Source organism: Mustelus asterias, chromosome 3 (genome assembly GCF_964213995.1).
Source record: "Mustelus asterias chromosome 3, sMusAst1.hap1.1, whole genome shotgun sequence".
NCBI classification, from domain to species: domain Eukaryota; kingdom Metazoa; phylum Chordata; class Chondrichthyes; order Carcharhiniformes; family Triakidae; genus Mustelus; species Mustelus asterias.
This window is the reverse complement of record NC_135803.1, coordinates 151598616-151670351: the sequence shown is the minus strand read 5'-3', so window position 1 is coordinate 151670351 and position 71736 is coordinate 151598616. Positions and strand designations below refer to the sequence as shown.

The window sequence follows — 71736 nt, the reverse complement described above, 5'->3', positions numbered from 1 at the left end:
ATGCATTTACCCTAGATAGTCCCCCTGACACTAAAGGGGAAATTTAGCGTGGCCAATCCACCTAACCCGCACATCTTTGGACTGTGGGAGGAAACCGGAGCACCCGGAGGAAACCCACGCAGACACGGGGAGAATATGCAAACTCCACACAGTGACCCATGGCCGGAATTGAACCCGGGTCTTGCCGCTCTCGCCATGAGGGAACCCACCACGCAGGGTCAGCCAATCCCAGCTATTATAAAATCTTGTTACATCTTCTTGCATATTTGGCTGTTTCTCTTTGAGTCAAAGTGGGACCTTTCCGATATGACAACAGTGAGGTCATTTGAAAAGTACTTGATTGGATGGAAAGCGCTTCAAAATAATTCTTTCACAGGAAGTGGGCATCATTGGCTAACCCAACATTTGTTTACCATCTCTAAGGGTAGCACAGTGGTTAGCTCTGCTGCCTCACAGTGCCAGGGACCTGAGTTCGATTCCGGTCTCAGGTGACTGTTTGCATGTTCTCCCCGTGTCTGCAGGGGTTTCCTCCGTGTGCTCCAGTTTCCTCCCACAGTCCAAAGATGTGCAGGTTAGATGGATTGACCATGCTAAATTGTCTCTTAGTGACCCAAGATTTATAGGTTAAGGGATTCAGTTTAAAGCTTATTTATTATTGTCACAAGTAGGCTTACATTAACATTGCAATGAAGTTACTGTGAAGATCCCCTAGTTGCCACACTCCGGCACCTGTTCGGGTTACACTGAGGGAGAATTTAACATGGCCAATGCACCCTAACCAGCACATCTTTCAGACTGTGGGAGGAAACCGGAGCACCCGGAGGAAACTCACGCAGACACGGGCAGAACATGCAAACTCCACACAGACAGTGACCCAAGCTGGGAATCGAACCCAGGTCCCTAGCACTATGAGGCAGCAGTGCTAACCGCTGTGCCACATGGAGTTACAGGGTAAGCCTGGGTAAGAGTTGGTGTGGACTCCATGGGCCGAATGGCCTTCTTCGGCACTGTAGGGATTCTATGATACTAATTGCCCTTGAGAAGGTGATGGTGCACCTTGGGACATCGTAAGGTTATGAAAGCTGCTTTGTAAATGTTTTTTCTGCAAAGGTTTGGATGTTTTCAGGATGTGAAAGGTAATGTTGGCCCTTTTTCTTCCCAGTGAACCTCTTTAAAGGAACACAGTTGCAATGGCAACAGAGATTGGAACAGATCAGCCCTGATCTTACTGAATGGCGGAGCAGGCTCGGGGGGGTTGAGTGGCCTACTCCTAATTCGTATGTTCATAGATTATTCCGCCCCCCCCCCCCCTCAAGACCTCTCAGACTGGTGATGTTTGGGCCGGACTTTAGCCCCGGGAAGTAACCCACCTCTTCAGTTTAGTTTCATGTCTGTTACTTTGAAACCTTGTTCCTCAATCAGTTGTTACAGACACAAAAGGGGAAAGACAGAAAGCCAAAACTGCCATTCAGCTTCGTAATGGGACTTTTGCAACTAACGGTCCCAGAGAAATCCCCCTTGGCTTTTCCACAAAGCTGGCGTTGTTCCAGTAAGATAACACACATTGAAATGCACAGCATAGTAACAAACCATTCAGCTCAGCTAGTCAGTACTGTGTTTTTGCTTCACAAGGACCCTCACGGTGGCACAGTGGTTAGCACTGCTGCCTCACAGCGTCAGGGACCTGGGTTCAATTCCCGGCTCGGGTCACTGTCTGTGTGGAGTTTGCACATTCTCCCCGTATCTGTGTGGGTTTCCTCCAGGTGCTCTGGTTTCCTCCCACAGTCCAAAGACGTGCTGGTTAGGTGCATTGGCCATGCTAAATTCTCTCTCAGTATATCCAAACAAGTGCCGGAGTATGGCGACTGGGGATTTTCACAGTAATTTCACATTGCGGTGTTAATGTAAGCCTACTTGTGACACTAATATTTAAATAGGTGACACTTATTTAAATAAGGGGCGGCACGATAGCTCAGTGGTTAGCGTTGCTGCTTCACAGCGCCAGGGACCCGGGTTCGATTCCCAGCTTGGGCCACTGTCTGTGCGGAGTCTGCACGTTCTCCCTGTGTCTGCGTGGGTTTCCTCCGGGTGCTCCGGTTTCCCCCCTCAGTCCAAAGACGTTCTGGTTAGGTGCATTGGCCATGCTAAATTCTCCCTCTGTGTATCTGAACAGGTGCCGGACTGTGGCGACTAGGGGATTTTCACAGTAACTTCATTACAGTGTCAATGTAAGTTACTCGTGACTAATAAATAAACTTTACATACCCCCTTTCATTTAATCCCATAAACACATCTTTCTCCATCATGTACTTACCTCGCTTTCCCTTAAGTACAACTCATTCCACATTCTGACCACACTCTGGCTAAAGAAGTTTCTTCTGAATGCCATGTTGGATTTATTAGTGACTATCTTATATTTGATGGCCCCTATTTAATTAATTAATCTTTCCCAAGGACTCAAATACATCACCTTTTAATCTCCCTTGCTTAAGGGAACACAAGTCCAGTCTCGATGAAACCTGTCCTCGTAATTTTACTCCTTCCCAAATTCTCTACCAAAAGCTGTAATCTCTACCTTGGGTAGGACATGGAGGCAGATCCCAAATCCATCCAAGCTAGAACAGGAATCAAATCCCAAATGGTTGGCACTTACATATTCCATCCCTGGTCCCCCAGGTCCAAGTTGCTGTGGCAAGTTGATGGGCGGCACAGTGTTTAGCATGGTTGCCACACAGCGCCAGGGGCCCCGGGTTCGATTCCCAGCTTGTGTGACTGTGCGGAGTTTGCACATTCTCCCCGTGTCTGCGTGGGTTTTCTCCGGGTGCTCTGGTTTCCTCCCACAGTCTGAAAGACGCACTGGTTAGGTGCATTGGCTGTGCTAAATTCTCCCTCCGTGTACACCTTGATTTATTATTGTCACATGTATTAGTATACAGTGAAAAGTATTGTTTCTTGCGTGTTATACTGACAAAGCATACCATTCATAGAGAAGGAAATGAGAGAGTGCAGAATGTAGTGTTACAGTTATAGCTAGGGTGTAGAGAAAGATCAACTTAATGCGAGGTAGGTCCATTCAAAAGTCTGATGGCAGCAGGGAAGAAGCTGTTCTTGAGTCGGTTGGTACGTGACCTCAGACTTTTGTATCTTTTTCCCGGCAGAAGAAAGAATGTCCGGTGTGCGTGGGGTCCTTGATTATGCTGGCTGTTTTTCCGAGGCAGCGGGAAGTGTAGACAGAGTCAATGGATGGAAGGCTGGTTGGCGTGACGGACTGGGCTACCTGAACAGGCGCCGGAGTGTGGCAACTAGGGGATTCTCACAGTAACTTCATTGAAGTATTAATGTAAGCCTACTTGTGACAGTAATAAATAAACTTTTAAAAACATGCACTTATACATACATGTTGTGGCCTGGAGCTGTGGATAGTGATGGTAGAGACTCAAACATTCTTCCCATCCTATGGGTTATTCAGGAATCTCTCCCACTCTTGCCATTTACGTGTGTTGGAAGGAATTGCAACTTATCCTGTTTGGCCGCATTGCGAACTTGCCTTCCTCAGCCATCGAGCGCTGTCGGGGCATGAATCCAGAGCTGCTCGGAGGCAGGGACACAGCCCACCGCACCACAAAGCCCCCAATGTGGACCAGTGCAGTCGAGTGTGAACTCGATTCCCAACCAGCGAAATGAAACCGTGAAATCGTTTTCATACACTCAGCAGCATCTTTTCTTCAGTGTCAACAGATTGGTGTTTTACAAACAGGAGGAGGCCATTCGGCCCTTCAAGCCTGCTCCGCCATTCATTATGATCATGGCTGATCATCCAACTCAACATCCTGATCCCGCCTCTCATATCCCCCACCCCCCCGCCCATATCCTTTGACCCCCTTCACATATGGTATGCTTGCCTTTATAGGACGGGGTATAGAGTATAAAAGCTGGAGTCTGATGATGCAGCTGTATAGAACGCTGGTTAGGCCACATTTGGAGTATTGCGTCCAGTTCTGGTCGCCGCACTACCAGAAGGACGTGGAGGCATTAGAGAGAGTGCAGAGAAGGTTTACCAGGATGTTGCCTGGTATGGAGGGTCTTAGCTATGAGGAGAGATTGGGTAAACTGGGGTTGTTCTCCCTGGAAAGACGGAGAATGAGGGGAGATCTAATAGAGGTGTACAAGATTATGAAGGGGATAGATAGGGTGAACGGTGGGAAGCTTTTTCCCAGATCAGAAGTGACGTTCACGAGGGGTCAAGGGCTCAAGGTGAGAGGGGCGAAGTATAACTCAGATATTAGAGGGATGTTTTTTACACAGAGGGTGGTGTGGGCCTGGAATGCGCTGCCAAGTAGGGTGGTGGAGGCAGGCACGCTGACATCGTTTAAGACTTACCTGGATCGTCACATGAGCAGCCTGGGAATGGAGGGATACAAACGATTGGTCTAGTTGGACCAAGGAGCGGCACAGGCTTGGAGGGCCGAAGGGCCTGTTTCCTGTGCTGTACTGTTCTTTGTTCTTTGTTCACCTCAAGTGTTATATCTAACAGTCCAAAAATGTGTGGGTTAGGTTGATTTGGCCATGCTAAATTGCCTCTTTTTGTCAGAGGGATTAGTAGGGTAAATATGTGGGCTTATAGGGATAGGGCTTGGGTGGGATTGTTGTCAGTGCAGGCTCACGGGATCGAATGGCCTCCTTCTGCACTGTACGGATTCTATGATTTTAACTGCTTCTTGAAAACATACAATGTTTTGGCTTCAACTGCTTTCTGTGGGAGTGAATTCCACAGGCTGTCCGCTCTCTGGGTGAAGAAATTTATTTTCCTCTCTGTCCTAAATGGTTTATCCTGTATTCTCAGACTGTGACCTCTGATTCTGGACACCCCAGCACAGTGGTTAGCGCTGCTGCCTCACAGTGTCGGGGACCCGGGTTCAATTCCGGCCTTGGGTCACTGTCTATGTGGAGTTTGCACCTTCTCCCCGTGTCTGCGTGGGTTTCCTCCAGGTTCTCCGGTTTCCTCCCACAGTCTGAAAGATGTGCAGGTTGGGGGGATTGGCCATGCTAAATTACCCCTTAGTGTTCCAAGATGTGTAGGTTAGGGGGATTAACGGGGTAAATACGTAGGATTACAGGGATAGGGCCCGGGTAGGATGCTCTGCCGGAGAGTCGGTGCAGAGTCGATGGGCCAAATGGCCTCTTGTTGCACTGTCGGGATTCTATGATTCTATTCTATGAACATCCTCCCTGCACTAACCTGTCTCATCCTGTTTGAATTTTATAGGTTTCTGTGAGATCCCCCCTCATTCTTCTAAACTCCAGCAAATGAAGACTGAACGATTGTGTAATCATTCCTACTCAGTCTGAGTGGCTGAACGACCTCTCCACACTGTAAATGTGCTGATCTCTTTTTAATCTCTCAGGGCTTTTAAGATTCTTCTCACAGTCAGCTTCGCACATTTGTACTCAAATATTTGTAAAATCTAGATCAGTTCATGTTGAACACTTGTGTCGATACAGTGTGGCCACTGGAAAGTATTTCCCTTTATCTAAATTGATGACTGAGTCACAGGATTTGGGTTGGGTGTGGTGCAATTGGCCCTGCATGCCTAGGTTGGGAAATAATTCAGCCAGGCTGACTTATTCCTGATCGCAATCCAGCGATCACTGCAATACTTGGTTTAAAAGGATCCCTCTGAGGTGCCTCCACATGCTCTGGACACCTACATAGAACAGAACAGCACAGGAACAGCCCCTTCGGCCCACAATGTTGTGCTGAACATGACGCCAAATTAAACTAATCCCTTCTGCCTGCCCTTGGTCCATATCCAAAGTTAAAGTTTATTTATTAGTCACAAGTAGGCTTACAAAGAAACAAGAAACAAAGAACAATACAGCACAGGAACAGGCCCTTCGGCCCTCCAAGCCCGCGCCGCTCCCTGGTCCAAACTAGACCATTCTTTTGTATCCCTCCATTCCCACTCCGTTCACGTGGCTATCTAGATAAGTCTTAAACGTTCCCAGTGTGTCCGCCTCCACCACCTTGCCCGGCAGCGCATTCCAGGCCCCCACCACCCTCTGTGTAAAATATGTCCTTCTGATATCTGTGTTAAACCTCCCCCCCTTCACCTTGAACCTATGACCCCTCGTGAACGTCACCACCGACCTGAGAAAAAGCTTCCCACCGTTCACCCTATCTATGCCTTTCATAATTTTATACACCTCTATTAGGTCACCCCTCATCCTCCGTCTTTCCAGTGAGAACAACCCCAGTTTACCCAATCTCTCCTCATAACTAAGCCCTTCCATACCAGGCAGCATCCTGCTAAACCTCCTCTGCACTCTCTCCAAAGCCTCCACGTCCTTCTGGTAGTGTGGCGACCAGAACTGGGCGCAGTATTCCAAATGCGGCCAAACCAACGTTCTATACAACTGCAACATCAGACCCCAACTTTTATACTCTATGCCCCGTCCTATAAAGGCAAGCATGCCATATGCCTCCTTCACTACCTTCTCCACCTGTGACTTCACCTTCAAGGATCTGTGGACTTGCACACCCAGGTCCCTCTGCGTATCTACACCCTTTATGGTTCTGCCATTTATCGTATAGCTCCCCCCTACGTTAGTTCTACCAAAATGCATCACTTCGCATTTATCTTACATTAACATTGCAATGAAGTTACTCTGAAAGTCCCCTCGTCACCGCGCTCCGGCGCCCGTTCGGGTACACTGAGGGGGAATTTAGCATGGCCAATGCACCGAACCAACATGTCCTTTCAACTGTGGGAGGAAACCGGAGCACCCGGAGGAAACCCATGCAGACACGGGGAGAATGTGCAGACTCCGCACAGACAGTGACGAAGCCGGGAATCGAACCCGGGTCTCTGGCGCTGTGAAGCATCAGCGCCAAACACCGTGCCACCGTGTCTCCCCTCTATTCCTTGCATATTCATGTGCTTATCTAAAAGCCTCCTAAACGTCTCTATCGTATCTGCCTCCACCACTACCCCTGGTTTAAGGACCACTTGCACCATAAGGTGTAGGAACAGAAGGAGGCCAATCAGCCCGTTGAGTTTGCTCCAACATTCAATTAAATCGTGGTTGATCCAATATAATCCACAGCCCCGCCTTATCCCCGTAACCCTTGATTCCCTTCCTGGTTATAAACTGCCTGAGCTGCTGCTACGTGGAGCTGTATACCAGTAAGAGTCTGGCCTCAGAAAGCTGACGAAATCAACGTCTAACTTGAACAGCCAGCATTTCACTGCGGGCTCGTAGATATTTAGCCACAACCCATTTCGCAATTATGGTTTCACAAGTAGATTAAGCACCATTCCATTAGGGTGAAGTCACAATCCCCAAGTCATACAGAGTAAGAAACAATACCAACAATGTGCATTTATCATAGAATCCTACAGTGCAGAAGGAGGCCATTCGGCCCATTGAGTCTGCGCCGACCACAATGGCCTCATGGTCTTATCGCTGGACTATTAATCCAGAAACTCAGCTAATGTTCTGGGGACCCGGGTTCGAATCCCGCCACGGCAGATGGTGGGATTTGAATTCAATCAAAAAAATACCTGGAATTAAGAATCTACTGATGACCATGAAACCATTGTCGATTGTCGGAAAAAACCATCTTGTTCACGAATGTCCTTCAGGGAAGGAAACCTGCCACCTTGGTCTGGCCCACATGTGATTCCAGAGCCACAGTGACATAGTTGACACTCAACTGTCCTCGGGCAACGAGGAATGGGCAATAAATGCTGGCCAGCCAGCAATGCCCATGTCGCATGAATGAATAAAAAAGATCTCACCCAGGCCCTATCTCCATAACCCGATGCATTTACCCTAGCCTGTCCCCCTGACAGTAAGGGGCAATTTAGCATGCCCAAAACATCCCTAGGCGCTTCACAGAAACATTGCGGAACAAGGTTTTACACCAGGCCACGTAAGGAAATGTTATAGGACAGATGACTTAAATCTTGGTCAAAAAAATGGTTTTTCAGGAGCTTCTGACGGGGTGAAGTACAGAAAAAAGAGGTTTAGGGAGGAAATTCGACAATTTAGGATCCTGGCAGCTGAAGGCTCAGCCACCAGTGCTGGAGAAATGGAAAACATATATTGTACAAGAGACCGGAATTGGAGGATCGCAGAGATCGTGGGTGGTTGCGGGGCTGGAGGGGATTACAGAGACTGGGGGGGGGCCCCAGGCCGTGAAAGGAATTTCAAACAAGGATCAGAATTTTAAAATTGAGTTGCTGGACTGATAATCCAGGGACCCAGGGTAATGTTCTGGGCGCTCGGGTTCAATAAAGAAAAATCTGGAATTAAAAGTCCTTCTGGTTCACTGGAGTCCTTGAGGAAAGGAAATCTGCCGTCATGGGCGACACGGTGACACAGTGGGTTAGCACTGCTGCCTGACATCGCCAGGGACCCGGGTTCGATTTCCGGCTTGGGTCACTGTCTGTGTGGAGTTTGCACGTTCTCCCCGTGTCTGCGTGGGTTTCCTCCGGGTGCTCCAGTTTCCTCCCACAGTCCAAAGATGTGTGGGTTAGGTGGATTGGCCATGCTAAATTTCCACTGGGTGTCAGGGGTTATGGGAATAGGGCCTGGGTGGGATTGTGGTCAGTGCACACTCGATGAGCGAAATGGCCTCCTTCTGCACTGTGGGATTGTATGATTCTATGTTCTTACACGGTCTGGCTTACATATGACTCCAATTTCACAGCAATGTTTGTTTTTGATTTGATTTATTATTGTCACATGTATTAACATACAGTGAAAAGTATTGTTTCTTGCGCACTATACAGACAAAACATACCATTCATAGAGAAGGAAAGGAGAGAGTGCAGAATGTAGTGTTACAGTCATAGCTAGGATGTAGAGAAAGATCAACTTAATGCAAGGTAGGTCCATTCAAAAGTCTGACAGCAGCAGGGAAGAAGCTGTTCTGAGTCAGTTGGTACTTGACTTCAGACTTTTGTATCTTTTTCCCGATGGGAGAAAGTGGAAGAGAGAATGTCCGGGGTGCATGGGATCCTTAATTATGTTGGCCGCTTTGCCGAGGCAGCAGGAAGTTTAGACAGAGTCAATGGATTGGAGCCTGGTTTGCATGATGGATTGGGCTACGTTCATGATCTTTTGTAGTTCCTTGCAGTCTTGGGCAGAGCAGGAGCCGTACCAGGAGGTGGGCAATGTGCATAAAGATGAAGGGATCTATCCATTACCAGTGATACAGAGCACACAGTCCTGGATGTACAAGGTGGCGGGTGTCCTCTGGAATGACACGATCACTCCCGGTTAAGCCTAAATGAATATTTACCGGGAAACTTGTGTCAGCCAAGAGGGCCTCCCAAGTCTTCAGTGGTTTCCGAGAACACAAAATGGCTGCCCTGTGGAAAAGCTGTCAGACACGGGCCATGGCAAAGAAGAGGAAAGTCCTGTTTCCATTTGTTATCATGTTGCAAGTCACACTTACAAATAAAGAGCATCTTTCTTCAACAGGTTCCTTTCGAAAATACCTCTTGCTATTCTGTAAGAGAGAAAAGCTGTTCCCATTAGCTGGTGGGACGAGGACTCGTGGGAAACAGATTTAAGGTTTTGGGCAAGTAACAAGTGGAGGAGAGGGGTTGGTTGACAATGTGAAGACAATCTGTCTTGACGCAGCGAGTGGTAATGACCTGGGACTTGCAGCTTACGAGGGCGGTGGAAGTGGAGATGATGAATGAGGCAATGGACGGTGAGCATTCAATTATTCTTCTTCAGAGACCTGAGCACAAGAAATGTCGGTGGACATTCCCGTACCAGCACTGAGGGAGTGCTACACTGTCACAGGTTTTACTGCGGGCTCATAGGGTGAAGTCACGATCCCCAAGTCATACAGAGTAAGAAACAATACCAACAATGTGCATTTTTCATAGAATCCTACAGTGCATCTTTCAGAAGAGCAGTTAGTCTCCCCATGGTGGAGGCAGAGAAAAGTTTCATGGTTCCAATTTTAAGAAGAGCAGGAGAGTTCTCCACTAACAAAGAACAAAGAAAATTACAGCACAGGAACAGGCCCTTCGGCCCTCCAAGCCTGCACCGACCATGCTGCCCAACTGAACTGAACCCTTCCAGGGAGCATATCCCTCTATTCCCATCCTATTCATGTATTTGTCAAGATGCCCCTTAAAACTCACTACCGTATCCGCTTCCATTACCTCCCCCTGGCAGCGAGTTTCAGGCACCCACCACCCTCTGTGTAAAAAACTTGCTTCATACATCTCCTTTAAACCTTGCCTCTCGCACCTTAAACCTGTGCCCCCTAGCAATTGACTCTTCCACCCTGGGAAAAAGCTTCTGACTATCCACTCTGTCCATGCCCCTCATAATCTTGTAGACTTCTATTAGATCGCCCCTCAACCTCTGTCGTTCCAGTGAGAACAAACCAAGTTTCTCCAACCTGTCCTCATAGCTAATGCCATCCATACCAGGCAACATCCTGATAAAACTTTTCCGTACCCTCTCCAAAGCCTCCACATCCTTCTGGTAGTGTGGCGACCAGAATTGAACACTATGTTCCAAGTGCGGCCTAACTAAGGTTCTATAAAGCTGCAACATGACTTGCCAATTTTTAAACTCAATGCCCCGGCCAATGAAGGCAAGCATGCCGTATGCCTTCTTGACTGCCTTCTTCACCTGCATTGCCACTTTCAGTGACCTGTGTACCTGTACACACAGATCCCCCTGCCTATCAATACCCTTGAATATCCTGTTCAATGCTTAAAACCCTCAATCAGCATACTTAAAAAAGAAATGCATGATCTGGTCATTGCGTGGAATCTTCCAGTCCTGCCAGTAATGGGAAGCGTGGCGGGAGAGGGAAACTTAACTTGGTGCGAGGCCAAACATCAGCTTCAAATTCTATCCAAATTCTGTTCTCGGAATTTTAAATGTTGGGAATCCTTTCTGCAATGCGTGTCACTAAGGCCGCCTCACCATAATAAAGATCTCTTGCCAAGTTTAAGTTGCCTGCCAGCAAATAATTAGTTCACTGCCGTGAACCTGGTGAGCTTCATTTATTCTGCGACCTGCTGCATTTGCCATGTTGGGGACCATTCATATCTTTACTCTATTAGGGTCCGGTGGTGCAAGCTACAAGAAAGTGGGAAGGGGTTTAGGATGGAGCAGAAACTGGATCTAGGAGGCCAGGCTGAAGGGGGAAAAGAGGGAGGCTGTCCGGGTGCCGTTTAAATACAGTGCCCAGACCTTGGGGCGGTGCGGTGGCACAGTGGTTAGCACATCTGCCTCACAGCGTCAGGGACCTGGGTTCGATTTTTGGCTTGGGTCACTGTCTGTGCAGAGTCTGCACGTTCTCCCCGTGTCTGCGTGGGTTTCCTCCGGGTGCTCCGGTTTCCTCCCACAGTCCGAAAGATGTGCTGGTTAGGTACATTGGCCATGCTAAATTCTCCCTCAGTGTACCCGAACAGGCACCAGAGTGGCAACTGGGAGATTTTCACAATTACTTCAGTGCAGTGTTAATGTAAGCCTACTTGTGACACCAGTAAATAAGAAACTTTGAACTTCTTAAACTTTCAACCTCCTGAGGTAATGGAGGGCTGAGTGACTTCCTGCCTGCTCCATCACAGGATTCACCATGCTCCGTATGGAAGTGTAAATAATTAGCTGATTAGCACAAAATCACGCCCGTTAAACCATCCCAATCCCATCACTCTTCTGCACTTTAAGAGCAGAAGATACCACCCATTGTCTCATTGCTGTTTGTGGGATCTTGCTGTGGGCAAATTGGCTGCTGTGTTTCCTGCATTACAACAGTGGCGACACTTCTAAAAGCCCCTTGTGACATCCTGAGGTGATAAGTCTTTTCTCTTCCTTTAGAAGAGGAGGAAATAATTGGATCGTATAAACCCGACAGGGGAAGCAATATGATAGTGCTTTTTTTGTTTTTATTTGTTAAGGGTGGCACAGTGGTTAGCACTGCTGCCTCACAGCGCCAGGGACCCGGGTTCAATTCGAGCCTTGGATCACTGACTGTGTGGAGTTTGCACGTTCTCCACGTGTCTGCGTGGGTTTCCTCCGGGTGCTCCAGTTTCCTCCCACAGTCCAAAGATGTGCTGGTTAACATAGAAACATAGAAGATAGGAGCAGGAGGAGGCCATTTGGCCCTTCGAGCCTGCTCCGTCATTCATTACGATCATGTCCAACTCAATAGTCTTTCTCCCCATAACCTTTGATCCCATTCGCCCCAAGTGCTATATCCAGCCGCCTCTTGAATACATTCAATGTTTTGGCATCAACTACTTCCTGTGGTAATGAATTCCACAGGCTTACTACTCATTGGGTGAAGAAATTTCTCCTCATCTCCATCCTAAATGGTCTACCCTGAATCCTCAGACTGTGAATAGGTGGATTGGCCATGCTAAATTGCCCCTAATGTCCAAAGATGTTCAGGTTAGGTGGATTGGCCATGCTAAACTGTCCCTAATGCCCAAAGATGTTCAGGTTAGGTGGATTGGCCATGCTAAACTGTCCCTAATGCCCAAAGATGTGCAGGTTGGAGGGATTAGCAGGATAAATGTGTGGGGAATAGGTAAGAGGCTCTGTCGAAGAGTCAGTGCAGACTCGATGGGTTGAATGGCCTCCTTCTGCACTGTAGGGATTCTATTCTATGTTTCTAAGTTACAATGGCGCACGCACACAGCATTGGGGATAACAGATATGAATGTATAAATTAATGATCCTATTTATTTGCTTATCTGACATTAATAGATCTTGGCACTGTGCTTAGGATTCACAACACACTGGTGAAACGGCAGCACCACGTATACAGAAAACTAACTGCAAGACCAGGAAGTGGTTAAATACCTCTTAGCACACAAAGGCAGTTTGAGGCAAAGACGCAGAGATAATCAAACATTAGGATCTAGATTATTCAGCTGGTTTGGTTGCATTCCACAAAGAACATTCCCAGAGACAGACTTAGCCTTGGGTACACTCAAAATGTCAATTCCATTTCTCTCTCCACCGATGCTGCCAGACCTGCCGGATGCTTCCAGCATTTTCTGTTTTTACTTCAGATTTTCAGCCTCTGGAGTTCACAGGCCTATAGGAACCAAGAAGGAAGAAAAATCAATAACCATTCAACAGCCTTGCGATGAGAGATTATTGCTTGTAGAAGTTATTAATCAGGAAAGTGTTCTTCAATGAATAAAACAAAGATAAGGCACTTTGCAAATCACAGTTGGATAGCAGAGAACAGTGCTAGGACCCCAGCTATTCACAATGTATATTAATGAATTAGATGAGGGAACTAAATGTAACATCTCCAAATTTGCAGATGATACTGGGGCGGCACGGTGGCACAGTGGTTAGCACTGTTGCCTCACAGCACCAGGGATCCAGGTTTGATTCCCGGCTTGGGTCACTGTCTGTGTGGGAGTCTGCATCTTCTCCCTGTGTCTGCGTGGGTTCCCTCCGGGTGCTCCGGTTTCCTCCCACAGTCCAAAGATGTGCGGGTTAGGTGGACTGGCCGTGCTAAATTGCCCCTTAGTGTCGGGGGACTCGCTAGGGTAAATTCATGGGGTGTGTGGGGATGGGGCCTGGGTGGGATTGTGGTGGGTGCAGACTCGAAGGGCTGATGAATGGCCTCCTTCTGTACTGTAGGGATTCTATACAAAGCTGAGTGGAAGGCTGAGCTGTGAGGAGGATGCAGAGATGTTTCAGTGTGATTTGGACAGGCTGAGTGTCAAATGCAGTGTCAAGTGGAAAAATGTGAGGTTAACCAAATTGATAGCAAAAACAGGAAGCAGTTCATTATTTGAATGGATATGCAAAGAGACCTGGGTGTCCTCGTACGCCAGTCACTGAAGGTAAGCACACAGGTGCAGCAGGTGGTAAAGGAGGCAAATGGTATGTTGGCCTTCATTGAGAGGGGTTTCGAGTACAGGAGCAGGGATGTGTTGTTGCAATTATACAGGGCCTTGGTGAGGCCACACCTAGAATATTGTGTGCAGTTTTGGTCTCCTAATCTGAGTGAAGAACCTCAATTTAAAAGGAATTGAAGAAAACCAAAGTCAGTTAATTGAAGATTCAGTTGTAACAACATACAAACTGGGAGCAGGAGTAGGCCACTCGGCCCCTGCTCCACCATTCAATAAAATCATGGCTGATTGGATTGTAACCTCAACCCCAGAACTTGCCTGCCTCTGATAACCTTTCATCCCATTTGTTAATCAAGAATCTATCTAGCTCTGCCTTAAAAATATTCAAAGATTTTGCGTCCGTCACCTTTTGAGGAAGAGTGTTCCAGAGACTCATGGCCCCCTGAGAGAAAACATTTCTCCTCATCTCTGTCTTAAATGGGCAACCCCTTCTTCTTAAACAGTGACCCCCTAGCTGTAGATTCTTCCACAAGATGAAACATCTTCAGTATCTTATCTAGGCCCTTTCTCCCCACCCTGTAACCCCACACATTTACCATGGTAATCCACTTAACCGACACATCTTGGGACATGAAGGGGCAATTTAGCATGGTCAGTGCACCTAACCCACACATCTGTGAACTGTGGGAGGAAACCGGAGCACCCAGAGGAATCCACACAGACACGGGGAGAATGTGCAAACTCCACACAGTCACCCAGGGCCGGAATCGAACCCAGGGCCCTGGTGCTGTGAGGCAGCAGTGCTAACCACCGTGACGCCCCCAGCACCCAGTAAACAGTATGCATTTGGCAATCAGATATACACAGGGGTTCTGCAAACGTTAAGGTCTCTGCCAGAGAATACATTTCCTTTACATAGGTGCAAAGAGGTGGTTTGTGGGACTGTTTACGCCAAGTATGCCTCTATTCAAATGCATTCTAGCAGCAGCACCATTGAAATTACCCTCGTGACACCATTTGTCTAAACATACTCCAACAAGTTGCTACTCATTGCTGTGTCTCAAACACACTTGGCTTTCAGGGATAGGTTGAACTTTTGCCAAAGATAGTTCGGATACAAACAAGGTGCGCAGCTGATTGGCCATCAGTTGCTCACTATTGTGCCACCCAAAAAGGCATCACTTGGCCACAGATCAATGAGAATAGTCTAAGTCGGTTGCCTCTCAAATAACTTTTGTTGTCGGGGTCCGTCCACGAGGGTAGAACGTTCAAAAAGTTGTCTCAGCTGCCAATGTCACTTTGACATGTAGCCTTTCGCTTCTAGTTCCAGACAAAAATAAAATGGCCTTGAAAGGTGTGGACATCCTTCTTAAAATTCTTCCAAGACAATATACAGCCCTGTACAGGATATGACCAGTTCTGGAACGGGCGCCGATGCCAAGCTGATTGAAAGCTGTGATTTAAAATCTTTGCTGGCGTCAAGGGGGGTTTTACAAAAAGAAAAATGTTCAAGTGAAATGATTTTTTTCTGCGGCAGATCCAAGCCAAACTAAAAAAAATGCAACTGGTCAGGAAAAGCTTAAAAACGAATTTTTTTTTTTGTCCCAAGTATAAAAACATGCCAACTGCATGTTTTAAATAGCTAATTTTGTATACCGTTTTTATGTAAATACATTCGTTACGTTTTCTTTATACTGAACTCCCACACTCGGGGTGTAACATAGGATCAATATCCTGTTTGTTAAAAAGCTTTGTTCGGGTAAAGTGCACACAACTCATTCAGAAGAAATCATAACGTGGGAGAAAGCCACCAAATCCTAATTGATTATAAACTCTAATCCAATTATATCATCTTCCAAGTCGGAGGCTCTGAAAAAATAATCCCCAATTCTCCAAGATTGGTCATACCAAGCTCCAGGGCACTTACTCATCCTCATCATGCCCCCTGTAGAAACAAAATCCACCCTTCCCTGGAAAGAAAGACTTAGAGTCATAGACTTAAATTTACATAGTTCCTTTCACAGACTCTATTTGCCCAACACTGCTTTACAGTCAATGAAGTACCTCTCTTTTTTGGTACCTTTCGGTACTTTAATCCTAACCAAACTCTACCCTAGCTTAGGCAAATCATGATTCACAGCTTTCAGCCACCCCGCCCCCCCACCCAAGTGCAATGGGGTAGCCTCGCCCTGGGCAAACCACCTGCTTAATGTCCAAAGATGTGGGGGTGAGGTGGATTGGCCATGCTAAACTGCCTCTTAGTGTCAGGGGGACCAGATGCATGGGGTTTTGTGAGTAGGGCCTGGGTGGGATTGTGGTAGGTGCAGACCCAATGGGCCAAACTTCCTCGTTCTGCACTGTAGGGATTCTATGATTCTATTGATCATGGATTCGCCCCTGCCAGGTAAATACTTATTCAAGTTTAGTCCCTGTTGTAATGTATGAAATCGGGTAGCAAATCTGTGCATAACAAGCTCAATCCAACAATAATGTGCTAATGGCCAGATCATCGGATTTGGTGATGTTGATGATGCACTATCAATTACGATACGAAGACTCCGGTGAGTGAGTGAAATTAACAGGCTTTTATTCACAAAGAACAGGAGCACACCCTTGTAGCTGACCTGGTCTAGACTGAGGCGAGGAGGAGGAACCATCACCTTTATACCCCACTCTGGGTGGAAAGGGAGGAGTCTCAAGTGGAAAGGGAGGAGTCTCGGGCCAGGTGCAGCATGGGTGTGTCCAGGCATACACATGTAGTTACAGTGGTTCACCACATTCACCCCTCCTTTAAAACAGAGTCCGGCGGGGTGGGTGGAACCATATGTACAGGGGTATGAGGATATATATATACACAAGAGTCACAAACTGAGATAAGGCATCGTCCCTTCACAGGTTCAGCCTGTCGGGCGTCTTGATCAGTCGTTGTGACCGCCGCAGTACCAGTTGAGGTGTTGCTTCCGATGGCAGGGTGGAACCGCTCGAGTCCGCCGTCGTCCCTTCTGGTCGGGTCCTGTGTGGTGACTCCGGGGGCTCAGGCGAGCTGCGTACAAGGGGCAAAGATGTAAGTGGACCTGGTGCTACCTGAACAGAGGGTGTAGGATGTGGGGTGGGGGATCATAGTGGGCTCCAGGGCACCCGCAGGTGCCAGGTCCCGGATAGAGACCGTGTCCTCCCGCCCATCGTGGTATGCCACATAGGCATATTGGGGGTTGGCGTGGAGGAGCTGGACCTTTTCAACCAAGGGGTCCAACTTATGGGGTCGTACATGCCTCCGGAGCAGAACGGGGCCTGGGTACGCCAGCCACGACGGTAGTGCGATTCCCGAGGAGGACTTCCTCGGGAAAGCAAACATCCGCTCATGGGGGGTGGCATTGGTGGCCGCACACAGGAGGGACCGGATTGAGTGTAGTGCATCGGGGAGGACTTCTTGCCAGCAGGAGACTGGAAGGCCTTTAGACCGTAGCGCTAGTAAAACGGCCTTCCAGACTGTCACGTTCTCCCTCTCTACCTGCCCGTTACCCCTGGGGTTGTAGCTGGTAGTCCTACTCGAGGCTATGCCCTTGGAGAACAGGTACTGACGCAGCTCATCGCTCATGAATGAGGATCCCCGGTCGCTGTGGATGTAGTTAGGGTAACTGAACAGGGTGAAGAGGCCGTGCAGGGCCTTGACGACCGTGGTTGAGGTCATGTCCGAGGAGGGGATGGCAAAGGGGAATCGGGAGTACTCATCTATCACGTTGAGGAAATAGATGTTGCGGTCCGAAGAAGGAAGGGGCCCTTTGAAATTGACGCTGAGGCGTTCAAAGGGGCGGGTGGCTTTTATGAGGTGTGCCCGGTCTGGCCGATAGAAGTGCGGCTTACACTCTGCACAGACCGGGCAGTGTCTGGTTATAGACCGGACGTCCTCAACAGAATAGGGCAGGTTACGGGCCTTAATAAAATGGTAGAGCCTGGTGACCCCCGGGTGACAGAGGCCATTGTGGAGAGTCTGTAGTTGGTTCACCCGCGCGCTGGCACATGTTCCGCGAGACAGGGCGTCCGGGGGCTCATTGAGCTTCCCGGGCCGGTATAAGATATCATAATTGGAGATGGAGAGCTCAATCCTCCACCTCAGTATCTTATTCTTAATCTTGCCCCTCTGCACATTGTTGAACATGAAAGCCACCGAACGTTGGTCCGTGAGCAAGCTGAACCGTCGGCCAGCTAGGTAGTGGCGCCAGTGTCGCACTGCTTCGACGATGGCCTGAGCCTCCTTCTCGACAGAGGAGTGTCGAATTTCCGAGCCCTGAAGGGTAAGTGAGAAGAAGGCTACGGGTCAGCCCGCCTGGTTGAGGGTGGCGGTCAGGATGAAGTCAGACGCATCACTCTCCACCTGAAAGGAGATTGACTCGTCCACGGCGTGCATCGTGGCCTTCGCGATGTCCGCTTTGATGCGGTTGAAGGCCGAGCGGGCCTCTCCCGACAGGGGAAAAAGGGTGGATTTGATAAGCGGAAGGGCCTTATCCGCGTAATTAGGGACCCACTGGGCGTAGTATGAGAAGAAGCCCAGGCATCTCCTCAGTGCTTTAAGAGTGGTGGGGAGGGGAAGTTCCATGAGGGGGCACATGCGGTCGGGATCGGGGCCGATGACCCCGTTTTCCACCACATATCCCAGGATGGCGAGGCGGCGAGTGCGGAAGACACACTTCTCCTTATTGTAGGTCAGATTTAGGAGAGCGGCCGTACGGAGGAATTTATTAAGGTTGGCGTCGTGGTCCTGCTGATCATGGCCGCAGATGGTGACGTTATCCAGGTACGGGAAGGTGGCCCGCAGCCCGTTCTGGTCCACCATTCGGTCCATTTCGCGCTGGAAGACCGAGACCCCATTGGTGACTCCGAAGGGAACCCTAAGGAAGTGGTAGAGGCGGCCATCCACCTCGAAAGGACATGGGGTGAAGAGTGAACAGCACTTGATATGGAACAGCATAAGGGCAAAGTTTTGGATAAGGGCAGAGTTTCGGATTAGCTGCTGTTTCAAAGTGGTGTGCAGCTAGGCAAGCATCAGAGTCGTTGAAACTGGAGGTGGGAAGGGCATGAGTGAGGGTTTCAGCAGCAGTGGGGCTGAAGTAAGAGCAAGGCTGGTGGTGTTGTGAAGGTGGAAGTTATGCAGTTTTGTAACGATCAGGATGGATGAGGCCAGAAGCAGAACTCGGTACCAAAAGCGGCACTGAGCTGGCAAACAGACACGGGAGAAAATGGAAATACCCCAAATCAATCTTTAACCCATGACAGATGGCAGGGTCAGAGTAGGCAGGTGGGAGGAAAACAAAGCAGCAAGATGCAGCTATAGACCAGTTTTACATGTTTTGATAGTAAGGGCCAACATTACAATGGAGAAATTAAAAGTAAATCCATACGCAATGGGACTTCAAGTCATACTGTGCTGCTGGACCACTGTCTGCAGTCGGCAAAAAATTCCTGCAGTTCACACAAAATCTATATTCTGGGTCCCAAAAGAATGGGGGCGATTTCCAAAAAATTCTAAGTGTCAAATTAGCGTAAAAACTGGAGTAAATCACATTTTTTCAGTGGTAGTTTCAAAATGAATCTCCCACACTCTGTGCACTGCAGAGTGCTTCAGCGTGAATCACGCTGAAAAGCTGTGGGCAGGGCCTATTCCCGCTGGAGAGGCCGGCAGCATAGCGCTGAATGGGCCACTGCACATGTGCTGATCTGTCAGCGCCGAGATCGGTGCATGCGCAGTGGGCCCACACTGCTGGCCTCCCAATGTGGAGATGCCGGCGTTGGACTGGGGTAAACACAGTAAGAAGTTTAACAACACCAGGTTAAAGTCCAACAGGTTTATTTGGTAGCAAAAGCCACACAAGCTTTCGGAGCTCTGAGCCCCTTCTTCAGGTGAGTGGGAATTCTGTTCACAAACAGAACTTATAAGACACAGACTCAATTTACATGAATAATGGTTGGAATGCGAATACTTACAACTAATCCAGTCTTTAAGAAACAAAACAATGGGAGTGGAGAGAGCATCAAGACAGGCTAAAAAGATGTGTATTGTCTCCAGACAAGACAGCCAGTGAAACTCTGCAGGTCCACGCAACTGTGGGAGTTACAAATAGTGTGACATAAATTCTGATTCTAGGATCGCATGATAAAGACTCAGGAGGAAAAAAGCAGAAATATTTATGTGAAATAGTGTGACATAAACCCAATATCCCGGTTGAGGCCGTCCTTGTGTGTGCGGAACCTGGCTATCAGTTTCTGCTCCGCGACTCTGCGCTGTCGTGTGTCGCGAAGGCCGCCTTGGAGAACGCTTACCCGAATATCAGAGGCTGAATGCCCGTGACCGCTGAAGTGCTCCCCAACAGGAAGAGAACAGTCTTGCCTGGTGATTGTCGAGCGGTGTTCATTCATCCGTTGTCGCAGCGTCTGCATAGTTTCCCCAATGTACCATGCCTCGGGACATCCTTTCTTGCAGCGTATCAGGTAGACAACGTTGGCCGAGTTGCAAGAGTATGTACCGTGTACCTGGTGGATGGTGTTCTCACGTGAGATGATGGCATCTGTGTCGATGATCCGGCACGTCTTGCAGAGGTTGCTGTGGCAGGGTTGTGTGGTGTCTTGGTCACTATTCTCCTGAAGGCTGGGTAGTTTGCTGCGGACAATGGTCTGTTTGAGGTTGTGCGGTTGTTTGAAGGCAAGAAGTGGGGGTGTGGGGATGGCCTTGGCGAGATGTTCGTCTTCATCAATGACATGTTGAAGGCTCCGGAGGAGATGCCGTAGCTTCTCCGCTCCGGGGAAGTACTGGACAACGAAGGGTACTCTGTCCACTGTGTCCCGTGTTTGTCTTCTGAGGAGGTCGGTGCGGTTTTTCGCTGTGGCGCGTTGGAACTGTTGATCAATGAGTCTAGCGCCATATCCTGTTCTTATGAGGGCATCTTTCAGCGTCTGGAGGTGTCTGTTGCGATCCTCCTCATCCGAGCAGATCCTGTGTATACGGAGGGCTTGTCCGTAGGGGATGGCTTCTTTAACGTGTTTAGGGTGGAAGCTGGAGAAGTGGAGCATCGTGAGGTTATCCGTGGGCTTGCGGTACAGTGAGGTGCTGAGGTGACCGTCCTTAATGGAGATGCGCGTGTCCAAGAATGCAACCGATTCCGGAGAGTAGTCTATGGTGAGCCTGATGGTGGGATGGAACTTGTTGATGTCATCATAGAGTTGTTTCAGTGATTGTTCACCATGAGTCCAAAGGAAGAAAATGTCATCGATGTATCTAGTGTATAGCACCGGTTGAAGGTCCCGTGCGGTGAAGAAGTCTTGTTCGAACCTGTGCATGAAGATGTTGGCATATTGAGGTGCAAATTTGGTCCCCATGGCTGTTCCGTGTGTCTGGATGAAGAACTGGTTGTTGAAGGTGAAGATATTGTGGTCCAGGATGAAGCGGATGAGATGTAAAATTGCATCTGGAAACTGGCAGTTGTTGGCGCTGAGCACTGAGGCCGTTGCAGCAATGCCATCGTCATGGGGGATGCTGGTGTAGAGTGCTGAGACATCCATTGTGACGAGGAGCGCTCCTGGTTCAACTGCTCCATGTGTGCCGAGTTTCTGTAGGAAGTCCGTCGTGTCGCGACAAAAGCTGGGGGTTCTTTGTACAATGGGTTTCAGGATGCCCTCGACATAGCCGGAGAGGTTCTCGCACAGGGTCCCATTGCCCGATACGATGGGACGGCCGGGTGTGTTTGCCTTGTGTATCTTCGGGAGGCAGTAGAGATCTCCAACGCGGGGAGTACGTGGGATGAGAGCACGGAGGGTGTTCTGAAGGTCCGGATCAAAGGTCTTGATCAGAGTGTTGAGTTGACGGGTGTGTTCTTTGGTCGGATCTGCAGGTAACTGTCTGTAGTGTTCCTCGTTGTTGAGTTGTCGGTACACTTCTTTGCAGTAATCCGTTCTGTTCAGTATGACGATGGCCCCTCCTTTGTCTGCTGGTTTGATGACAATGTTGCGGTTGGTCTTGAGAGCGTGGATGGCGTTACGTTGTGCTTGGGTGATGTTCGGGGCTGTCTTGTGAGTGCGGCTGATGAATTTGGTGTTGACGCACCTCCTGACGGCTTGGGCATACATGTCAAGTCGAGGGCAGCGGCCAATTGCCAGCCAGCTCTATCGCTAGCCAGCCCCACGACCCTGCATTGGCGGCCATATGACCCGCCCACTGCCCGATCGCTCGACCCCCCCAGACATGTCTGGGCCAGCCTCAACCACCCCCCCCCACCACCACCGCAGCCCTGGTCTCCTGATCCCCCGCCATCCCCCCTCCCCACACTGGCAGCCCTGACACCCCCTCCAGCCCACTGCAGCCCTGATCTCCTGATCCTCCCCCCTACAGTTACAACACCCACCCCCACAATCCCAACCGCCCCCCCACCCCCCGCCTTGCAGCCCTGACTCCCCGCAGAAGGCTGCCCGATGGCCAGCCCCAATTTCTGGCCTCCCTCCCTCTGTCACTCAGTCCAAGTGCAGAGTGGCAATGGGACCCCCTACCCCTACAGATCACCCCACCCCCACAGGAGTACCGCCCCCATCCAGCCCTGTCCCATTAGACCCCACCCCTTTGGCACTGCCCTATGCCTGATGGTCGGTGCCAAGATGCCCCCTGAGCATTGGCACTTTGCCTCTTAGGCCATGCCAGGGGGCCCAGGCTGGCACTGCCAAGGTGGCAATGCCCAGAGGGCAATCCCCTCGACGCCCGACCCTGTGGGGGGGCCTCGATTGCTGCCCCCCTCCACTCCAGCGGGGTCGGGCCCCCTGCTCCCCGCAAGTGGGGAGCTATACTAAACCTCGCTGATGTGAAATACTCCTGATGAGGGGAGGAGAAGCTCGCAGGCCCGGAGAATTCAGTCCTGGGCCCGCTAATTACACTGAAATTAGAATTTGAATATTTTAATCAGCTCCGTGCCGAATTCCAGCATGGAGCTGATGGCGCCGGAAAACCGGATTCCGAAGACGCGCAGAGGCAACGGCGCCTAGCGGGGAACCTACTAAACAGCCTCCACTAGAGTCTTCCGGCCTGCTGCGCTGCAAAAGCAGCGGAGCATGATGGGAGATTCGCCCCCAGTATCTTTCCAAATCATCTATTTCAAGCATTTCAGCATGGATTTTTGGATGGGGTACAGTTCCTTGTCAAACACAAGGCACTAGAACTCTATGGGCCCGATTTTACCAATGGGCGCGAAATCGCGGTAAAGTTGGACGTCGAGCCTATACCGCGATCTGCACCCGATTCCGAGCAGATCGCGGCTTTACCGACACCCGATTCGGGCGCGGGTCCGGCCCACGCCCGAATCGGGCGGCCTGACGATTTAAATGCATTTGCATGCATTTAAATCGACTTAATAAACCGCGCGGCCAACTCTAGCACCAAATCCCACTTTACCGTCTTCTGGCCCGTTCCGCATCCGCACTGTAAGAAGCGACCTGCAAAATAAAAGTCTGAAGTCGCCGCTGCAGCTTCCGAAGAGCGGGGTCAGAGACTGCAACGGCTCTCTGACCCAGGTCATCCTCTTGCGGGGGTGGGGGGTGGGAGGAGGAGGGAGAGGTGGGACCCAGATCATCCTCTGGTCGGGGGGGTGGGGGGGGGTCCGCTGCCAGTCTGCGGCCGATCGGTGGGGAGGGAGGGGGCAGGGGAGTCCGCCGCCACTCTGCGGGCGATCCCTCCTCCCCACCGGAGGAACGAATCCCTCCTGCCATCCCACAAAACCTTCAGGATGAAGCGATTCCTCGCTAAGAAGATGAAGCAGAACCAGCCGATTCCACAGTGGATCAGCATGAAAACCGGCTACAAGATCAGTACAAGTCCAAGAGGAGACACTGGAGAAGGACCAAGCTGGGCCTGTAAAGGGATACACCATCACTGGTACACTACCAGCCACAGCCATCTCTCCCGCTCTCTTGCCCCTGCAGGGAAGAGTAATCTGTGGCTCCTTCGTCAGAGGTCTTGTCAATGCTCTGCAATTTGACAGCATCACCTTCTTCATTTTTGCTTCTTCCCAGTCCGATTCTTCTCATTTCCTTGGTCTCTCCAGATCATGACCATTTACAGTCCAAGTCATCAAAAATCTTCAACCTGTTCCAACCAGTCTGGTGAAGAATTGCCAAGATTTTCTTTTTGCACCTGGCTTCTTCTCACCTGCCGTGAACCACCTCAACCAGAACTCAGGAGTGGGGGAAGAAAAGAAATAAATAGGAACAAATGTATTTTCAAAAATGTATGTTCTCATGGAATGTGGACATTGTTGGCAAGGCCAGTTTTGTTTCCTTTGATTTGATTTGATTTATTATTGTCACATGTATCAGTATACAGTGAAAAGTGAAATTGTTTCTTGTGTGCTTTATAAACAAAGCATACCGTTCATAGAGTACATAGGGGAGAAGGAAAGGAGAGGGTGCAGAATGTAGTGTTACAGTTATAGCTAGGATGTAGGGAAAGATCAACTTAATATAAGGTGGGTCCATTCAAAAGTCTGATGGCAGCAGGGAAGAAGCTATTCTTGAGTCTGTTGGAATGTGACCTCAGACTTCTGCATCTTTTTCCCGATGGAAGGTGGAAGAGAGAATGCCCGGGGTGCATGGGGTCCTTAATTATGCTGGCTGATTTTCCAAGGCTGTAGGAAGTGTAGATGGCATCAATGGATGGGAGGCTGGTTTGCATGAAGGACTGGGCTATGTTCACAGCCCTTTGTAGTTTTTTGCAGTTTTGGCCAGAGCAGGAGCCATACCAAGCTGTGATACAACCAGAAAGAATGCTTTCTATGGTGCATCTGTAAAAATTGTTGAGAATCATAGTGGACATGCCGAATTTCCTTAGCCTCCTAAGCAAGTAGAGGGGTTGGTGGACTTTCTTAACAAAGCATTGGCGTGGAGAGACCGGGACAGGTTGTTGGTGATCTGGGCACCTAGAATCTTTACGCTCTCGACCATTTCCATTTTATCTTCACTCCACCCGTAACTGCCCTGGAATGGAGAAGCTTGCAAGGTCATTTCAATGTCAGCTGCCTTTTTGTGGATCTGGAGCCACATGTAAGCCAGACCAGGGAAGGATGGCGGATTTCCTTCCCTAAAGGAAATATGGCCTATTAAGCCTGCTCCACCATCAGTCCCATTTTGGCTTTAAGTCCCCCAACTTGCTCCCCAACCTCTTAATTGCCTGAGACACCAAAAATTTGTTGATCCCAGACTTAAATCAATTCAATTACCACACCCTCATGGTCAAACACTGGGCAACGGAACACTATATTCTCCCCCAGTGTTATAGCCAATATTCATCCCACAATAAACATTTAACATTCAGTTTGCCAAGATGAGATTTGCAGTCTTAACTTCCAAATCAATAGACAATACCAAAGCTGCACTTACGGACTTCGTATTCAGGGTTAGTGGCTGGGGCAGAAACCATGTCAACATTCAAGATTAAATTGATAAGTAGGTGAAGGAAATAGGTTGGTGTGACATTGGAACGGCATGGTTAAATGCGAGTAGAACTATTTTCTCATGGTATGTAAGCACCCAATGGTTGCTGACCCCTGAAAGCACTACTTCCAGGTCAGTTGGCTGGCTACCAGTTCAATTGAAATCGGTAGTCATGTGAAAAACCTCCTCAGAGGCCGGTGTCCCTTCACCAGATTCCCCTTTGTTAGAATCCCTACAGTGCAGAAGGAGGCCATTCAGCCCATCGAATCTGCACTGACAACAATCCCACCCAGACCCTATCCCCATGTATTTACCCTGCAAATCCCCCCGACACTAAGGGGCAATTTAGCATGGCCAATTCCACCTAACCTGCACATCTTTGGAGTGTGGGAGGAAACCGGAGCACCCGGAGGAAACCCACGCAGACACGGGGAGAACGTACAAACTCTACACAGACAGTGACCCAAGCTGGGAATCGAACCCGGGTCCCTGGTGCCGTGAGGCAGTAGTGCTAACCACTGTGCTACCGTGCCGGCCCCTACAGTGTTTATTTACAAACTCAATTCCACTCCTGAGAGTGCTTCAGGTATAAAGTCAGAATCCGGAATGTCAGAGTATACAGCTGAGGCTCCCTGATTGGGCAGGCAATCAATACCTCAATCAGGGAACTCATACTCTAAGAGGCCAACCTCATGGGCCTCTTTGAGGTCATTAAACCTGAATGCTTCCTGCGTAAATCAATGATTTTACAACCACGGAATGGGAGGATTTGAAAGATGTGTTTTAAATGTCTCAGTGCAAAGCAAGTCCTATCAATCCCTTGGCCTAAACTCCATGCAGGACGACCCAGTCATGGAATCCAGCCCTGTGCTCAGATCCAGTGAAGTGAAAACAATTTGCATTTATATAGCAACTTCCACCATCTCCAAGACCTCACAGACAAAGAAGTACTTTTGATACGTAGTCACTGTTGTAATATAGGAAACAGAGCAGCCAATTTGCACATAGGAAGCTCCCACAGAGTTCCAGGATTTTGACCCAGTGACCACAATAAGTCAGAGTGAAGCATGGCTTGGAGGGAATGTACAGGTGGTGGTGTTCCCATACATCCACTGCCCTGGTCCTTCTAGGAGGTAGAGGTTGCAGGTTTGAAAGGTGGTATTGAAGAAACCTTGCTGAGTTGCTGGCATTAACATAAGAATTAGGAGCAGGAATAGGCCATCTGGCCCCTCGAGCCTGCTCCGCCGCTCAATAAGATCATGGCTGATCTTTTCGTGGATTCAGCTCCACTTACCTACCTACTCACCATAACCCTTAATTCCTTTACTGTTCAAAAATGTATCTATCCTTGCCTTAAAAACATTCAATGAGTTGGCCCCAACTGCTTCACTGGGCAGGGAATTCCACAGATTCACAACCCTTTGTGTGAAGAAGTTCCTCCTCAACTCAGTCCTAAATCTGCTCCCCCTTATTTTGAAGCCATGCCCCTAGTTCTAGTTTCAGCCCCCCCCCCCCCCAGTTGAAACAACCTCCCTGCTTCTATCTTATCTATTCCCTTCATAATTTTATATGTTTCTATAAGATCTCTCATTCTTCTGAATTCCAATGAGTATAGCCCCAGTCTACTCAGTCTCCCCTCATAAGCCAACCTTATAGATGATGCATACTGAATCGATGGTGGAGGGAATGAACGTTTAAGGTGGTGGATGGAGTGCCAATCAAGCAGTTTGTCCGGGATGGTGTCAAGCTTCTTGAGTGTTGCTGGTGCTGGACTCATCCAGGCAAGCAGGGAGTTTTCCATCATACTCGACTTGTGCCTTGTCAATGGTGGACAGGCTCTGGGGAGTCAGGAGTTGTGGCCACAGTATTTATCTAGCTGGTTATGTTCAGTTTCTCCTCAATAGTAGCTCCCAGGATGTTGATAGTGGGGAATTCAACAATGGTAAGGGGAGATGGTTAGATTCTCTCCTGTTGGAGATGGTCATTGCCTGGCCCTTGTGTGGCACAAATGTTACTTGCCACTTATCAACCCAAGTCTGAATATTCTCCACGTTTTGATATAGAATCATAGAATCATAGAAACCCTACAGTACAGAAAGAGGCCATTCGGCCCATCGAGTCTGCACCGACCACAATCCCACCCAGGCCCCACCCACATATTCCTACATATTTTACCCGCTAATCCCTCTAATCTACACATCCCATGACACTAAGGGGCAATTTTTTAGCATGGCCAATCAACCTAACCCGCACATCTTTGGACTGTGGGAGGAAACCGGAGCACCCGGAGGAAACCCACGCAGACACGAGGAGAATGTGCAAACTCCACACAGACAGCGACCTGAGCCGGGAATCGAACCCGGGACCCTGGAGCTGTGAAGCAGCAGTGCTAACCACTGTGCTACCGTGCCGCCCATATACATTGGCATGAACTGCTTCAATATCTGAAGAGTTGCGAGTGGTGCTGAACATTGTGCAATTGTGATGACACTGTGCCTTTCAGAAATGTATTTGTGTTATATTTCTTGTGCAGCATTATTTTTAGCAGTCATTTCAATTTATTGGTGTCTCTTAGTCTATAACCAGCATCCCCTGTTGTTACTGCAGCAGCATAATTAATCTGGAACGTTTGTTTTAATCTGGGCCAATACAGGGTTGTTATGTTAGTGATTTCCCCTGGGATTTTTCAGAGTAGGGTTTGACAGGAAAAGTCATGTGATTGGGTGGGGTTAGGCTCACAGAGAGAAACCCAGTTCAGTTGGTGCTTGGGAGCTGTAGAGAGAAGTAGCTCTTTCTCTCTCTGAAGATAGGAGACTGGGATCTGCCAAAAAAACGGGTCACTTTCTCTGAAGTTCTGCTGTTTGAGGTTAGATGTTTCTCTGGAGACTGCCGTATGGGAATCAAAAGACAGGTTTCTTTCTAGATCTCGGTCCAGGGGTGTTAAAAGGCTGGAAATCTAGCATCCACATGAACATCTTTTTTTGGTGCAAACTTGTTTTGAAGAAGGATGTATGACCACGGGGATATTGCTTAAATTGAAACTAAAGTGATAACTAGCTATTCAGAATTAACTTGTCATGTTTAAGTATTTAAATTGGTAAACGTTATGCTAATTCTTTTTGTTATATTCTAACTATGTTCTTAAATCAAATTTGTTTTAATAAAAGCTTCCTAGTGGATTAATAGAATCATACCTGGAGCGAAACACTTTATGCTCATCCTAATGCCAAAATCAAAAAAAGTTAGCATCTAGCTAACTTCATGATATACCTTGGAGCTTCTGATCTGATTCCCCAACACAATCATCAGCGAACATCCCCAGTTTCGGACCTGATGATGAAGGGATGGTCACTGATGAAGCAATCGAAAATGGTTGTGCCTTGGACGTTACTCTGAAAATCCTGCTTCTGACTTTACGATGGAAGGAAGATCAGTAAGTCTCTCGGCATATAGCATCACCAATAAACTTCACAAAAATCACAGAGTTGTCACAGTGCCATTATGAGGCCATTTGGCCCATCGCGTCTGCACTTGCTCTCTAAATGAGCAATTCACTCAGTGCCATGCCCTGTCCTCACCCAGCATAGTCTTCCTTTCTTTTCGTTTTGCATGAAGACATTTAAAATAATTCTTTAAGATGCTGGCAGTCCATTGAAGGGATTTAAAGGAATTCTTTAGGATGCTGACAGTGCATTGAGCTGGGGAGGGGTTTCCATGGTAACCCAGTGGAACCGGATGTTGGCGGTGACCCGGAAGCGCCGCTCTGGGGGTCAGCAGGATGGAGGCCGCCATGGCCGTCGCTCCGGAGTTCAGCCTCTCCGCCTGCTCGGCCGCGCTGGAGGCGGCTCTGCGGGGCCCGGGCCCAGCGCAGGGCGGCCGGGTTTGGTTCAAGGAGAGGAGCGAGTGCAACCTGAGAGGCCGGGACTGGATAGCGCCCAGAGCGGCCCTGAGCAAACTCTACCCGCGGGGCCAGGTGGGCGAGCGGAGCGGAGTTGAGCTAGGCCGCAACCTTGGGGGAGGGGAGTTCAAGGGGCAAAGGTCAGAGAGCCTTCAACCCAGATTGGCCAAAAGCACAAGTTAAAGTTTATTTATTAGTGTGACAAGTAGGCTTACATTAACACTGCAATGGAGTTACTGTGAAAATCCTCTAGTCGCCACACTCCGGCGCCTGTTCAGGTACACTGAGGGAGAATTTAGCATGGCCAATGCACCCTAACCAGCACGTCTTTCAGACTGCGGGAGGAAACCGGAGCATTTGGAGGAAACCCACGCAGACACGGGGAGAACGTGCAGACTCCACACAGACAGTGACCCAACCTGGGAATGGAACCCGGGTCCCTGGTGCTGTGAGGCAGCAGTGTTAACCACTGCGCCACCGTGCTGCCCCATATTGAGGCATTGAGATGAGGCAAGGCAACACCCAAGACCACACTGGGATAACCTCCACTGGAACAGAGAATGCAAAATGTGAAGATTTTTTTCTGAAAATGAAGAGTTTGGATAGAGCGCAATGCCTGAAAATCTTCTCATCTCGTGGCAGCAATAGTTTAGAGGGCTGAATGGCCTCCTTGTCCTCGAGACTATTTTTTTTCCTCTGAGTGGGGAAGAAACACTGGATGTTTGGTGGGTCATCAATTTGAAATAGTCAAGCCAGTGAGCAGTGTTGGGAGAAAACCTCTTGACCACGTTTTGTAAACCGAATCCAGGGACCCAGCCACATCACCTGAGGCTTACAGGCGCACGGTGATTCCAGCTATCAGGGCATCTGCACGGCTTTGCATACAGGCATTGTTTGTCTTTCCAGTGGCCAGCAGCCGCTCAGGCTTTGTTCAGCACTTTGCGGTCAGGGGAATTTCTCTTCAAGTTAATTTCACAGGAAAGCTCCATGCAATCTCTAAGTTTATTTATTAGTGTCACAAGTAGGTTTACATTAACACTACAATGAAGTTACTGTGAAAATCCCCTAGTCGCCACACTCCGGTGCCTGTTCGGGCACACTGAGGGAAAATTTAGCATGGCCAATGCGCATTACCAGCACGTCCTTTGGACTGTGGGAGGAAACCGGAGCACCCGGAGGAAATCCAGGCTGACATGGGGAGAACGTGCAGATTCCGCACAGACAGTGACTCAAGCCGGGAATCAAACCCGGGTCCCTGGCGCTGTGAGGCAGCAGCGCTAACCACTGTGCCACCATGCCACCCCAGGGATTATCCTGAGATTTGCTTGGGGGGTGGAAGGGGAACAGCGTGAGGCGTTTGGATTGCAGTCACCATGCTTGAGTTGTGTAAGTTAAAGCCCCTCAATGCAAGTTCCCCCCAACTCCTACTGTTTGAAAACAGGAGATTGACAGCTCTCCCACAGATCAGAATCTGCCCTGCCACTGACCCGCCCAGGTTAACTGTCCGCAGGGCAGTGCTTGGTTATGTGACTCCTCATTTGCATGAAGTTGGGAAGAAGGCAGTGTTCCCTGTGGACACAGTACCTCAGCCAGGGACTGTCCCTCCAATACCAGAACATGTAGCTGACCAGAGTTTATGCAGCAAGGTGTTGGAGCTGTGAATAACTTTCAAATAGAAAAATTCTGTGGATACGTGATGTGTGGGGCGAATCAGAAGTCGAGAGAGATGTGCGAGTTAGGTGGATTGGCCATGCTAAATTGCCCCTTAGTGTCAGGGGAACTAGCTAGGGTAAATGCATGGGGTTATGGGGATAGGGCCTGGGTGGGTGGTCAGTGCAGAATCGATGGGCCGAATGGCTTCCTTCCGCACTGTAGGAATTTTATGATTCTATGACAATGGGATTATTTTTGGATTGTATTTAAGTGAAAAGCAATCAAACCTGATTGTTTCACTTGGCATTCTGGTGGAATACCTGATGCTGTTTGCGATTGCAAATCCAAGATAAGTGAGCATTACTCAAATGGTTCCGTATTCCTTAGGTTGAGGCATCTCCAACATAGTAGTTTCATATCCCAGTAAAAAATACATGTTATTGCCGTCGCATTTTCAATTCAGTACCTCACAGCATTTAATGAGTGGATTCAACGACAGCAAAGACCATGATAGCTACAGCATACACAAAACAAGTCTGCTCAACTCTTTGGTGGAATGAAGTAAAAGTAGTTATTCTCAATGAGGCAGTCTGACACACGGCTGGGATTTAAGTCTTAACCTTTGCAAATATTGATATCAGTGTCCCTAGTTGAAGTTTCGCTCCTTGGCTTAGTAGATAAATATACTTCCCACTGTGGCAAAAATTATACATGTCCAGAAGTGTCCAATGGATGATCCATTCCAGACTCCTCCTGAGGTCCCCAGCATCAGACACCAATCTCCAACCAGTTTGACTCCATGTGATATCAAGAAATGATGACACTGTGGTTAGCACAGCTGCCTTACAGCACCAGGGACCTGGGTTCGATTCCAGCCTCGGGTCACTGTGTGGAGTTTGCACATTCTCACGTGTTTGCTTGGGTTTCCTCTGGGTGCTCCGGTTTCCTCCCACAGTGCAAAGATAGCATTCATTGAATCCCTGCAGTGCAGATGGAGCCCATTCAGCCCATCAAGCCTCGACTGGTAATCCCACCCAGGCTTTACCCCCATAACCTCACGTACTTACCCTGCTAATCCCCCTAACCTACACATTTTGGGACACTAATGGGCAATTTAGCATAGACAATTAACATAACCTGCACATTTTTGGACTGTGGGAGGAAACTGGAGCACCCGGAGGAAACTCACACAGACACATGGAGCACATGGAGACTCCACACAGACTCAGGGAGTGATGCAAGTACGGGAATCGAACTTGGGTCCCTGGCACTGTGAGGCAGCACTGCTAACCACTGTGCCACTGGGGACATTTGCTCCCAATAATGCCTGCTTTCAAAAAAAAAACACAGAATGGAGGAATTTAGGGAAGTGTTTCACCTGATCCCTCTCCAGCGCGCAGTACTCCAGTTGCAGTCTTGCCAAACCTGTTGCAACCAAGGCCAATGTTCCAATTGCTTTACTAATTTCTTGCTGCATCTGCTTGCTAACTTTGTATTCCTTGTACGAGTGCGCCTTAGTCCCTGTCAACATTTACAAGTTTCACGCCTTTTAAAAAAAATTGTGCTTTTCTGTTCTTACTACCAAAGTGATCCAAAGGGCTGCAGTTAAGTTACATTTGCCCTCCACCCATAGGCTAAGAAAGAAGAAAAGTAGGGTTCAATTGCTTGGTGTCTATACCCCTTGCACAGGCTCCTTGGTCTAGAAGCATGATTCTCACTTCAGAGCTTTTGTTAAGTTAGTTTGCGAGAAATCCTGGGTTCAAACCCCGGGTGAGCCCTCACTTGGGGAGGTTGGTTTAGCTCAGTTGGCTGGATGGCTGGTTAGTGATGCAGAGCTAACACCAACAGCGTGGGTTCAATTCCTGTACCGACTGAGGTTATTCACAAAAGCATCACTTTCTCAACCTTATCCCTGCCTGAGGTGCGGTGATCCTCAGGTTAAATCATGACCTCTGGGAGCTAATGACTTTCATTTTCCTGTGCCTTTTGCAGATAACTGGGCATATGTGTGTAGCCATTGGGTGAGAACTTCAGTCAGTGAGCTACAGAAAAAATACATCACCATGTTGGATCACACATGAAGAAAGGGCACTTAGAGGAATTAATGGAGGACTTGGTTCGGTGTGTGACACTCCCCACAATGCTTTCCAACCAAGACACAGCAGTTAGAGCAGAGCTGGGAGCAGTAAACCAATCAAGACTCGATTAACCAGCCTTCGTGCCTAGGTGCTTTCCCTATTCTGTCACATAGGAAGTGCAAAAAACACCGGCACTTGGAGCCTGTGATGGCTCAACCCAACACAGCAGAGCCTGAAGGAAACTATATGTGATTTCACTTTGATTATTATTAATTACCCAACATTCATAATTCATTCAAAGCGCTAGAGGAGGTAATCAGTTCACACGATAGTGTGAAAGAATGTTTTACAGAACAAATGTACGAAATGCTTTATCAAAATAGTTTTAAGTACTGCCATGGCGAAATGTCTGATAAAGAGCATTCTGGAGGAGAGTGGAGTGGTGACCTGTGACAATAAAATAACACCTGGCACCACAGATACAGCTCAAGTTTTAGCAGAAGTGTGCATTTAATAACAACACTAAACTGTGAACGTTTTATATGATGTGGAGATGCCGGCGTTGGACTGGGGTAAACACAGCAGGAGGTCTCACAACACCAGGTTAAAGTCCAACAGGTTTATTTGGTAGCACAAGCCACTAGCTTTCAGAGCGCTGCTCCTTCAACAGGTGAGTGGGAGTTCTACTCACAACAGGGCACATAAAGACACAAACTCAATTTACAAAATACTGCATTATTTTTTAATTAGAACTCCCACTTACCTGATGAAGGGGCAGTGCTCTGAAAGCTAGTGGTTTGTGCTGCCAAATAAACCTGTTGGACTTTAACCTGGTGTTGTGAGACTTCTTACAACATTTTATATTGCAGTAGTTTTCAATTGCTTGTTTACTGAAGCACTTCTGACCAAGGGAGCAACGTTAGGCCCAGTTATAGCATTTACACTTCGACTGTAGGTTATAATTTCTGGCTTGTTTCTCTCAAAGTGTTTGAAACATTTCTGTTCCCAACCCAAAAAAATTTCTCTGGTCATTTCTACTGAATTGTCACCACCAGCAATTTAGCCGAAGAGGTATATCACAGATTAGCAAGAAATCACTACCCAGCTGTGTCGTCCGCGGCTCAGTTTGGTAGCACACTTGCCTCTGGGTCCCTCGGTTCAAGTCTCACTCCAGGGCTCCAAGGACAAAAATCAGGGGTGACACTTCAGTGCCGTACGGAGGGAGTGCTGCACTGTCAGAGGTGCCATCTTTCAGATGAGACAACTGTGGGCCCCATCCTCCCGCTTGGGTGGGTGTAAGACATCCTACGGCACTATTTCGAAGAAGAGCAGGGGAGATATCCCAATGTCCTGACCAATATCAGTCAGCATTGCAGAAACAGATTATCTGGTCATTACCATGTTGTCATTTGTGGGAGCTTGCTGTATGGAAATCGACTGCCGTGTTTCCTACATTACAGCAGTGACCACACGACAAAACTACTTCAAAGCGTGTTGAGATATCCAGCGACCCTGAAAAGTGCTACATAAATGCAAATCTTTTTTCAGGAGCAAGAACGCTAGCTAACATGCTCCCACTTTCCCCCCTTTTCCTAGGATGCCGAGACTAGGTGTTACATCTGACCTCACCTTGCAAATAAATATGTGTCAAAGCCGGATCAGACCCGCCTGATCTGCACAGCAAAATGCACTAACCAAAATCAACCACATTGTGGAGACCCAAAGCAAACATGGTCCACATAGCAGCTTGTTTTCGCAATAATTATAGGGACTGAGGTTCTATTATTTACCATGTTTCCCCTTCCCTCCAAGATCATAGAATCTCTATAGTGCAGAAGGAGGCCATTCAGCCCATCAAGTCTGCACCAACCACAATCCCACCCAGGCCCTAACGCCATAACCCCACATATTTACCCCACTAATCCCCTGACACTAGGGTCAATTTAGCATGACCAATCAACCTAACCTGCACACCTTTGGACTGTGGGAGGAAACCCACGCAGACATGGGGAGAATGTGCAAACACCCCACAGATGGTGACCCGAGGCTGAAATTGCACCCGGGTCCCTGGCACTGTGAGGTAGCAGTGCCAACCACTGCCATCGTGTCACCCCAAAGATCACTGCACTACTACCATTCTGTACTCTTGCACTTCCTTTCAATCTATCACTCCACCACTGCTGGTCATGCCTTCAGCTGCCAATGTCATGGGCGTTGCTAACCCTCCAAGTTTGGCCTAGCATCTCCAAGAATTGAAGATCAATCTCCAGGACACTTGCTGTGTGCAAGCATCGAGAAACGTCATTGGGACGTTAAAATAGAATTTTTTTTGTCATTTTCTTTAAACATTTCTCTTTACCAAATATAAAAATATTGAAAATGGGGGAATTAAAGGCTATGTGCTGACAGTTGAGCATCATCCAATTGGCTAATGAGTCTTTTTGCTTTCCACTTGGAGTGGGATGGCCGCATGTCACAAGGATGGATGTGTTGGCCAACTAATGGTTGAAGAATTGGGGGGGAGGAGGGGGGGGAAGTCACTTGATAAAACCCCTAGGAATACAATCGGTCACATTTGGCAACCCTGCTCAGGACCCCAAGCTTTAAAATTCCCCCCATCCCCAGAAACCTCTCCATTTATTTTTCAGATGCTCCAATAAAACCTCCCTCTTTGCCCTGATGTGACTCTGCATCAGATTTGGTCTGATTTATCGCTCTTGTGGTTCTTAAAAGCCAAGTTTGGGAATAATCTTTCTTCAAAGTTGTCCTCTCAAAGTTTCAGCCCATCTTTTCTCGTGTAAATACCAGCTGAACCGCTCTCATTTTTCTGTTTTTCTTCTTTAATAATTGTTAGCCCTCGAGATGCAAAACAATTGTAAATAATCCCAGTCTTCAAATGGTTTCAGGTTCCTGAAGATCTCATTGAGAGATTGTTGTCGGAGTACCGTCAGCGCCTCTACATTCAGAGCTGCAAGCAAACGGACAAGGGAGTGATGATCCGCCTAGACCATCCTGCCCTTTTCATGCAAGTCCTGAGCAATCTCCCTCTCTACACGAGACCTTTGAAGGCCCCCTCAGCCAGGAAGAAATGTGTGATTCTGAATTGCGTCGCTTTGCAGGGGAATAAAGGACTGGAATCACTTACAGTTAGTCATTTACGAACTATCCTACTAGTTGACCATCTTGCTGTGGTGCTAAGACAGCAAGGGTGAGTTTTACTTAAATAACCTTAACCTGCTCACATGCAATGTTCTTAAGACTCCTGGTCTGTGGGTCTTAATCATTGACTGTACCTTGCAAGGCAGGAGCTCCAAGCTGACACTAATTGATTTGATTTAATTAATATTGTCACATGTATTAGTATACAGTGAAAAGTATTGTTTCTTGCTCACTATACAGACAGCACACCGTACATAGGGAAGGAAAGGAGAGAGTGTGCAGAATGTAGTGTTACAGTCTTAGCTAGGGTGTAGAGAAAGATCAACTTATTGCGAGGTAGGTCCATTCAAAAGTCTGATGGCAGCAAGGAAGAAGCTACTTGAATCGGTTGATATGTGATCTCAGGCTTTTGTATCTTTTTCCCAATGGAAGAAGGTGGAAGACAGTCTGTCCAGGGTGTGTGGAGTCCTTGATTATCCTGGCTTCTTTTCCGAGGCAGCGGAAAGTGTAGACAGTGTCAGTGAATGGGAGGCTTGTTTGCAAGATGAACGGATTCATTCACGACCCTTCGGAGTTTCTTGCGGTCTTGGACAGAGCAGGAGCCATACCAAGCTGTGATACAACCAGAAATAATGCTTTCTATGGTGCATCTGTACAAGAAGTTGGTGAGAGTTGTAGCAGACATACCAAATTTCCTTAGTTTCCTGAGAAAGATACCAATATTTAAAAACACTTTTTAAGATAAATCAAGACAGTTTAACTTTCTTCTCATGTTAATTAATGCAATCATTGTGATTATTAATACATTTCAACAGCTTAAGTCATTTAAAATGGTCAACAGTTGCATTGAAATACCAATAGGAATCACGAGTAAATGGTTGAGATTTTAGCACTTCCTCAGGTTCTTGCACATTTTTTCAATTTACGGAATGCACAAGGCTCTAAGACTTCGAGTGCCCAGGGCACTACACCTCAGAGCTGGTGCGTTCAGGAAAAGGGGGAAGAAATCTGATAACTTCGAGACCCCTTCACCGCGACAATTATCCTTTGCCTCTGGTTCTGTTCCCTCCCCGATTGCTCACAGGCACAGGGTTTGAGTCTCCCTAAAGAAGCTTCAAACCACATGTGCTGCCCACCAGCAATACTGATCATTTTGATGTCCATATGATTGCCTGCCCCGAAAACCCTTGTTTACATCACTTGCAGCTTCCTAAACTATTTGACACAAACGTCCTTGTCTGGGTCAATCTCACACCGAATTCAAATACCTGCATTGACCCAACCTGCCTTTGAGAACCCCTACTACCCTACAACATTTGGAATATTGCGTGCAGTTCTGGTCACCTCACTATAGGAAGGATGTGGAAGCGCTGGAAAGAGTGCAGAGGAGATTTACCAGGATGCTGCCTGGTTTGGAGTGTCGGTCTTATGAGGAAAGGTTGAGGGAGCTAGGGCTGTTCTCTCTGGAGCGGAGGAGGCTGAGGGGAGACTTAATAGAGGTTTATAAAATGATGAAGGGGATAGATCGAGTGAACGTTCAAAGACTATTTCCTCGGGTGGATGGAGCTATTACAAGGGGGCATAACTATAGGGTTCATGGTGGGAGATATAGGAAGGATATCAGAGGTAGGTTCTTCACGCAGAGAGTGGTTGGGGTGTGGAATGGACTGCCTGCAGTGATAGTGGAGTCAGACACTTTAGGAACATTTAAGCGGTTATTGGATAGGCACATGGAGCACACCAGGATGGTAGGGAGTGGGATAGCTTGATCTTGGTTTCAGATGAAGGTCGGCACAACATCGTGGGCCGAAGGGCCTGTTCTGTGCTGTAATGTTCTATGTTCTAACAGCTACAACAACCCCTACAACAGCTCATAAATCTGCTTCTCTGAACTTTATCTCTTGTACACCCCTATTCCTCTGCACTAACCTCGGGTAGAGCATTCAACTGTCTCACCCCAACTATCTTAGAATCCCTACAGTGCAGAAGGAGGCCATTTGGCCCATCGGGTCTGCATTGACCACAATCCCACCCAGGCCCTATCCCCATAACCCCATTTACCCTGTTAGTCCCCCTGACACTAAGGGGCAATTTAGCCTGGCCAATCAACCTAACTCGCACATATTTGGAGTGTGGGAGGAAACCGGAGCACCCGGAGGAAACCCATGCAGAGATGGGGAGAGCGTGCAGTCTCCACACAGATAGTGACCCGAGCTAGGAATTGAACCCAGGTCTGTGAGGCAGCAGTGCTAACCACTGTGCCACGGTGCCGCTCCCCCAATTCTAAGACTCCAGTCCTTTGGTAACCTCAAAGGAGGTCACACTTGAGTCATATTTACGTTTTCTGTCACTGTCCAATGTTTGTTTCTCTGATGCACCTGATGACAGGTTCTGTACAAATGCACCTTCCTGTGTGAAAGCTATTTCTACCCGCGCCCTTGGGTTCTTATAGTTCTGGGAGCCAGTGTTTCAGAAAGTCAATGGTCAGTAATACTCTGTGTTGGGTACAGCTTTCATTTTCTTGTTTATTGAATTTCTCTCACTTCTAACCCACTGCTCTTCCTTTAGCTGCATAGTGCACACAACACCAAATCTCCCCCAAAATACCTCCGCCTGCAACTTCCTGAAGTTATTGAGAGTCACTTGGCCGTCCGCCCGGCAAAGCACATCCAACGAGGGAAGAGTCTCCATCCTGAAGAAGATTTTGTCGGAGTCCGTTTATACACAGCTCGGGAAGTTCGAGGCCCCTTCAGGCCAGGCACATGATACGCTTCCAAAAGATGTTGTCTTCAATGTGCATTTAAGACAGTTTGTGAAGGAGAAGGAACTAGAAGGTTACGATACCAACTTGGACGTGGCTCTAGGTAGGTCCTAACTATTTTTTGTAAAAAACAAGGAAGTTTGAAATTTCCCTTCCTCATTTATTAGTAAAATAGGAACACAATGAAAGGATCAGACAAAATTATGTGGAAGCCCCCTCTCTCTCTCAAAAATGCAAAGTGGAAGATAAACATTCCCAAATTTTCCTCTTGTATGTAAAACACAATGGGGGTGCGCTTACCTTCTCATCCCGCTGGTCGATGGGTGGAGCGAGCCAGTAAGGTCGCAAATGAGGCAAAAAATTGAGTTTGTGATGGATTTCTTGCCTATCGTGATCTTACTGGCCCCGGATATCCAGTGAGATCAGCCTTGCGCCCGGGATTTGGCGGGTTGGGGGCAATTGGCCGGGGAGGCCAACGATCATGGGATGGGGAGGTGGGCGCTTTCCAGGAGGGGGAAGGCGACTGACAGATCTCTCTGTTCCCTTGCACAGAACAGAGAGCTGCACATGCGCAATTGCGCCTTCTACTTTCAGCAGCCAGCTTTCTAGCGAGCCCTGCCCCCCCTCTCCCTAAACAGATTGTGCATTTTCTTTCAGATTGGCATAAGATTGGACTTGCAGCCTTCAAAAAAAGGGAGAAAACACCTCTTGCCTTTTGCAGACCTCTGGAGAGAGGTACCAATTTTCTAGTAGGTAGTAGGTCTCAATTTCCAGAGAGGGAGAGAGAGAAAGAGCGACTGCTCTGATCAAATTCAAACAGCAACTGCCTGCTTGTGTCTCTGTAAGGCTAATCCATTAGCACATGATTCTCTCTTCTTGTCAATCAACCTAATTAAACCCCACTCTGAAACCCCAGGGGACAACCCAACAATAACAAAGCTGCATTAACTCAGATTAAAATAAACACTGCAACAATTAGGAGCAATTATTCTTCTGCATGCTCAGCATGTGGGCTATTGATGTTTTGTTTGCACTTCAGTCCCATGCTCCTGATCTATGGACACCCGGCATGGAGGGGAGCGGGGAAGGCGGAGGACCTCCTCGTGAACCTGCTCCTGGGCCTGGCCAAACTTGCCATCAATAGGTCCAGGCAGCGGGCAACCGAGGGGGTCATCCGACCCGACTGTCTGCCCCTCTACTGGCTACATTCGCAGTCGGGTGTCCCTGGAGAGGGAGTACACGGTGTCCGAGGGCACTGTTGAGGATTTCCATGCTCGTTGGGCACCACAGGGGCTGGGGTGCATTATCGATCCTTTTACCCACATTTTGGTTTGATGTTTTAAGTTTCCTTTCTGTTTTGTTTTCGATCGGTTCCCTTTTTTGAACTGCCCCTTTTAATTTATCCCTCAATTAATTTGATTTGGTTCATCAGTTTGGTCAGAAAGATTGCTCAGGAAGTGGGCTGTTGGTTGCAGACAAGCAGCACAGTAATCAGAGCTGCTGTATAAAACAGTCCCCTCATAGGAAACACGACACAAGTACATTTCTTAAAGGCACAGTATCGTTTTGTTTAAATTCAGCTATTTCCTCCATAGCTACAACATGAATTTATAATTAATACATCATTTATACATCCAGATTGGGAATAGAACTGGATAAAAGCAAATTACTGCGGATGCTGGAATCTGAAACCAAAAGAGAAAACGCTGGAAAATCTCAGCAGGTCTGGCAGCATCTGCAAGGAGAGAAAAGAGCTGACGTTTCGAGTCCAAAGGGTCCAAAGACAAAGGGTCATCTGGACTCAAAATGTCATCTCTTTTCTCTCCTTACAGATGATGCCAGACTTGCTGAGATTTTCCAGCATTGTCTCTTTTGGTTTGGGAATGGAGCTAATGGGGAGTCTGGTACGATTGTGACAGGCTCGACTGAATGGATCATTTAGAAGTGACAAGTTGACAGCTAGGGTGCATCATTCTTTGTGTATATGAGCTCAGAAAGCTATTTACTTTTCCAGCACTGTCAGATATTAACTAATATAATTGATTCTACTTTGTACAGTGCAGGAGGAAGCCCTGAGACAGATAGCAGAGCTTCAGGACATTGTCTTACAGGTCAGTGACAGCATAACTTCCCCTGTGAAACACACGCTCCACAGACTGAACTGTCCCCTGTTGATTCCCGCTCTAATCGACAAGTCGGTGTGCTGAGTAACGCCCCCTTGTAAAGCCACAGAATGTTGTGATTGTGATATTTCCCTCTTTCTGAACCAGCCATCTCTGTGGGTTTCTGAGTGACGCAGCCTTTAAATGATGGATAGATTTGTCCTGTAAACTATCAAAAAATGGGTGGACATGTTCACCCTGCAAGAGATAGTTGCACTCCATGAATTGTGCAAAGTGGCAGTACCTTTAGACACGGTGCCTGGCACTCTGGAACAGGAGACTAGATTTGTCAAAAGTAAAACATTTGTATAATAATGGGTGGGCAAACAGATTGAAGGTAATTCGCAGAAGATGCAAAGGTGGCTATGAGGATTTTGCTTGAACAAAATCAGAGTAGTGAAGATCTGGAATCCACTGTTTGAAAGAAGATTGAGTAATAACTTTCGAAGGAGCATTGGATCAATTCTAAGGGGAAAGCAGGGCTTTGGGAATAATTGTGCAGCTCTTTCAAAGAGCTGGTGTAAACGCGATGGTCCTGATTTTACCGAGGCTCGCAGCACGGCATTCTCCGTTGGCCTCAGGCGCGATCTTATGAGCCTCGGGCGGGCGTGCCGGTAAAATTCCGGCCCTTGGCTCTGATTAGGATGAATTCGGAAGTAAAAATGTTTTTTTTTTTAAATAACCAAAATGCGTTTTGCGTCTTAGGAGGATGCTGAGGAGTGTCTGGTGATCCATGTGGTGGGCTGTGAGGAGCAATTTCAACAGCAGAAGAGTGACCTACTCTGGCAAATCCTGAATACCAGCCTAGACCGAGTGACTCAGGTTAGTTTGACAGGTACAAACAGGCCATGCTATTGAATGGCAGATTAAGCTTGAAAGGCTGAATGGCCTACTCCTGTTCTTAGGTAGAGCACAGTAAGAAGTCTCACAACACCAGGTTAAAGTCCAACAGGTTTATTTGGTAGCAAATACCATAAGCTTTCGGAGCGTGCTGCTCCTTCGTCAGATGGAGTGGTCTCTGTTCTCCAACAGTGCACAGACACAGAAATCAAGTTACAGAATACTAATTAGAATGCAAATCTCTACAGCCAGCCAGGTCTTAAAAGGTACAGATAATGTGGTTGGAGGGAACATTAAACACAGGTTAAAGAGATGTGTATTGTCTCCAGACAGAACAGCTGGTGAGATTATGCAAGACCAGGGGCAAGCTGTGGGGGTTACTGATAATGTGACATAAATCTAACATCCCGGTTTAGGCCGTCCTCATGTGTGCGGAACTTGGCTATCATACTGATAGCATAATCTTGCATAATCTCACCAGCTGTTCTGTCTGGAGACAATACACATCTCTTTAACCTGTGTTTAATGTTCCCTCCAACCACATTATCTGTACCTTTTAAGACCTGGCTGGCTGTAGAGATTTGCATTCTAATTAGTATTCTGTAACTTGATTTCTGTGTCTGTGCACTGTTGGAGAACAGAGACCACTCCATCTGACGAAGGAGCAGCACGCTCCGAAAGCTTATGGTATTTGCTACCAAATAAACCTGTTGGACTTTAACCTGGTGTTGTGAGACTTCTTACTGTGCTTACCCCAGTCCAACGCCGGCATCTCCACATCTTAGGTAGAGCCGCAGAGGATTTCCATTCGAACGTAGGAGTCCATTCAGGAGCCCATCCACTAGTAATATTCGCCACACGGTGGGCAGCACGGTGGCACAGTGGTTAGCACTGCTGCCTCACAGCGCCAGGGGCCCGGGTTCGATTCCCAGCTTGGCTCACTGTCTGTGCGGAGTCTGCACATTCTCCCCCGTGTCTGTGTGGGTTTCCTCCGGGTGCTCCGGTTTCCTCCCACAGTCCAAAGCTGTGCGGGTTAGTTGGATTGGCCATGATAAATTGTTCCTTAGTGCCAGGGGGACTAGCTAGGGTAAATGCATGGGGTTTTGGGGATAGGGCTTGGGAGGGATTGTGGTCGGTGCAGGCTCGATGGGCCGAATGGCCTCCTTCTGCTCTGTAGAGATTCTATGATTCTACTTGGAGTCTGGAATCTGTTTTTCTTCCATCCTGTCTGGTTGGCTATTCCAGTCATGTGTTATTTGCATGGTTCAGATGTTTGAGTCAAACCGTTTCTTTTGGCCTGTACGACCAGGCAATGGGCAAAGATTAAAGTGAGCTTTGTGGATGTACAGATAAAGCCTTCAAATCACCGGGTAAAACTTGAATTAAGTGGAGGATTCCCAACGGCTATTTGAGTTTAAAGCTACCAAGACATGAAATTCAAACAGTTTCAAAACTTTAGTCACACCCTTTTCTCTCTCAAACTAATGAGTAGCTGGTTGCAATATTCATAATTTTGCCCTGAAGTGACCCCTCACTGTGAAAAGAATATTGGTGTGGTCCATGCATCACCCAACATGTTTGAAGCCGTTTTATTCTGTAATTAACTTGCTGGATTCCAGTATGTGGGATCCTTTTGTCTGTATAGTGCACAGGAAACAATACTTTTCACTGTATACGAATACATGTGACAATAAATCAAATCAAATCAAACCTGATATTTTACAATGTATTTTTCTTTCATCCACAGAAGCACCTCGTGTGTGGCCCAGTGAAAATAACTGGCAAAAACTCTCACATCAGTGCTGTTCAGTACTTCCAGTAAGTCCCTTTGTAGCTAATCTGCACAAAAAAACAAGGGATGTCACAATTCAGGCGTGCTTGCCTTCATCGGCCGGGGCATTGAGTTCAAGAGTTGGGAAATCATGTTGCAGCGATATAAAACCTTGGTCAGGCTGCATTTGGAGTACTGTGTGCAGTTCTGGTCACCGCACTACCAGAAGGACGTGGAAGCTTTGGAGAGAGTGCAAAGAAGGTTCACCAGGGTATTGCCTGGTCTCAAGGGTGTTGGCTCTGAGGAGAGGTTGAATAAATTTAGGATTGTTTTCACTGGAAAGATGGAGGCTGAGGGGAGACCTGACAGAGGTCTACAAAATTGTGAGAGGCGTAAACAGGAGGATGACAACCAGATAATTTGTCTGTGATCTGAGGGAAATAAGTAATCCCCAGCATAAAGTCAGAGGATTTTTCCACCCTGTCTGGTTGGCTATTCCAGTCACGTGTCATTTGCATGGTTCAGATGTTTGAGTCAAACCGTTTCTTTTGGCCTGTACGACCAGGCAATGGGCAAAGATTAAAGTGAGCTTTGTGGATGTGCACAATTACAAGGGGGCACAGGTTCAAGGTGAGAGGGGGAAAGTTTAAGGGAGATGTGTGGAGGATGTTTTCATGCAGAGAGTGGAGGGTGCCTGGAACGCGCTGCCAGAGGAGGTGGTGGAAGCAGGCACATTAGCAACATGTAAGAGGCATCTGGATGGGTACACGATCGGCACGGGCTTGGAGGGTCGAAGGGCCTGTTCCTGTGCTGTACTTTTCTTTGTTCTTTGTCTTTCCCCATGACTTTATTTGTGTTTAAAGCTGGCATGCCTATACCTGTGTAATGTACTGAAACTCATCCAAGATTCTTTGTACACAACGTCACAAGCCTCTGGGTGAACTGTTTAACGTGGAAATATACCCTGAAAATTATGCTGGGGATGACTTATTTCCCTCAGATCACAGACAAATTATCTGGTTGTCATCACATTGCTGTTTATGGCACCTTACTGTGCACCAACTGGCTGCTACGGTCCCTACATTATAACAGTGACTACTGCACTTCACAAGTAGTTTGTCGGCACTGTGGGATATCCTGAGGTTCTTAATGGTGCTGGGTGCTATGGTAAAGAGTATGTGATACCGCTTTGCATTACCTTTTCAACTGAAGAATGGCACCTTGCTGAAAACTAAAGAAATAAGGAAAAGAATAAACCGTATGGTCATAGAATCATAGAAATCCTACAGTGCAGAAAGAGGCCATTTGGCCCATCGAGTCTGCACCGACCACAATCCCACCCAGGCCCTACCCCCATATCCCTACATATTTACCCACTAATCCCTCTAACCTACACATCTCAGGACACTAAGGGGCAATTTTAGCATGGCCAATCAACCTAACCCGCACATCTTTATGGACTGTGGTCCTTTGAACACAAGAAACAGAAGGAGGAATATAGAGAGAGAACACATAGTAAGCAGTCTCACAACACCAGGTTAAATTCCAGCAGGTTTATTTGGAATCACGAACTTTTGGACTCCACTCACCAGATGAAGGAGCAGCACTCCGAAAGCTCGTGATTCCAAATAAACCTGTTGCGATTTAACCTGGTGTTGTAGACTTCTTACTGTGCCCACCCCAGTCCAACACCGGCATCTCCACCACATAGAATATAGAGAGAGAGCACATGGCCCATTGAGCCTGCTTCTTCAAACAGAAACTATGAGCCCAGGCTAAGAACTAATGATAATATACAAGGTAAGAGTATAGTAAATTAGGTTAGATTATAGTAAACCCTTGTTTCAAAATAAAAGTCACAAAATACATGTAGTTCTCTTGCATAATATTGGCCATGCATCTGAAGAACACAAACCTCTTTATTGCCTGAAGCACAAAATTAAGTTGACAATTTAGTGTAATTTAGATGTATTGTCAGAGGTGGCACCTTTTGGTTGAGACTAAGTAGGCCACGTCCGCCCATGTGGGTGGATGTAAAAGATCCCAAGGCACCACTCGAAGAGCAGAGGTGTCCCTGCCAACAACATTCCTTCATCTTATGCTGGTTGTGGCACTTTGCTGTGTCTAAACTGACTGCTGCGTTTCACAAATAATTCATTGGCTGCAAGATGCTTTGAGACATAAAGTTTATTTATTAGTCACAAGTAGGCTTACATTAACACCGCAATGAAGTTACTGTGAAAATTCCCTAATCGCCACACTCCGGCACCTGTTCGGGTGACACTGAGGGAGAATTTCGCACGGCCAATGCATCTAACCAGCACATTTTTCGGATCGTGTGAGGAAACCGGAGCTCCCGGAGGAAACCCACACAGACACGGAGGAGAACGTGCAGACTCCACACAGGCAGTGACCCAAGCCAGGAATCGAACCCGGGTCCCTGGCGCTGTGAGGCAGCAGTGCTAACCACCGGGCCGCCCCCTGTTTCTTAAGGACATTGAAAAGTGTGATGTAAATGCAACTGATTGTTGCCCAACAGCACACGAAAGGCAAAGTGTTCCGCATATAAGGTAGGGGGGAGTTGATCACACCAGACCTGCACTATGCTGCCAAACTTAAAAATGTGATTAATCCCAGTTTTGGAATTTACTGGGAGAAGGGAAAAAAGACCATGCGCACACAGGAAAGACAGAGGGCGAAGAAGAGAGAAGTTTGATAAGTCTTGGGATATTGACCCATTTACAGATATTCATGGAATAGAATCCCTACAGTGCCGATGGAGGCCATTTGGCCCATTGAGTCTGCGCTGACTCTCTGACAGAGTATCTTACCAAGGCCCTATCCCCCGCCCTATCCCCGTAACCCAATTACCATGGCTAACCCACCCAACCTACACATCTTGGGATACTAAGGGGCAATTGTTTTAGCATGGCCAATCCACCTAACCTGCACATTTTTGGACTGTGGGAGGAAACCGGAGCACCCGGAGGAAACCCACACAGACACAGGGAGAACGTGCAAACTCCACACAGTCACACAAGGCCGGAATTGAACCCGGGTCCCTGGCGCTATGAGGCAGCAGTGCTAATCACTGAGATAAAAACAAAATACTGTGGATGCCGGAATATGAAACAGAAACAGAAAATGCTGGAAAATCTCAGCAGGTCTGACAGCATCTTAGCTCTGACAAAGGGTCAGCCAGACTCGAAACGTTGGCTTTATTCTTTCCCACAAGATGCAGTCAGACCGGCTGAGATTTTCCAGCATTTTCTGTTTTTGTGTGAATGCGAATCACTGTACTACCATGCCACGGGAGAGCAAAAATGAGAAAAAAACACAAAAAGAAAACCTCTCTTTCTCTTTAACTATATCAAAGTGGGCCCAACAGCACATGAAAGGCAAAGATGGGCGGAATAGAATTAAAAGCTATGAGGCCAGCTTTCGTTCTGGCCTGGGTTTCAACCTGGTTCTCTGAGGTAAAAGCCCAGAACATCATTTAACTCTATGTTGTACCAAGGAAAACATGTATTGGTTTCTGTATATTGTGTCACTTCAGCTCAATATTTATAACACAAAAGTGACCTGACCAAGATTAAGAATGGGCTCAAAATACGATCAGTAAGTACTCAATTCCTGGAGAAACAACGCTTGTGGCACAAGATTTATCAAGTGCTCCAAATGTCCCATTGAACAAGTTAAGCCTATTAATATTCCACTTCTAGATTGGCAGTCCACCACAGCATGTCTGAGAAAGTGAGCAACCAAACTACTTTAGTGCAGGTTAAAGGCAAGATACTGTGGACGCTGGAATCTGAAACACAAACAGAAAATGCTGGAAAATCTCAGCAGGTCTGACAGCATCTGCAGAGAGAGAATAGAGCCATTAGTCCAGGAATCATGGCTTAATGCAGCAGAATTCTCGCTCATTTCAACTAAAGGGACCTTCTTGACTCTAAACTATTGTCTCTGGGACCCTGGCCTTTGGAGGGTATTACAGAATCATAGAATCAACAGTGCAGAAGGAGGCCATTTGGCCCATCGAGCCTGCACCAACAACAGTCCCACCCAGGTCCCATCTCCATAACCCCACATATTTACCCTCCTAATCCACCTGACACTAAGAGGCAGTTTAGCATGGCCAATCAACCTAACCCGCACACCGTTGGAGTGTGTGAGGAAACCGGAGCAACCAGAGGAACCCCACACAGACACGGGGAGAATGTGCAAACTCCACGCAGACAGTCACCCAAGGCCTGAATTGAACCCGGGTCCCTGGCGCAGTGAGGTAGCAGTGCTAACCACCGTGCATAGAAGTGAATTTGTTCTTATTGAAGATTGGATTTGGCCCTTTCTAGCGATGCAGTATACAATTTCACTAATCTTACACAATTTACTTCATATAAATGAAGTTTTAAACCCAGCCTCATCTTAAAAATATGGGTAGTATTTAATTCCTTTGAAACCATTGATAATTTGGAACCAGATGAAATTATAGAGTGCAAGAAATTTCAAACAAATTGCATGTTAAAGCTTTCACTCACTACTTTTCCTCCAGGTTTCGAAGGTCTCAAATGCAGGAAGCATCTGTGATGAAGTATGGAAACCTCGTGCAAGGTACAAGCTCTACTGTCCAGTCTGTTAGTCAGAGTGTGACCCAATCCCTGCTCCTTCTCTTTCGATCCTGGCATCAGTGGCCTCGACAATAGGATGTCTCAATATGGTTTTCTTTGGACCAGTTGTGAAAACAGTCCCAGTGCTGAGGGTGTCAGTGGCACAAGTGGCAAGGCTTCCAGAGAATCTGTTTGTCAGTGGGGATTGAATTACATAGAAACCCTACAGCGCAGAAGGAGGCCATTCGGCCCATTGAGTCTGTACCGACAACAATCCCACCCAGGCCCTATCCCCTCAAACCCACACATTTACCCTGTTAATCCCCTTAGACACTAAGGGACAACTTATCATGGCCAATCCACCTAATCTGCACACCTTTGGACTATGGGAGGAAACCGGAGCACCCGGAGGAAACCCACGCAGACAGAGAGAGAATGTGCAAACTCCACACAGACAGTGATCCGAGGCCGGAATTGAACCGGGTCCTTGGAGCTGTGAGGCAGCAGCGCTAACCACTGTGAACAGCTGTTTAAAACAACTTTCCTTCAATGTTCAGCTAGTTAAGGCAGTGAGTAATGAAGCTCATCTCTGCAACCAACATTGGAGTTTATGACGAGAGGGTGAAAATTGTTCACTGAGGCAAAAACAAAATGAGGCCTTTAGGGGTATAACGAGAAAATAATGGAATTTGTTCTCTGGTTAATGTATGGATTTAAAAAGTTACCAAAGAGACCTTTTAAAAAGCCACTGGCAATCAGACTGGTTTCTGGAGAGATTAGGATCAGACTCTAGGTAGGCAGGATTGCAACCTGCTGAAGGAATTGACTCATTAGAACCACGTTTTCCCATTAAGTTTCTTGCATTTCTTCCTAGGGGACTCCTGGGATGAAATCATCAGCAACATGACTTCAGCCTCCATCAGATTTGAACTGTTAGCGACAGCACACCGCAGTGCAGTAAGTAATCCAACGTATTCCAAACACTGCCGACATCGTTCAGGGGAAGGCGGGGGAACGTGCCCTTTGTTTCTTACCCTGACTTTCTCATCCTTCACTTTTCTTACAAGTCTTGTTGCACTACTTTTATATAAGGGAAGGAGGAGAGTGCCCAAAGTCAGTTCACAGCCAGCTGGTGCACAAGAGCAGGCCAACGGGACTCCCTCCCCCCACTCCACCTCTGCCCCCCCCCCAACCCATAAAGAAGCCCCAGTAATTGCTATTCAATTCATAAGGTGTGGCAGATAGATTTAAAACAGAGATGAGGAGAAATCGGCACAGTGGTCAGCACTGCTGCCTCACAGCGTCAGGGATCCGGGTTCAATTCTGACCTCAGGTGGAGTTTGCACGTTCTCCCCGTGTCTGCGTGGGTTTCCTCCAGGTGCTCTGGTTTCCTCCCACACTCCAAGGTGGATTGGTGATGCTAAAGTTGCCCATTAATGCCGGGGGAGGATTAGCAGGGTCAATACGTGGGGTTACGGGAATAGGGCCTTGGCGGAGGGGGGGGTGGGGGTGGATTGTGTTCAATGGGCTAAATGGCCTCCTTATGTACTGTAAGGATTCTATGAAATTGCTTCTCTCAAAGGGTGGTGAATCTGTGAAATTCACTGCCCCAGAGTGTGGTGGATGCTGGGACTTTGAGTAAAGTTAAGGACAAGGTAGAGAGATTTTTAATTAATAAGAGTGTTGACGGGTTATGGTGAACGGGCCAGTAAAAGGGGTTGAGACCGAGATTGGATCAGCCATGATCATATTAAATGGCAGAGCAGGCTCGAGGGGCTAAACTGCGTTCTCCTGCTCCTAGTTCTTATAATTCTTATGAATAGAAGATGCAGTGCACCAAAGTTAAAGTTTATTTATTAGTCACAAGTAGGCTTACAATTAAGTTACTGTGAAAATCCCCTAGTCGCCACACTTCGGTGCCTGTTCGTGTACACTGAGGGAGAATTTAGCATGGCCAATGCACCCTAACCAGTACGTCTCTTGGACTGTGGGAGGAAACTGGAGCACCCGGAGGAAACCCACGCAGACATGGAGAGAGCGTGGAAACTCCACACAGACAGTGACCCAAGCCGGGAATCGAACCCGGGTCCCTGGCGCTGTGAGGCAGCAGTGCTAACCATTGTGCCTCCATGCTGCAAAAGGTGTTAGTGGACTTGACAACATTTAGTATGTTCATCATTGCAAGGAGGCAACTAAAAATACACTTCAGAGATCTTTGAGATAGCGAATGGTAGAAAAACCGGTTCAGACAATGGAAACTTAGGGCTAATATTGGAAATTATTTCTTTACTTAAAATGATCAAACGAAATGAATGCCTGGGTTGGGAGTGGAGGCAAACAGTCTGTTAGATACAAATACTGTAACAGATCAATCTGTTTCCTGGGATGAATGGACTGAACAGTCCTTCCCCCAACCCCAATCCTTCATAGCCCACCTCTTGTCTTTTGGACAGGGTAACTGGAAGTTCTTTCAATAAAGCAGAAAGTCAGCCATTTAACTTTTGCTTTTAAAGGGCATTATATGCTCTTTTGAAACCAATTAAACAAAATTAAATTAAATTGCAAGCCACTTGAAGGGGCATTGTAACAGAAAGAAACTTTCATTGGGAAACGTATCGAATTGAGTCAGAATAGTGTTCCCAGGGCTGATAATGCACTTCTGCCCCGTTAAAGGGCATTATAGTTCCACAACTGCTTGATGTTCAATCTCAGAAATTAAAGCCAAGATGAAAATGAAAAAATAAATGATTTCTCTCAGAAATTCACTTTCCTCTCTCTCATCCCTGCTGTGAATTTTAGCTGAATCTGAACCTGACACAAGCAGTCAACATCTCAACCAAAGGAACAAAGAGTGGGGCGTTTGTTATGTACAATTGTGCAAGGCTTGCAACGTTATTTGATCATTTCAACAAGTCCGTTCAACAAGGTACAAATCTTTCATTATCGGGTAGGGAATCAGGCAGCCTGTTTGTTTTACTCTGTGGGGGTGTACAACCATTCAGTTCTCTCCTGAACCCCAGAATTTCAGGGATATCATTACCCAAGGCGGGCAAGGTAATACACCAAGCAGGACAAAGATAGGAGCATCGGTTCACCTAACACTTCAGCCACAACCTAATTCATTAATGAGAACAGAATTTCAAACGAGCTTCACATCCTCTGGAGTGCTCCTGGCGGTAGGTGTATTCCATTCCTGTCACTGACAGCAGCTGTTAATGACCCGACCTCTGTAGAAACAGACATGGCTTGGGTTTCACAAGCTGTCGACAAGTGTCCAGTTAAGAATCGAAGCACAGTTCTGGATCCCCCTTCCTTTTAGCAAGTCTTAGGAAGTGGAAATGACTAGGGTTGGGAAGCATTTTCCGATCGGGGCCATTGTGATCTCCTGGACTCGTTTCGATCGCCTCAGGGGGTCGGAGAGGAATTTCCCAGATTTTTTTCCCCATATTGGCCCTGGGGTTTTTCACTCTGGGTTTTCGCCTCTCCCTGGAGATCACATGGTCTGGAATGGGGGGGTGGGGGTAAGTTATTAGGTTGTAATGAACAAAGCATCGTAGCTGTGAGGGACAGCTCGGTGTATAGGATATTGGTATGTAGATAGGCTGGAAAATTGGGCGGGGATCCTGGATTCGGGATTCAATCCTGGACCGGGGAGCGGCGCGGGCTTGGAGGGCCGAAGGGCCTGTTCCTGTGCTGTATTGTTCTTTGTTCTTTGTTCTTGCAGTAAGGCACAAGGTCGTCAGTCTGCGCGTTTGATCTTCCTCTTGGGGACAACTCCACGTAAGGAGAAACCCAGGATGAACATAGAACAGTACAGCACAGAACAGGCCCTTCGGCCCACGATGTTGTGCCGAGCTTTATCTGAAACCAAGATCAAGCTATCCCACTCCCTATCATCCTGGTGTGCTCCATGTGCCTATCCAATAACCGCTTAAATGTTCCTAAAGTGTCTGACTCCACTATCACTGCAGGCAGTCCATTCCACACCCCAACCACTCTCTGCGTAAAGAACCTACCTCTGATATCCTTCCTGTATCTCCCACCACGAACCCTATAGTTATGCCCCCTTGTAATAGCTTCATCCACCCGAGGAAATAGTCTTTGAACGTTCACTCTATCTATCCCCTTCATCATTTTATAAACCTCTATTAAGTCTCCCCTCAGCCTCCTCCGCTCCAGAGAGAACAGCCCTAGCTCCCTCAACCTTTCCTCATAAGACCTACCCTCCAAACCAGGCAGCATCCTGGTAAATCTCCTCTGCACTCTTTCCAGCGCTTCCACATCCTTCTTATAGTGAGGTGACCAGAACTGCACACAATATTACAAATGTGGTCTCACCAAGGTCCTGTACAGTTAAGGAACTGTATGGCAGGAACTGTTAGTTCCACACCACTGCATGGTGCATTGTGAATTGTAAATGTAACTTCAGAGTTATTGTCTATAAAATAGTAGAAAACTCCCATGGTTTACATTTAGCCAGCAAATATCAGCAGCGTCAAAACGGTTCACAGTTAGTTGATTATTGAGGGAGGCAGCCGGAATACGGTATCTCAGTTTTTATCACGCCACCCCCTTCTTCCAGTCCCCGCACCATACTCTCCCCACCCACCCCCAAGTCTGAAAGATGTGCTGGTTAGAATCATAGAATCCCGAGAGTGCATTTGGCCCATCGAGTCTGCACCGACCACAATCCCAACCAGGCCCTATCCCCATAACCCCATGCATTTACCCTAGTCCCCCTGACACTAAGGGGCAATTTAGCATGGCCAATCCACCTAACCCACACATCTTTGGACTGTGGGTGCAAACCGGAGCACCCAGAGGAGACCCACGCAGGCATGGGGAGAATGTGCAAATTCCGCACAGACAGTGATCCAAGGTGGGAATTGAACCCAGCTCCCTGCTGCTGTGAGGCAGTTGTGCTAACCACTGTGCCATGCCATGCTTGGATGCGTTGGCCATGCTAAATTCTCCCTCAGCATACCCAAACAGTGTGGCGACTAGGGGATTTTCGCAGTGTTAATGTAAGCCGACTTGTGACACTAATAAATAAACTTAAACTCCTAAATCATCGCAGAAGGGAGGAGGGGAACAGAAACATCACTAAAATTAGGCTCCCACAGATGATTAGGACTTTAATCGTAATTGGATGATAGTCACTGGCTGTTTAAAAGAAGCAGGTTCATAAGACTGCTTGCTGTAGAATGTATCTGCCGTACACCTCATTCCTGTCAGTTGTCAGATTCCAAATATTGCACTTGAGGTTTTTAAAAGTGAAACAGATTTTTTTCCCTTGCTTTTTCAGGATTGTACCCAAAGTTCCCAGAAACATCCCAGTTGAATTTTTCTGCTCTTCAGGAAGAGGTACTGCATCCCTGATGTGGCGATGCCGGCGTTGGACTGGGGTGGAGCACAGTAAGAAGTCTCACAACACCAGGTTAAAGTCCAACAGGTTTATTTGGTAGCACGAGCTTTCGGAGCACTGCTTCTTCACTCACCTGATGAAGGAGCAGTGCTCCAAAAGCTCATGATACCAAATATACGTGTTGGACTTTAACCTGGTGTGAGACTTCTTACTACATCCCTGATGGCAGATTTGTTAATAGGGCTTAGGGGTGGGGGCTTGGGGGTGGGGGTGTGGGGGGGTGGTGGGGGGGGGGGGGGGGTGGAGAGCAGGGGTAGGGTGCAAGATGTTAGACACAGGGTCACGTACCTACCATTTACCCCTCAAGGGAACCTAATCAAATTCTCAGGTGCAGTTTTGAATTTTTCAATTGATTACCAGTCTTGATAGCATTTTAAGGGGAGCAAGTTCGAGACTTCCGTTCCCCTTTTTGTGAGAAAGTGCTTCCTTACATCATTCCTGAACAGCCTAGCTCCGATTTTAAGGTTAATTTGCCAGGTTCGGGGCACACACAGACTCCCTGCAGGATCATCCAACTTCCTCAGGTCCCATGCACCGCCCCCCCCCCCCCAACTAGGAATCTGTCTTTATAACCTTTAGAACCTGCACTTGCCACACAAACCGGAATCTTGTTCCAAAGCCTGCTATCCTCTGGGAAAAGACCTACCTGGCATCTGGTCTGGTTCTACTCTATTGCTCTCTCCACCACAGTCTTCAGTTGGCCATTGGACAATGGGCAAACCTGAGTGAGCCCTTGTGGGGCAAACAGCAGAAACCAAGAACTCAGCACGAACAACAAGCAAGGCGTCATGATTTAGTGTGAAATGTGGGTGGATATAGCCACTGTCCCTCTCACTACAGCTGGCTCCAGAGTAAGAAGTATCTAGGAATCAGAACTAACTTTATAGTTCTGGGGTTTCCCTACAAAGCACATGACAGTGGCGGCACTGTGGTTAGCACCGCTGCGTCACAGCGCCAGGGACCCAGGTTCAGTTCCCAGCTTGGGTCACTCTCTGCTTGGAGTTTGCACATTCTCCCCATGTCTGCATGGGTTTCCTCCGGGTGCTCCGGTTTCCTCCCAGAGTACAAAGATGTGTGGGTTAGGTGGATTGGCCATGCTAAATTGACCCGTAACGTCAGGGGGACTAGCTAGGGTAAATGCATGGGTTTATGGGGATAGGTGGGATTGTTGTGGTGCAGACTTGATGGGCCGAATGGCCTCCTTCTGCACTGTATAGTTCTTCTATGACAGCATGGACAGATTAAAAAACTAGATAGCCCTGTATGTAAAGTAGTAGGCACAAAGTAGGCTAAACATAGACTTTGTACCTGATTGAAATCTACTGCTAAGTTTGGACCTTGTCATTAGGCAAAGCCATTGAACTGTGCAAACCCTTGTATAATTCAAGTTGCATGTCATTTATAATGGACATTGAACCCTGGAAATAAACGACTGCTAAACCTTTCTCAACTTGAATCAAAATACAAATGTTTTAAATTAGGAAGTGGGAGGAAAAAAGTGTAAGAATGTTAACAGCTCAGTCCAGGAACTTTCATTTTTAAGACCAATATTTGGATGTAACTGGAATGTAAAAAAACCAAATGTTTATCGTGTAGGAGTAACCGCAGTTTTCTCCATGTACAGGGAGAGTGGCTGCTGCTGTACAATTATATTCTTCCATTCCGGGAAGTACTTTGCCAGACCGCACAGTCCTTGAATTCAGCTAAAGGGATTCGCTTGACCATCAACACCGAGACAGTAAGTAAAACTTAACAAGCAATGAAGAAAGCCTCTCATTTCAAACTAGAATGGGTTCAGTGCTGTTGTCCTGGAATCTCACAGCACAGAAGGAGGCCATTTGGCCCATGTGTCATCTCTTTGTAAGAGCTACGAATTCGCCTAGCTCTTCATCACCAATGTTTGCATTAATATCACATTCCACACAAACCCAACCGAGGCAAGAGGGTTAGAATGCCGGTAATCCAGGCTGCTCGAGAGTTAAAAAATGCTGTCTTACAAACTTTGACGTACAGAGCAAGTAAAATAAAAATTCAAATGACAGTATCCAGAAGCCATACGTAATGTGACAGCATTTGTATAGCTCATCATCACTGATCATCATCTACTTCACCACAGAAGGTTAATCTTGTCAGTCATTATCACCTGCTGTGGAATGCTCTCCCTAATGGAGATGGCGATCTAGTGGTAATGTCACAGGACTAGCAATCCAGAGGTGCTGGCGAATGTTCTGGGGGCATGAGTTCATATCCCACCATGGCAGCTGGTGGAATTTAAATTTGATTCAAAAATCTGCCATTCTTACCTGGTCGAGCCAACTCGAGACCCACAGCAGTTGACTCTTAACTGAAATTTTGGCCGGAATTCTCCAGCCGTTCACACCAGATGGATTCTCCAGTCCCGCCAGCAGTGCATCCCCTCCCGCGGGTTTCCCGCTGGCGTGGGGTGACGTTAGTAGGAATTCCCAGGGGACCAGGGCATCCCACCGCTAGCCAGCAACGCGCCACTTCCCGTCGGTGGGAAACACACGGCTGGGAGGCCAGAGACTCTCGCCCGTTGAGTTCAAGGGCAATTAAGGATTGATAACAAATGCTGGCTTTGCCAGCGATGCCCACATCCCATGAAAGAATTGTTTTTTAAATCCTCTGGTTCCTTGGGTAGCACGGTGGCACAGTGGTTCGTACGGCTGCCTCACAGCATCCCAGTGACTCAGGTTCGATTCCCGGCTTGGGTCACTGTCTGTGTGGAGTTTGCACATTCTTCCCGTGTCTGCATGGATTTCCTGCCGGTGCTCCGGTCTCCTTCCAAAGACGTGCGGGTTAGGTTGATTGACCCTTAGTGTCAGAGCGGTGTAGTGAGGGTAAATACTGGGCGTTATAGGAAAAGGGGGCCTGGGTAGGATTGTGGTCGGTGCAGATTCAATGGGCCGAATGGGCTCCTTCTGCACTGTAGGGATTCCATGGTTCCCACTCTCTTTTTCCCATTGAAAGCTTCTTAGGCTTCTCACCAACTGATTTTTCTCTCCCCTTAATTTCCTCAAACCTTTGTGGTGTTCTATCCCTCAGGAAGGGCTCAACTTCGTTGCAGATTGTTAAGTATCAGGCATGGCCCAGTGGTATTACTCTTGCCACTGAATCAGAAGCTCATGCGTTACTCCCTGAAATTGAACATATCACCGAGACTGACCCTGCAGTGCAGCACTGAGGGAGTGTTGTACAGCTGTAGGTATAGTCATTCAGATGAGACATGAAATCCAGCCCCCAACTACCCTCTTGGGGTAGTTATGAAGGATCAAGCGCTGCTTGCAGAGGAGTGCGAAGAGCTTGGTCAGTATTATCCCTCAACCTTCACCTAAAACAGATGCTATGCACAAAATCACAATGTTGTTTGTCGGAGCTTCCCATGCACAAATTTGCTGACGTATTTCCTACATTTTTGGGGTGTCACAGTGGCACAGTGGTTAGCACTGCTACCTCATCGTACCTGGGTTCGATTCTGGCCTTGGGTGACTATCTGTGTGGCGTTTGCACGTTCTCTCCCTGTCTGCGTGGGTTTCCTCCGGGTGCTCCGGTTTCCTCCCACAGTCTGAAAGACGTGCTGGTTAGGGCGCATTGACCCGAACAGGCGCCGGAGTGTGGCGACTGGGGGAATTTCACAGTAACTTCATTGCAGTGTTAATGTAACCTTACTTGTGACTAATAAATGAACTTTACTTTAGCTTTACTTTTGACTCGGGGATTTTCACAGTAACTTCATTGCAGTGTTAATGTAAGCCTACTTGTGACGCTAATTAATAACATTTTAAACTTTAAACATTTCAGTTGTGGCCGTGAATCACTTGGCGGTAAGTTCAGGATGTGGAAGACGCTAGACTTGATCAATTACTGAATACTCTCTTCCCATTCTAACTTGTGTTTTAGGTCTGCAAGTTTCTAGTAAACCTCAGCATAGATTTCAGCTCCTATTACAACCGAGTACACATCCTGGGAGTAAGTATCACTGTTGTAAAATGTTCGACTATCACTATGTAACCAAACAGAACAGTGGATGGAGTGAGGAAGGAAAGCAGACCCATTTCCACAGGGCCGAGAGATGGAATCTCAGTACTGATCACGCCTTGTGAAGATTGTTTCTTTTCCCCTTTTTATTTAAGACTTAAGTTTCTTATCCTTAGTTTTAAATTTTCTTCTTGACCCCTCCCCCCACCATGTTTCCCATTGGCTGAAGTTGCTGGCTAAGGTTCAGCACCATAGATATTCAAGAAAATCCTGAGTCATAGAATTATAGAATCCCTACAGTGCAGAAGGAGGCCATTCGGCCCATCGAGCCTGCACCAACAGCAATCCCACCAAGGCCCATAACCCCATGCATTTACCCTGCTAATCTCCCGAACACTAAGGGGCAACTGAGCATGGCCAGTCCACCTGACCCACACATCTTTGACCTGAAATGTTGCGCCCTGGATCATGAATCACAGCCAATATCTCCTCTTCCCTCTACCCCCTCTCTAGCGCAAGGTGAGGCGGCACGGTGGCACGGTGGCACGGTGGTTGGCACTGCTGCCTCACAGCGCTAGGGATCCCAGCTTCAATTCCCGGCTTAGGTCACTGTCTGTGCGGAGTCTGCACGTTCTCCCCGTATCTGCGTGGGTTTCCTCCGGTTTCTTCCCACAGTCCGAAAGACGTGCTGGTTAGAGTGCATTGGCCATGTTAAATTCTCCTTCAGTGTAACCCGAACAGGCGCCGGAGTGTGGCGACTAGGGGATTTTCACAATAACTTCATTGCAGTGTTAATGTAAGCCTTACTTGTGACACTGATAAATAAACTTTAAATCATAGCCCTGCCCCCTTATCCCAGGGGACAATCTAGTGAACCTTCGCTGTAATGCCTCCAATACAAGACTATCATAAGAACATAAGAAATAGGAGCAGGAGTAGGCCATCTAGCCCCTCAAGCCTGCTCCGCCATTCAATAAGATCATGGCTGATCTGATAGTGGGTTCAGTTCCACTTACCCGCCCGCTCCCCATAACTCTTAATTCCCTTAATGGTTAAAAATCTATCTGTGACTTAAACACATTTAACGAGGTAGCCTCTACTGCTTCATTGGGCAGAGAATTCCAAAGATTCACTACCCTCTGGGAGAAGAAGTTCCTCCTCAACTCTGTTCTAAATTGACTCCCCCGTATTTTGAGGCTTTGCCCCCTAGTTCTTGTTTCCATTGTAAGTGGAAATAACCTCGCTGCTTCTACCCTGTCTAGCCCCTTCATTATCTTATATGTCTCTATAAGATCTCCCCTCAACCTTCTAAACTCCAATGATTACAGGCCCAGTCTACTCAATCTCTCCTCATAAGCTAACCCCCTCATCTCCGGAATCAACCTGGTGAACCTTCTCTGTACCCCCTCCAAAGCTAATATATCCTTTCTTAAATAAGGGGACCAAAATTGTACACAGTACTCGAGGTGCGACCTCACCAGTACCCTGTACAGTTGCAGCATGACCTCCCTGCTTTTATACTCCATCCCTCTCGCGATAAAGGCCAACATTCCATTTGCTTTCTTGATTCACCTGCAAACTGAATCCTTTCTTAGGTCATGGAACGAGAAGAGTTTTGAAGAAGTTCTTTTCTTAAAGATCAGATTGTTAACAGAAGCAGGAGTGTAGGTTAGCTGCAGTCAGGACAATACAAGTCTGAGTCTGATCTCTGCACTGGACTCCAGCAGCTTTATTATTAATACCCCAACTCCTCATTTTGATTAAAAATTCCTTTGGAGACGGAACCCGCTGACAGATCAGATTCAACAACAGAATCTGCTTACGGCCATGACTCGTGGATGGGGATAGTGTTTCCTGGAGTGTAAAGGGTTCACACATTGGATATGGTGTCAATCAGCCCATCATCCATCACTACACTGTCACCCGTAACAACTGGATGTATTGCCAGTGCTCATCGAATTTTAGAAAGCTGCAAGCTTGGGGCGTCCACTGGGTTTTGCAATTAGGAGGGAGAGAGAAAGTGAAATCCAAGATAGCCAAGCTCAAACTGGGAAGTGAAATTTCAACAAGACTGTAGAGCTCAAGATCCAGATTCATGGAATACCCAGAGTGCAGAAGGAGGCCATTCAGCCCATCAAGCCTGCACCAACTCTCTGACAGAGCATCCCACCCAGGCCATATCCCCTTAACTCCATGTATTTACCCTGCTGATACCCCTGGCAGTAAGGGGCAATTTAACATGGCCAATCCACCTAACCCGCACATCCTAGGACATTAAGGGGCAATTTAGCACAGCCAATCAACCTAACCCGTGCATCTTTGGACTGTGGGAGGAAACCGGAGCACCCGGAGGAAACCCACGCAGACACAGGGAGAACGTGCAAACTCCGCACAGACACTCACCCAAGGTCGGAGTCGAACCTGAGTCCCTGGTGCTGTGAGGCAGCAGCGCTAACCACTGTGCCGCCGTGCCAGAGTCTGGAGTCCTAAAGCTGGACCCCACTGTGACCCAAGCAAATCACTTTGACTCCAGAGTTGATGGGAGAAAATGGTGAAAATCCTGCTCCAATTAATTGTTTGGTTGAAAGGTCAATACGAGTTCAAAATGGGAAACCTGAGCAACAAAAGCATCAGATGAATTTCATCCAAAGTTTGTCAAATGAACATCAGGTTATTCAGTGTGATTTAGGATTTATATAGCATCCCAAACAAACTAACATGTCTCAAGGCGCTTCACAAGAGTTAACAATATGTGAAGCCAAACCACGCAGAGAAAGAATCACAGAATCTTTACAGTGCCATTCGGCCCATTGAGTCAGCGCTGGCTCTTTGAAAGAATTTTCTACCCAGTCCCACTCCCCCACCTTATCCCAGTATTCATGCACATTCATTCTTTTCAGATAGCAATCTAATCCCCTTTTGAATACCTCGATTGAACCTGCCTCCACCAGCCTCTCAGGAAGTTTGTTCCAAAGGCCAGCCACCCTCTGGGTGAAAAATGTTTTCCTCACATCACCTCTATTCCTTTTGTCCGTTATTTGGAATGTGTGCTCGCTAGTTCTTGGTGTGTTTTTCAGAGGGAGCAGTTTCTCACTATTTAGAATCATAGAATCCGTACATTGCAGAAGAAGGCTATTCGGCCCATCAAGTCAGCACTAACTCTCCCACGGAGCACTTTTCAGTGGCACACTGAGTCAGCACTGCTGCTTCACAGCACCAAGGACCCGGCTTCGATTCCGGGCTTGGGCCACTGTCTGTGCGGAGTCTGCACGTTCTCCCTGTGTCTGCATGGATTTCCTCCCACAGTCCGAAAGATGTGCTGGTTAGGTGCATTGGTCATGCTAAATTCTCCCTCTGTGTACCCGAACAGGCGCCAAAGTGTGGCAACTGGGGGATTTTCACAATAATTTCATTGCGGTGTTAACGTAAGCCTACTTGTGACACTAATAAATATACTTTAAACTTACCCAGGCCCTATCCCCGTCAACAGACCCATGACATAAGTCGTAAGATGTCCGGGTTAGGTAGATTGGCCATGCTAAATTGTCCCTCAGTGTCCAAAGATGTATCGGTTAGGGGGATTAGTAGGGTAAATACATGGGGTTACAAGGATAGGAGCTGGGTGGGATTGTTGTTGGTGCAGACTCGATGAGCCGAATGGCTTCATTCTGCACCGTAGGGATTCTATAAAACCCACATATCTACCCCGTGAATTCCCTGAACCTATACATCTTGGACACTAAAGCACAATTTAGCGTGGCCAATGCACCTAATCAGCTGGTCTTTCGGACCGTGGGAGGAAACCTGAGCACCCGGAGGAAACCCACGCAGATACGGGGAGAATGTGCGGAATCCGCACAGACAGAGACCCAAGCCGGGAATCAAACCCAGGTCCCTGGTGCTGTGAGGCAGCAGTGCTAACCACTGTGCCGCTCATTGTCTGGTGTACAAGGACCAAGCAGAGGCAAGATGTTCTTCAGATGGTGAGGTAACTAACTCTCAGCTGTGCCATTGAGAGGAAGTGAAGGCTGATGTATTATTATAGTTGGGCCAACATAGAGGGAAAGAGACAGGGAAGAGAGAAAGTGTTGTGTGGAAGGGCCACAGTGTGTTTCCCCTCCCTTTCAATCAACATCGCAGACTCAGCCTCCCCGACTCTTTCAAGCTGGGGGTTATAGAGCAGCCTGGAGCGGCAGACTATCTGCCCACTGTTAACAGGTGGTGAAAAGTCACAATCCTACAATCTGTTTCTCTGGATTAGCTTTGGCCAACTTGCTCCGTGCAGCACAGGGTTTTTACTGCTACTCAGCAGAAGACAGAGGGTGGTGGTGGATGGAAAATTTTCGGACTGGAAACCGGTTACCAGCGGAGTGCCACAGGGATCAGTGCTTGGTCCTCTGCTATTTGTAATTTTTATAAATGACTTGGAGGAGGGGGCTGAAGGGTGGATCAGTAAATTTGCTGATGGCACCAAGATTGGTGGAGTAGTGGATGAGGTGGAGGGCTGGTGTAGGCTGCAAAGAGACATAGATAGGATGCAAAGCTGGGCTGAAAAATGGCAAATGGAGTTTAACCCTGATAAATATGAGGTGAGTCATTTTGGTAGGACAAATTAAAATGTGGATTACAGGGTCAAAGGTAGGGTTCTGAAGAATGTGGAGGAACAGAGAGATCTTGGGGTTAATATCCATAGATCTCTGAAGGTTGCCACTCAAGTGGATAGAGCTGTGAAGAAGGCCTATAGTGTGTTGGCGTTCATTAACAGGGGGTTTGAGTTTAAGAGCCGTGGGGTTATGCTGCAACTGTACAGGACCTTGGTGAGACCACATTTGGAATATTGTGTGCAGTTCTGGTCACCTCACTACAAGAAGGATGTGGAGACACTGGAAAGAGTGCAAAGGAGATTTACCAGGATGCTGCCTGGTTTGGAGGGTAGGTCTTATGAGGAAAGGTTGAGGGAACTTGAGCTTTTCTCTTTGGAGCGGAGCAGGTTGAGAGGAGACTTGATAGAGGTTTATAAGATGATGAGGGGGATAGATAGAGTGAACGTTCAAAGACTATTTCCTCGGGTGAATGGAGCGGTAACTAGGGGGCATAACTATAGGGTTCATGGTGGGAGATATAGGAAGGATGTCCGAGGTAGGTTCTTTACGCAGAGAGTGGTTGGGGTGTGGAATGGACTGCCTGCAGGGATAGTGGAGTCAGAAACTTTAGGAACATTTAAGAAGCTATTGGATAGGCACATGGAGTACTTCGGGATGATAGGGAGGAAATAGCTTGATCTGGGTTTCAGACAAAGCTCGGCACAACATCGTGGGCCGAAGGGCTTGTTCTGTGCTGTACTGTTCCATGTTCTATGTTCTCACTCCACAGGAACCACTGGAGCACTTGTTCAACCAGATGTTTGCTCGCCTACAGTTGATGAAAGCGTTGAGAGAAGTGTTTCACACAGCACTGGGTACACTGCACATTGCACCACCAAACCAGCTCTGAGAGTCCGACGCGGGTCACCCAAATGTGGAAACCAATAACTGGGCAATGAACCATCCAGTCAGTCAAGAGTAACCCTGCCCCGGACTTGATAAACACTCTGAACAGAGCCACCTCAACAAGCCAGTGTCAGTATAACATCTCTGTTTGGACCTCCTGCGGATGTGAATGAGATGTCAAAAGTTGAATGAAAGCAAAGTGGTGCGGATTGTGGAGATCTGAAGCAAAATGGCAGAAAAGCTCGGCTGATCTGGCAGCAGTTGTGGGGAGAGAAACAGAGTTAACCTTCCAAACAGGAGGTACATTGGACCCAAAACGTTGGCTCTGTTTCTCTCTCCACAGATGCTGCCAGATCAGCTGAGCTTTTCCAGCACTTCCTGTGTAAAGTAGAAGTTTGCTGTTTTAGACTTATTGTCCCATATACCAGCGATCAGGACCTGCCACCTTCCGCAGGTCACCCTCTGTCCCAGGAGCATGTATCACGGCTCACCAGAATCAGATGCAGATACAAATCGCAAAACGAAGCCTCCAACAGTCACAGTTGCAAAGCTACTTCTGAAATTAGTCTCTACGGTTTGTCTCATTATCTCAAGGAGAACTCCCACCAGTGGGAACACCGTAATAACAATCATTTTGGTTCTCTTGGTACTATTGACCTGAACACATTCCACTTTCTGTGCTCTGAGATGTAGTTTTTAACTAAAATAAAGGTGAATTTTAAACATTGGAATTGGTTTTTGGTGAGAATCCATCAACATACATCCCCCCTAATCCCAGGGTGTTCCTAGACAGTGTTGACAATCTCACACTCGGCACAGTTTGATGGGGTGGCTATGGGTGACCATGGGGACTGATCACAGGGTGACGGTAATGGATTTGCCAACTATTTGCCCATCATAGATTTCCGGCAGTGCAGAAGGAGGCCATTCGGCCCGTCAAGCCTGTGCGAACAACAATCTCACCCAGGCCCTATCCCCATAACACTACGTAACCATGCAATTCCTGTACCCTGCTGCTCATCCCCTTGACACTTAAGGGCAATTTACCATGGCCTATCAACCTAACCCACACATCTTTGGAGTGGGAGAAAACCCACACAGACACGGGGAACACACTAACTCCGCACAATGACCTGAGGCCAGAATTGAACCCGGATCCCTGGCACTGTGAGGCCGCAGTGCTCATCACTGTGCCATCCTAAGGTGAGCTTATTTGTGTCACCCTATTTAGATGGAATTCTGGGTGTTCCATTCAGCTGCTCGGGGAGGCTGATGTTGATGGCAGTAAGTCGGGAGTCCCAGTACCTCTAGCTGTTGCTAACAGTGATGTATAGACAGCTCCCATTAACAAAGAGAGGCAAGAAATCCAGCTTTCCTTGTGAGCGCTCATAGCTCCAAACACTGACCAGGCAATGCACACAAGTTTTAAAACACTGTTTGACAAAATGTTAATAACCATTCAGGATGTTGCAAAATAAAGAGACTGTTGGTTGGGTTTTGTGGTTTCTATCAGAATGGGAAGTACATACTCTACTCACTCCTGCCCCCTGCTGTTTCAGCATGTCAGGGGAAATGTGGCACAGTGGCAATGTCATTGGGCTGGTAACCCTGTTGCCCAGGTTAATGCTCTGGGGACATGGGTTCAAATCCCACCAACGCAGCTGTGGAAATTAAACTCAATTAAATATAAAGTTAAGAATATAATTGTTGCAAAATTCTATGAAATGAAGTGATAGCTAGCCAATTAGCGGCCAGCCAGTGGGAAAGCCAGCCAATTAGTGGAGTGATGGGAGACACCACACCCAACTAGGAGTCTCGAATGGGTTGTCCAGCAGGAGAGCTGTTTAAATGTCCCGTTCCCTCTCACTTTCTCAACTGTTATGTCTGCCTTGTTGGACTGGGGTGGGCACAGTAAGTAGTCTCATAACACCAGGTTAAAGTCCAACAGGTTTATTTGGTAGCACAAGCGTTTGGAGCGCTGCTCCTTCATCAGGTGAGTGCAGGATTTGTTTCACAAACAAGGCATATCATAGAAACATAGAAACCCTACAGTGCAGAAAGAGGCCATTTGGCCCATCGAGTCTGCACCGACCACAATCCCACCTAGGCCCTACCCCCAAATCCCTACATATTTACCCACTAATCCCTCTAACCTACGCATCTCAGGACACTAAGGGGCAATTTTAGCATGGCCAATCAACCTAACCTGCACATCTTTGGACTGTGGGAGGAAACTGGAGCACCCGGAGTAAACCCACACAGGCACAAGGAGAATGTGCAATCTCCACACAGACAGTGACCCAAGCCAGGAATTGAACCCAGGTCCCTGGAGTTATGAAGCAGCAGTGCTAATCACTGTGCTACCGTGCCACCCGTATATAGACATAAACTCAATTACAAGATAGAAACTTGATGCCTGTGTCAATATGTGCAATCTGCTTGGAGATTCTCTCCACTTTGAACTAGCAGTTTGCAGTGTTAGCTATAATGCAGTGTACAAAAAGCCTATGCTACAAAATAAATCTGTTGGACTTTAACCTGGTGTTGTGAGACTATGTCAGCCTGATACTACCGTCAGCCTAAATACTGATCGCTTCTCAGCCTTTTGGCTAAGATCAAGTGTAGTTTTGGCATCCTGCACTTGGTTTCACTGAGGCTTCATTTGAGACAATTTTTTAAAGCGGCGACTAGGCCTTTCGGCTAAGATGCAAATAAGATCAAGCCTTGGAGGAGGTGCAATGCCTGCTCCAATCAGCTTGGATCATGTAGATCAAGCCCAAGACAGGAAGTGGTATGCCTGTCTTGTCAGTTTGGATCGGGAATGTCTCACTTGCTGAGACTTTGAATTGGACTTTGATTGGATTGAATTGGACATAAAAAAAATACTGATCAAATAGAGTGTACTAACAGGCATACACTGCTGCTACATGTGGTCAAGGTAATCTATTTCATCCCCCTTTGCCCCATCTCTTACCTGCCATCAATCATTTCATATTTCATACAGGTTATGGGGCATTGCCTGATTTGCGCCTGTAATGTCCTTTAGGGAAGGAACATTCCTGGTATTATTCTAGTAAGCCTCTCAACTGCTTCCAATGCATTTATATCCTAACTTAAGTAAGGAGACCAGTACTGTACACAGGGTGGCACGGTGGTTAGCACTGCTGCCTCAATGCCAGGGACACGGGTTCAATTCCAGCCTCGGGTCACTGTCTGTGTGGAGGTTGCAGGTTCTCCCCGTGTCTGTGCGGGTTTCCTCCGGGTGCTCTGGTTTCCTCCCACAGTCTGAAAATGTGTGGGTTAGGTTGATTGGCTATGCTAAATTGCTAATCATAGAATCAGAGAATCCTACAGTGCAGAAGGAGGCCATTCGGCCCATCGAGTCTGCACCGACCACAATCCCACCTAGGCCCTATCCCCATAACCCAATGCATTTACCCTAGCAGGTCCCCTTGACATTAAGGGGCAATTGAGCATGGCCAATCCACTTAACACGCACATCTTTGGGCTGTGGGAGGAAACCGGAGCACCCGGAGGAAACCTACGCAGACACAGGGAGAATGTGCAAACTCCATACAGTCAGTGATCCAAGCCAGGAATTGATCCTGGGTCCTTGGCGCGGTGAGGCAGCTGTGCTAACCACTGTGCCGCCCATTAGAAGGGTAAATATGTGGGGATAGGACCTAGGTGGGATTGTTGTTGGTGCAGGCTCAATGGGCTGAATGGCCTCTTTTTGCCCTGTAGGTATTCTACTCCAGATGTAGTCTCACCAATGCTCTGTACAACTGAAGCATAACCTCCCCGCTTTTGCATTTCATTTGTCATGGCTAGCCAAGCCATTACACCAACGTTACTGCAAAAATGGAAATGAGTCATTGACCGCAACAATAAAGTAAGGGATTAAATGTTCTATCGAGTTGCTCTCACCTGTCCCTGTGAGCCTGTTTCTGGTGATAAGACTGGGTGTGAGAGTAATTGTTGTATGGGGGAGGGGTGGCTGGTTTGACTGATTAAACTTCCACAGAAGCAGAAAATTAATTCAATGAATCTACACCCACAATATCAGTCTGATTCAGCAATGCACTATTCATTGAAAAAAGAACTATCTCCTCAGAGCTCGGCTTCGTGTGTCGGTTACAGCTCAGCAGCCAGCGAGTTTGTGTGACTCAGAAAGTTGTGGGTTGGAGACCCATTCAAGAGATTTGAGCAGAAAAACCTCGGCCAACACTCTAAAAGTTTATTTATTAGTCACAAGTAAGGCTTACATTAACACTGCAATGAAGTTACCGTGAAATTCCCCCAGTCTCCACATTTCAGCGCCTGTTCAGGTCAATGCACCCTAACCAGCACGTCTTTCACGACTGTGGGAGGAAACCAGAGCACCCGGAGGAAACCCACGCAGACACGGGGAGAATGTGCAGACTCCGCACGGACAGTGACCCAAGCCGGGAATTGAGCCCAGGTCCCTGGTGCTGTGAAGCAGCAGTGCTGACCACTGTACCACCCTTCAGTGCAGTATTGAAGGAGTGCAGCGCTGGTGGAGGTGCAGTCTTTTGGATGGGGTATTCGGCTGAAGCTTCACCTGTCCTCTCAGATGGACGTCAAAGATCCCCTAGTGGTACTTTGAAAAAGTGCAGGGTTCTCCCCAATGTCCCACATTCACCCCACAACCAACATCTACAGAAACAGAAACAAAAGCAGAAAAATGCTGGAAAATCTCAGCAGGTCTGACAGCATCTGCGGGGAGAGAATAGAGCCAACATATCGAGTCTAGCTGACCCTTCATCAGAGCTGATGACAAAGTAGGATGAGATTTATACCTTAGGTGGGGGTTGTGTAATTGACCAAGATCTGCTTTGATTTGATTTATTGTTGTTACGTGTATTAGCATACAGTGAAAAGTATTGTTTCTTGCGCGCTATACGTACAAGATGTCATAGACGGGAAGACAAAGGGAATGTAAATGGTGGTGATAAAGGCTGAGAATGGTGCTAATAGTGTCCATTAAGAGATTAGAATGTGTGAATGGCAGAACAAAGATGTAGAGTGTCGAAGGTCAACCTTCTGGACTATTGCATTCGCTGCTCCCAATGCAGGCCACTCTACATCAGAGAGAACAAACGCAGACTGGGTGACCGCTTTGCAGAACACTTTGGGTCCCTCCGCAAGCAGAACCCAGATCTTCCTGTCGCTTGCCATTTCAACACACCACCTGTGTCTGTCCTAAGCCTGTTGCAATGTTCTAGCGAACCCCAACGCAAACTGAAGGAACAGCACCTCATCTTCTGACTGAGCACTTTACAGCCTTCCAGACTGAACACTGAGTTCAACAACTTCATTCACTCTCTCCTCCACTTCCACTCCATTTCCATTTACTTTATTTTACTTCATTTATTTTTATTTTATTCATCCATTGTATTACTTTATGTTCTTATTATATATATTTAATTTTAATTTCTTCCATCGTTTCATTTGGCCACTTCTAAACTTCGCTTTGCATCTTGTTCCCTCCCCCCACCCCTGCCCCACACTTCACTAGGACTGTCTGCCACATTCCGCAGTTGTCCTTTGACACTGCACCTTCCTTCCGCCATTTACACATTCCAATCTCTTAATGGACGCTATTAGCACCATTCTCAGCCTTTATCATTCCCTTTGTCTTTTTGTCTGTGACTTCTTGGTCAATTACACAGCCCCTCCCCCCACCCCTCACCCTAACACAGTATAAATCTCATCCTATTTTCTTTGTACTTTTCTTTGTACTTCTTTCTACTGTGAAATTCCCCCAGTCGCCACACCTGGTTGGGTCAATGCACCTAACCAGCACGTCTTTCAGACTGCGGGAGGAAACCGGAGCACCCGGAGGAAACCCGCACCCTCCAAGGGCAAATAGGGCTGGACAATAAATGCTGGGCAGCCAGCGATGCCCATGTCCCTTAAATGAATGAATTTTTAAAAATCACCCACTGTGTGAGGAGAATATGGATACAGTATTCCAACTGAGGCCTGATCGAGGTCTTGTACGAAGATTATATGCTTAGACTTATAAAGATCGCGGCACGGTGGCATCGTGGTTAGCGCTGCTGCCTCACAGCACTAAGGACCTGGGTTCGATTCCCGGCTTGGGTCACTGTCTGTGTGGAGTTTGCACGTCCTCCCCGTCTCTGTATGGGTTTCCTCCGGGTGCTCCGGTTTCCTCCCGCAGTCTGAAAGACGGGCTGGTTAGGTGCATTGACCCAACCAGGTGTGGCGACTAGGGGAATTTCACAGTAACTTCATTGCAATGTTAATGTAAGCCTCACTTGTGACTAATAAATTAATTTTAAACTTTACTTTTGTCTTCAGCTCTGATGAAGGGTCATCCGGACTCGAAACGTTGGCTCTATTCTCTCCCCACAGCTGCTGTCAGAGCTGCTGAGATTTTCCAGCACTTCCTGTTTTGTTTCAGATTCCAGCATCTGCAGTATTTTGCTATTATCACAGAAGTAGATTATCTGGTCATTATCATGTTGCTGCTTGTGGCAGCTTGCTGTGTGCTAGCTGGCTGCTTATTCCTACAGTAAGTACATTTCAAAAAATACTTCACAGAATATTTACAGCCCAGGAAGCCATTTGGCCCATCGCACCCATACCAGCTCGCTGAACGCGCAGTTCATTCAGTGCCATTCTCCTGCCTTCTCCCCAAACAATGCACATTGTTCTTTCATTGGCTATAGAGTGCTTTGGAATATCTTGAGGTTATGAAAGACGCTATTTAAATGCAAATCTTTATGATGCAACTTAAAATTGTGACACCTTTTCCTTCCAAATCTATTCAGGTAGACACAATAATCCAGTCCCTTCGTTGATTAAACTTCACCCCCAAAGCTTCTCTCGACTCCTATTCTTACAGCCGACCTTGAAAACAAAGATGTTTTAAACTGGGAATTCGAGGAGGCGGCGGCCTAGTGGTATTATCGCTAGTCTATTAATCCAGAAACTCAGCTCATGCTCCGGTGACCCGGGTTCGAATCCCGTCATGGCAGAGGGTGAAATTTGAATTCAATAAAAAGTATCTGGAATTAAGAATCTACTGACGACCATGAAACCATTGTCGGAAAAACCCATCTGGTTCACTGATGTCCTTTCGGGAAGGAAATCTGCCGTCTTTACCTGGTCTGGCCTACATGTGACTCCAGAGCCACAGCAATGAGGTTGACTCTCAATGTTAAAGTTTATTTATTAGTCACAAGTAAGGCTTACACTAACACTGCAATGAAGTTACTGTGAAAATCTCCTGTTTGGGTCAATGCACCTAACTAGCAGGTCTTTCAGACTGTGGGAGGAAACTGGAGCACCCGGAGGAAACCCATACCCTCCAAGGGCAAATGGGGCTGGACAATCAATGTTGGGCAGCCAGCGATGCCCATATCCCATGTATGAATGAATTTTAAAAATCACTCACTATGTGAAGAGAATACTGGATACAGTATTCCAACTGAGGCCTGATTGAGGTCTTGTACGAGGATTATATGCTTAGATTTATAAAGACTACAGCATCCTATCTGCTCTGGCAATGGCACTAATTTCACTCAATAGCATCACTGGAAGCCCAGCAGCGACTGGGGACTTTCCAATGGAAAATGCAGAGTACAGACCCATGTGATTGGCTCACCCTTGGCTTGTTCATTGGGGGAAATAGGTTAAGAAGTGTAAGGTGAGATAGTTTCCTCTGTGCTTGGCGCCGGGAGGAATTCTCTTGGCTGCAGCCTAATCTCGGAGGGTTCAGGAGTGAAGCGGCTTCAGCGAAAGGGTCCTCTGTGCTCTGAGCTGCTGTGACAGATGCTGAGGCAGCTCAAAGAAGGAGAAGGTGAAGCTTCTGCTGAAGCTGAGGTTCGAGATGCTGTGGACTGGAGGCAGCTTTGTGCCTTCCCGCAGTTTGTTTCTCAGCCTCCTCCGGGACCAGCCGTCCTTCCCACTTCTCTGGGTCGGCCATGCCTCTGCTGAGCTCTCAGGCCTGGCTCGGAGGGACGGCTGCCCTCCTTTGCCATCCGTCCCTTTGCACCCGTCTTGGTTTCTGCTGAAGTGGTTCCCCTCTGCGGCCCCCCCATGGCAGCACTGATTCCCGATGGCGGCACATGGAAGATGGTGGTGTTCCAACGACTGGGGAATGGCACCAAAGGAGGAATCCAGAAGCGAATTTCCAACCCATGGCGTGATGTCCTTACTGACGTTACGTTTGATCTTCCTCACACACGGTGCTGTCTGCGGCGGCCGCGGTTTCAATGGTTTCGAGCAGTCCGAGAAAGGTAATTTCTTCCGAGGTGCCTTTCCTGTTGAAAAGACAAAGGAAATTCATCCTATTGCCCACCCTCCGTGAATTGAATATGAAAGCATGAGAAATAGGGGGTGGAGTAGGCCTTGCAGCCCTTTGAGCCTGCTCTGCCCTTCATACAATCATGGCTGACCGTCTGTCTCTCATCCACATTCCCCCGCTATCCTCTCATCCCTGGATTCCATTAACACCCGAAAGTGCAATGATTCTGTATAGTCAACACATGAGCTCTCTGGGGCAGGGAATTCCAAA

At 47.6% G+C, this 71736-nt stretch overlaps 1 protein-coding gene and 1 pseudogene across 4 annotated transcripts; both read left to right on the top strand.

Moving 5' to 3' along the window:
* The first annotated feature begins 29077 nt into the window (after positions 1-29077).
* dalrd3 (DALR anticodon binding domain containing 3) lies at positions 29078-64666 on the top strand. 4 transcript variants are annotated; one of them, XR_013497489.1, is made up of 14 exons: positions 29081-29301; positions 35864-36165; positions 38685-38980; positions 40936-40988; positions 41745-41861; positions 43627-43697; positions 48206-48264; positions 49135-49217; positions 51060-51186; positions 53566-53624; positions 55310-55423; positions 57604-57672; positions 63055-63372; positions 63524-64118. XR_013497489.1 is itself a non-coding variant. In XM_078209942.1 (13 exons), exons 1-13 carry the CDS (start codon positions 29107-29109, stop codon positions 63172-63174), a joined length of 1665 nt encoding a protein of 554 aa, XP_078066068.1. In that variant the 5' UTR covers positions 29078-29106; the 3' UTR covers positions 63175-64666. The 4 variants fall into 4 exon arrangements, 3 of the variants coding, with proteins under 3 accessions (XP_078066068.1, XP_078066070.1, XP_078066071.1); XM_078209942.1 differs by having other exon boundaries at positions 29078-29301; positions 63055-64666; XM_078209944.1 differs by lacking the exon at positions 29081-29301 and adding an exon at positions 29447-29951 and having other exon boundaries at positions 63055-64666.
* A 1093-nt stretch (positions 64667-65759) lies between these two features.
* Positions 65760-65937, top strand: LOC144491956 (U2 spliceosomal RNA; annotated as a pseudogene).
* The last annotated feature ends 5799 nt before the right edge of the window (positions 65938-71736 follow it).

Coding starts and splice junctions, on each gene's coding strand:
- dalrd3 (XM_078209942.1), top strand. CDS start 29,107: ATGGAGGCCGCCATGGCCGTCGCTCCGGAGTTCAGCCTCTCCGCCTGC. Junction 53,625..55,309: donor TTTCTGCTCTTCAGGAAGAG/GTACTGCATCCC, acceptor CTCCATGTACAG/GGAGAGTGGCTGCTGCTGTA. Junction 55,424..57,603: donor TGACCATCAACACCGAGACA/GTAAGTAAAACT, acceptor CTTGTGTTTTAG/GTCTGCAAGTTTCTAGTAAA.